Source organism: Strongylocentrotus purpuratus, unplaced genomic scaffold (assembly GCF_000002235.5).
Source record: "Strongylocentrotus purpuratus isolate Spur 01 unplaced genomic scaffold, Spur_5.0 spur5_scaffold_20, whole genome shotgun sequence".
NCBI lineage: Eukaryota > Metazoa > Echinodermata > Echinoidea > Camarodonta > Strongylocentrotidae > Strongylocentrotus > Strongylocentrotus purpuratus.
Window position 1 is genome coordinate 24,503,340 of NW_022145606.1, and position 52,582 is coordinate 24,555,921.

The following is a 52,582-nucleotide window of genomic DNA, read 5'->3' on the forward strand; positions in this document are numbered from 1 at the left end:
TTTAAAGTTGAAAACGTTTATTATCCATTAGTATATGTATTGTGACGATATTGAATTTCCTTTGTTTTCTTCATTCTAACAAAATTGGAAGGTGATCGCATTGTACAAACTCCAAGAACCTGTAAGGTTACATACAACCTTTTCGAAATTCTACTGGAGCATTTTCAAAACGGCCTAATGGACTTCATTAAAAATGCGTTCAGCCTGAAGAGAAGGAAACGAAAGTCCTTCATGCCTTTTCTGCCGAAGACTATGCCACGTTGTAGAAAAATGACACTAGAGTTGCATATGGTCGACAAACCTCATGGATTATCTTGGGTATGACATAAACATCTGACATATGAAGTAATCTCATTTCTTTTCTCCATATATACCCACATTATTTAATACTCCTATGCAATGCTCAATTAGTCAATAATGATGCTTTGATAGGGTCGGCTTCATTGTTATCAACATGTGAAATGTAAACGAAATCCTTGCTGTTTGTCATAACTACAAATGTGTGTATTACAAAACAAATCTTCAAAGGTTTAGTTTCCTGCATTGTGGTATGTGTATTACCCATTAACTTTGTGTTTTTGGTGTGTGGGTAGTCCATAAATGACTAGTTAACTTGACCAGGAGATTAATGCGGACAGAGTCTTAAAGAGTCAATACCTGGTTTAACCACCATTTCGAGCACTCCATTCACCAAAGAATACCTCTTTCTATTCTCTCTATCTCTGTTGCTACCATATTGGGTATTCTTCCAAAAGACCACCAAAAGAAGATGCTCATTCTCCTTTCTATTCTCTTCCCTTTGAAATCCAATAGTCCTATTCACGACTACCCACATAGTTAAACTGCAAAGTTATGGAATGTTAAAAGTATTGATATTGAATCCACTAATGATTAAGGCAATGTTAAATTGTTTAGGAAGTTTTTTGGTCAATATGTCTATAAAATCATCAGAGTACATTTTTTTACTGTTTTTACCCCCTCCCTTTACTTAAAACTATTTAAAAATTATGTATATATACATGAGTTTTGCTTATTCATGAACATCGTATTGTAATATTACTCTTTCACAGCAAGATGTTCATTGTATCAGCGAGAAATCAGAGTATCAACCCGCTAAAGACGATGACGATGAGATGGCTGTTAGTAATGCTGATATGGTAGTCACTTGCCAATTAAATGATAATGACACACTTTTAGAGGTGAGAGTCCCCAAACCCTCTACCCTCCTCTTCCCGTAATAGAAGTTGTGGCTCTTGATATTAACTAGTCTCGACTGTATCATTTTAAGTCAAGCTTCGTATTATTTATTCTTTATATATTATTAAAAACATAAATTGATACCTAATTAAATTGTAATTAAAGATAAAGTTGAGTTTTGGTCATGCGATTGCATTGTGAAAGAAACTGTGTGGAATCGATCATAAAAGGTTTATCATCTAGCATATAAGTATTCGTGTGTATTGCTAGGTTCTGGAATCATCTAAATAATAAGAAATTTGGCCAAGTCTTAGTAAAGTTACAAGCACTGTACACAGAAGGATGTATATGGGACTACACGAACACGTGTCGTAAAAATTATCCCCGATGTTTACGATGTTACATGCCATATTTAGAATATGAAGGCATTTGAAAATCCATGCTTTTCAGGGAACATGTTTTATCTGATGTTCTTCCACCCTTGCATAATAACAATGATGACTCTAACAAATCGTCGCTGTTTTCACGAAGTGACGGTAGTGAAAAAAAATTGCATTCACTTTGCGTTGCGATTTTCCTCACTACCGTCACTTCGTGAAAACAAGGACGAAATAATGTTGCACCTCTTCCCAGAACTCAACCTTCTCTTTAAGGCTATTTGTTTTATTATATAGAAGACTGTTCGCGTAATCATATTGACCCTAATCAATAACAGAATGGTCATTTCGGTCGCCTGAGGGCCACAATTAACAAATTTTTCATTTTTGTCCGAAATATGTCCAAGCGTTCAGTTATAATCAATGAATGGGTGGGTTTAAATATTCAAATTCAATATACAAATACAATATGCGCCGATATCGGAAAAAATCAATCCCATTGAATCAATTACCAAGTTCGGACCACTTTGTCATTTCGAGCGCAGGCTAGCGTTTTTCCGCGATGCACTGAAATGTTAAAAGATTTCGAACCACAAAACTTTTACAAGGTTCAATGCTGATTGACATTCACAATGCACCTATCACTGTGTGGCCGTCCATGGAGCTGGGGGATGTGCTCTAGCGCATACGATGCCATATTGATTATTCCTTAATCCTTTCAGCGAAGCCCAGTCTACCATGCAGCGCATGACGGTACAGTTCAGTTATATTCTGATCTTCTCTATAGATAGAACATTAAATTTACCATCATCTTAGATTCAATTGGAATATTGAAGTCGGCATTTCCATATATAAATTAATCGCATGAACTTTGTTCTAGCACAGGGGTTCTCAAATGTTTTCACTGATAGTCCGGCAGCCAAATCCAGATTATTGGCCTAACCTTGTTTTATGGTCTATAGTTTCTTTTTTTTCAATGGATTCTGATTGCCTAGACCTTCTATTTCAAGAATCCGATTGCTGACACTCTGTCAGCCTAGAGCATTTTAAGATATATGACGTCATACAAAATGGCCGCCAAAGTACATGATTTTCCTTTAAAAATGAATAATAAATATATAATAAGGATTTTTTCTACAATTTTTGGCAGCCAAATGTCTGCATCTCTCTAGGACCATCTAAAAAAATGTTTTGTGGTGTGCATGGCCATAGATTACCATCTTATTTGCATATTTTGAAATAGCGCTCTCTATAAACATATCAATTTGAATAAAATATGTGTGCCAGCGAAATGTCAAATTCTTAAATGTATGTCACGTTGAAATCATATTAAATGCTTTTTTGAGGGAAACAATTGCAGTTGTGCTGCATTAATCTTTCATCGTGTTTGGTACAAATTTAGATGGGGTAGGTGTGGGGAATGGAAGACCCTTAAGCACATTTGCATAATTTACATAAACATGCACAATGTTACACATACAGACATTTTTGTATTCTCTTTAGTATTTTTTTCTTTATTTGGTAACAAAATTGTGGTCATAATATAACTGAATAATAAGATAACAATGATTAATGACGTCATCACCAAAGGTCTCTCAATAAGGGACAGTTACAAATCATGACATTTTAAATACAATTTGAATGAAAATGGGATTGTTATAGTTAGTTCAAACACTTTTTGAAAGAGATACATGCAGCTAATGAACTTACTGTAATTTTGAAACGATTTTAAAACAATGTGGCCCAAAATATTTCTGTAGTTTTTTGTTTACAGTAATAAAGGTGCTCTCAAGTATGTTAACATACTTTCAGAATAATGTTCTGGCAATATGACTTTTACATTTATCAAACTCACAGCATAGAAACAACTTCTTAAAATTAAATGCATTCAAATTAGAATGGTGACACGTACAACCAAATATGTTTCATGATAGTGCCTTTCAACATGAAATAGACAACTGGGGAGAAGTAGGCCCCCATCTTGGACCTGGTGTCCCCCATTACCTACACACATTTCTGATCAGACACCATTCATAATGTGAATTGCAACACCCATTCACAACACAACGTGGCCATAAACTTTCTGTGATGGTTGGCACATTTCATAAACTTCCTTTTAAAACTATTTTTTAAGAGCCACCCTTTAATATCTGCATACACCACAAAATTCAGTGAAAATTGTGTTTTTATATCAGAGCAACATTTTACGATCAAAATTGCTTATCTTGGTCAATTTTGCCAATTTTCTCGGAGAGAGAACGCATTGTAGTCTTCGAAATGAATTGGATATAATTATGCAGTAGTGTTGTTGAAGGCCACATATGTCGCTATATCAATATTGGAGCCAACACGGACAGACATTGAGGGGTTCAAGCTTGGTGGTCTCCAATTCCCTAAACCTACCCTACATACGTCAAGAAAAAAATGGCTATGAAAGAATTCCTTTTTCATCAAATCGGTGAGAAGTGGTTTTACGGCACACATTATTATTCAATTGATAGGCTTTATTTAGACCAGCAATGCTCCAACGTCAGTGAATGTGGATAAAGCAGTTGACATCTATACTAGACAGATGCATGATTTTCAAAAGAAATTACCTGGTGGATTCTATGACACAATTTCCAAGAAAGTTCAAACCGTGGCAGCCATGAAGAAGTCAATGTTGGGGTACGAAAGTCTATGTAAAGTTGATCTACTCCAGAGTAATAGGACTGCAGACAAGTTCAAGAGAGGACAATGTCAAGGACATTTTGTCATAAGAGCTTTCACCAGTCCCAACAGCACTTTTTGATGATTCTGGAAACGAGCACTCCCATGTCAAAGACGGATTTAAAGAATTTGACAAAAGTTGAGATGTCAGCCAGGCATGAGACACTGGAACAACCTTGTACAGTCATTTATGGATGTGCTCTGTTGCGGATGAAAATCTGATGATGTTTGCTTGGTGTTTGACAGATCCGAGAGTATTTAGAGGTCATAACGGGTCGAGAGTCTTGCAACTGAGTCCCGCGTCACTGCTGCCCTCCAAGAAACTATCTCTTACTGTTCGTCGTCGTTGTTGTCATATAGATCATGGCTCACCCTTGTGACCCGTTTGATGAGACCTTTTGATCGGCATCTGTCTCCTGCAATCCGGTAGAGTGTCTTTAGTATTTAGAGGGTGGCTAGTGATTTCCCTAAGGTCGTCAGTCCATCTGAGCTTGAGTCTTCCTTTGTTATGTGTTTCTTCAAAGGTACCTTGAATAATAATTTGTCAAGGTTGTCTCCTGATCTTCTGCTAACGTGACCAAACTATTGTAGTTTGTAATTGTCAATCCTGGTAGCAAGTGGCGGTTGATCTCCGATGATGGACATTAATTGTGTCCATTGGTGTTGTAATCTCTTCATGATATCCCAAGTACATTTAGCTTCCTCCAACACCACATTTCAAAAGCAGATATTGCCGAGCTTCCACCCTCCTTGACAATCATTGACCCAAGAACATTTTATAAACTTGTCCACTTGATCAACTTCTTCTCCATCAACCACCATGCTCTGTTGCATGTAGTTAATTTCCACCAATCACGATCTTGGTCTTTTTCACATTGAGATAGGGTCCAAATTATTCACTTGCATCCTTCACTCTTTTTTTAAGGAGTTCTAGTAGTTCTTCTGATGTTCTTGTTATAAGTGTTGTCAGTGGCATACTGAGCAAAAACACTTAGAGGGGCAGAAAAACAATCTGCATCACCACCACACATACATGTTACATGCAGGCCCCGCAGAACTTTTTTTAAAGCGGGGTTGGGGGGGGGGGGTTGAAGTATTAACGATCAGAAAGAGAGGAGCGCAAATTGGCGTGGTGTTCAAGGGGCACACCCCCCGGAAGCTCAAGGGTTTCAGGCATTTATTAAATGTAAGATGAACACATTTTGATACCTCATTTCACCTCGGGTCACTTTCTTTCTTTCTCTCTAGTTCTTTTTAAAAAAAAAGTGAGGGGGGCTCGAGTCCCCTGAGCCCACCTGTTCTGCAGACCCTGACATGTAGGCTTTTAAATAAGCATATTTTTTGCCTGACTGTAAATTTAGGATTTGTCATTTTCCAACATACGCTTAACAAATAATAATTTACTAAAAAGTGAGAAAAAACCCAGGAAAATCATGTCATTTTAGCAACATTTGTAAATCACTGGTATCGAATATATAGAAAAAACAGTTTGAATTTTGTTTGGGGGTTCAACTGTTCCCCCCCCCCCATACCCTTCTTCATCAATACGCCAGATAGTGTTGTATTGTCGGCGTATCTTAGGTTGGTGATCGTTCGTCCACCAACAGAAACTTGACCATAACATGCCTTTCTCATGATGAATTCAGCATAGATGTTTAAAAGTTATGGTGATAGGATGCAGTCTTGACGGACAACTTGACCAATTGTGAACCTTTCGGTGTCGCCATTCTCTGTTTGTACTGTTGCTTCTTGGTATTGGTAGAGCGACTGGATGAGTTGAATTATATGTGCTGGAAAGCCCATCTAGCTCAAAATCTTCCATAGGCGTTTATGTTGTACGCAGTCAAAATCTTTGGAAAGATCAATAAAGCTAGGGAGAGAAGTTGTTGAAACGTGTCTCTGGTGTTGCTAACTTCACTATCTTTTCATGACAACAAACTACAGTTGATCGACATTATAATTATATGCGTGAGTCTGCAGGATGATTGGGTGCTCATAAATAGGCAAAAGCACAAGCAGGCCTTTACCGTCAAGATGAGGTTCCTGTTGAAGTGATTCCAGGCAGTGATGTCATGCCAAGGAAAGGTCTGTCCACAACATAGTTATGATGAAGCAGGCAACATCAAAGTACAGCAAGCGATTTGAATTGATGCTAATGAGAAGATTATGTTAGGGTCCTAGTGGATGACACAGACGTCTACGTACTACTTTTGCATTATTATCTACATGACGGACTTATAAAACGCCAATGACCAAGGAGACGCCCCTTCACAAATCGAACTGTTATTGATGTTCCTGCCAATGTAGACAAGTTAGGAGATATCATTCCATCGATGTTGGCAGGACATGCGTTGACGGGATGCGACACCCTGGGAGCATACTTTGACATTGAATAGGGTACAATGCTGAAAGTGATGAAGCAGAAGATTCGACTCCCTTAGGACTCAGTTGGCAATGTTGATGCAGCATGGTCATATGTCATCACTCAACCTACTCAACGCTTTGCTTCATGTTATGGATAGTTAACAACCAACTGAATGTCAGAGGCTCGTATCAACGTGTGGCTATCAAGGGTCCGAAGACTAGGAGCTCCAAATACCCCCAAACCTTGCCTCACTACATCAAACTTCTAAAGCGTTTGTAGAAAATGTTAAGAGAACTCAATTGCAAACATGCGTGTGGAAGCACGCATTACAGTCACGACCTCACTTTGCAGAATTAAGTGTTAAATGGCACCCTCTTCCGCATGGAATATGTTAGGGTTCCCAACAATTTAGATGGCTTTTAAACAAATTTCAATATTTTGAAGCAAACTTTTAAACGGATATAGTCCTGTATCGTATTGGTAGTTCGCAATGTTTAGGTTAATTTAAAAGAATCTAGTACCGTAGAATACAAATCTAGTTTCGTAACGCTGTCACTGAAAATGGGCATTTATCACCATATGCCACCTCATATCTATGGGACAGAGCATAAAATTAAACCGTGTTTTCTTCGAGTATCAAATTACAAAATAAAAATAAATGTGCAGCACAATTTTTACTCACTGTATCCAGTGCATCTGACTCATGACATATGATAATCTCATGTTAGAAATTGGTATTTGGCCATCATTTTGAACTATGCAATATAATGTGTCTATAGAGGGCGCCATGCCGAATTATGCAAATTTGCATATCATTTGTGATCGTACAGCATCGCAATTTTTATTTAGTGATGATTTTAGAAAAAAAATCAAGATATTCGACTGCCATTTAATGTAGTAAAATGCTGTTAAAACTTTTTATATCATTAATTTTGGTTAAAAAGGGGATTTTGGCGGCCATTTTGTATGACGTCACATATCTCAAATTGCTCAATGCTGACAGAGTGTCAGCAAAATAATTCTTCAAATTGATGGTCTAAGGAACTATTATCCGAAGAAGAAAAAAAACTATAGACCCTAAAACAAGGTATATCGAGATGGCTGCCGGACTATGACGGTCCCGATGTGATTTTCATAAAAGCTAAAAAGACCGAAACAATGGGAGAATTTGTTTTTCTCAATTATTTCAATTATCAATAATTTCCAAACATGTAAGTTTGTAATATTATTCTTATTATTATTATTATATGAAGCAAACTGGTACGGTCAATTGGAGTTGCATGCACAAGCAAACTGGTATATATGTCTGAAAGGTGCAGAAGCGGACTGGTTTAGTCGGCTGGTGGTACACGACAGTACAACGGTAGGTAGACGGTGGTGAAGATACAGACCTGTGACGGTCTGGTAGTGTCGACTGGACGGTGACCGAGAGGTGGTGCAGAGCAATATATCAGAGTGGTGTCAATGTCAACGGGGCAGTACATCTCTACCAAACGGATCTACGGCGAAATTTATACCGGACTTGGAAAACCTGCCAGCAGGAGGAATCCTGACAAGATAAGCTGCTGGGAAGAATTCGGCAGTGCACCGGTTTCGTTACAATACGTACCTTAATTGTAAGAGTTAAAACAGTAAACAAAAAAAATGAGTTCTGGTATGCGCGTAGGTACATCAGTGGGAAAGGGGGCACGGTTTACCGGTAATTGAATTATATTAACAGTAAGGGCACTTGTATACTCAAGAAAAAGAGGATTGTTTCAAACGTTTAGGTCTATATCTGTTTTAAGGGGTATTTAGACAGTTCTACCCTTAAAAGGGCAATGTATATTCTATCAGTATGCCAAGTTATGACCGATATTTCAAAGCCCCCACCCCCCTCTCTTCGGCTGAGAGAGTGACTTAACTTATTTATATTTTGTAATCTTCCTACAAGTCCTACTAAACAGCTTTAAAACAATTCATATTTAGGGGAAAGTTATTTATTAATTCTAAGTGATTTTATTAATAAGAAGTCATTAATGGCCACAGGGCCGAAATGTAGATCGTTTTACAACCATGACAGATATAGTGAAGACATTGTAAAACGATTCAACAGATATGGAGCTATTAAAATCTCAATGGCAATAATAAAACATTTAAACAAATTGCAGGAAGTACGGAGTTTCAAAATACAAGGATGAAAGTATTTTAAACCAGATTGAATTCACCCACTTAAAGAAAGAGAAAACGGTGAGAGAAAAAAAGGAGAGGCAGAAAGAGAGAGAGAGAGAGGGGGGATAAAAGATGAAAAGGGAGAATACTTAGGTATAGAGAGAGAGGATAACGGTAAATACAAGAGGCCATGGAGGGAAATAATAATTTAAAGAGATGGAGAAAGAGAGGAGAGAGTAGTATGAGAGACACCATAGTGTTAACGATCACAACATTATTCAGACAAGATAATGCGCCCTTCGATTGGCCCATAAGCCCATTACCATTATTATATAACTATTGCATGCTACGTCATATAACAATAGCAAAATATGTATTTCCCGAGTAAAGTGAGATTTTACCCAGACAGCAGGCGGAGCCAGTGGCGGATCCAGGGGGGGGGGGGGGTATTGTTTTACATTTGTTAACATTAATTTAACCTTTTTTTTTTGGAGATGCCCCCCCCCCTGGCGCTCAAGGGGGGGGGGGGGAGGGTGAAAATTTTCAAATTTTTGAGGGCCAACAAAAATAATTGTGCTCACTTGTGCTATTTGATTGTTTTCTCCACCTGCAAGGAAGGCAAATATCTATCACGCTTGGTGTGTACCTCCAAATTTACGTTAAAGAATGGAAATAGCTGTAACTCCATTTGTAAATTAACTATGATCCTACCCGTTGTAGTACAAGTGCCTTTTTTCTATATGTAAGTGCAGGTAATGTCATTTATACATGTTCATCATTTCCTACAAATATATTTAAATATTATTTGAATCATCTCTTCCCTCCAATTTTGTTAATATTCTTGCTTAATTAGATCCAATCGGAGACTCTCCATAGAAGGTTCATCAAAAAGACGAGGCATACTATCTACTTCCACTTGGATTTTAATGGAAAAGCAGATGACCTGCTGGTGGAGCTAAAAGTGTGCCAATCAAAGCTTCAGATGGATATAAAGTTCAGACCACATTTTTTGGCTAATTTAGGTGGGTTTTAAGATAACTTCGGATATCTTTAAATCTTAATCTAATAAAGGAGGCGTTATGTTTCACTTTGATTATGAGCCGCAACCGTAACTACAATATCCATGTTAATTTTTGTTCTTGATTCGATATAATAATAATAATAATCCGGTTTTTTATATAGCGCTCAATACACCGATCAAACGATGTACCTAAGCGCTTTACAGATATATTATTACCCCGGTCATCAGATTCAGGCTTACCCAAATGCAAAGAAGTGAACAGTTTTATGTAAGGCTAATCACTGGAGAGGTGAATTCAAGAAATGTTCGTTGCCACTGACGGATGAGATAGAGACGTTAATCTTGACTTCGGGATCCCATGTGTCTGTTTTATCCAAACTAACTAACACTGATAATTACTTTCAACTGCAAATCTTGGTGAAAGAAGTTGATTTTTTTTTGTCCCATCGATCAAGTTTTAATCTAAGCTCCACCTTCTGTTAGAAGAGTGAAAACTCTTTGTCTTTGACGGATATTATGAGTGCCAAGGGCAAATATTGAACATTAAACAAACCTTGGAATTTCCGCTTTAAGATAAATAACTCACCGGCCTACTCTGTACATTTTGCTGGATCTGGTTGTTGTTGTATTAATATTTCCCTTCCTTTAAAAAAAAAATAAAATAAATAATAAAAATAATGGAGATGTAAGGAGTTTGCTGAAATTAATCAATTAATCGTAATTTAAATTATGATGCATCGGGATTATACAACCAATAACATAAACGTATTGCATACAAAGTCTTACAAAGTTAACACAACTTTCGACTCATAAAATAGAAAAAAATGAAATATCACCAGGAAAAAAAGATTCCACATCCCCGAGTCCGTCAGCATCCATATCAGTCAGCAATCCTCCTCAAGATGCATCAGCAGCAGCAGTCAGTGAAGTTTCTACTTCTAAAGTCAGGTAAGCATTGTTTCCGAAATCGTTCTCAGATAAGTATTTTATATCGTATCAGGACAATTACCCCCTGGGCAATCACCCCCCCCCCCCCCCGGAAAATTACACCCCGGAAAACAACCCCAAAGGACAATTACCCCCTGGAAATTTACACCCCGGAGAATTACCCCCCGAGGACAATTACCCCCCGGAGAATTAGCCCCCGAGGACAATTACCCCCCAAGGACAATTACCCCCCCCCCCCCCCCGCAAAATTACCCCCGGAGAATTACCCCCCCCCCCCCCGAGAACAATTACCCCCCACCCTCGAAACACAATCACACACAGGGAATTTGCAAAACTGTGACGTTTAATGCGAGCTCCTCTTCAAATTGCTATTTAGAGAAAATGTCATGAACTTTCATTTTCTTAGTTATTTATTACGGAATAGATTTGTTTCGTACAGGGGTTGTGTATAAAAATGTTAGCAATAATTATATTTATATTCGTAGCTCACATTCAAAGCCCTCGTACCCATCTGCCAAATCTTTTTGCTTGACGTACATGTATCCTCCTGGGGAGGAGCTTTCACCCACCCCTCTCGCTCTGTATTCATTCCATCTTTGTGAAGTTTGACTTAATATGCCACGTGTATTGAATCAAATTCAATTGCCAAAAGACGCATGTATCAAATCGAATTCAATTGCCAACTGAGGCATGTATCAAATCAAAGTACGGAATTTATATTTCTTAGAAATTTAACAATACATTGCGCGCATATGAGTACGCGTTAATACAGCTAGTCTCCCCCAAAATGGCCCCCAAAAAAAAATAGGATCTAAGATATCATTTGATTTGATTTTTTGATTTTGATTTCTGCATTTTTCCAATTATAATAACAAAATATCAAAGAAAATATAAACGTAAGGTATAATACAAAATATACATACAATGATAACAATGTTAACATATGTACATATAATAACGAAACTCAATATTTATATAACATATTATTATGAATTTAAAGTATTATCCAAACTATCAGTTGAAAAAAGTGCAGGAGACCGCAATTATAAGCGAAGCTTGACTAGATGGCGGCCTCAAAAAGAAAAAAATAATAATCTTAAGGTAAAACTTAAAATGATAAAGTGTTTAAACGTTCTTTGTGTACGATTTTGTGAGTGTGCTGTGCGAGTGTGCTGTGTGTGTAAGCGTGTGTGTGTGTGTGTGGGTGTACGCGTGTGTGTGTGTGTATGTGTGTGTGTGTGTGAATATACGCGCAAGCGTGCGTGTTGGTATGTGTATCGAATAGTGTATGTACACGTAACTCTCTGTTGGATGGGGGAGTGGAAACAAAATGTAGCCTTTCCAATAAAGGAAACCAAGAATACGAAATAGAATATGAAATTTGCAAACATGAGTTGCAAGTAATGTGACCAATATTTGAGATATGTATGATAATTGCCTACTGCAAGTTGAAATCAATTATGTAGGTACTGCGATATAAGAGATTTTTTAAGAGATGCTTTAAAAGAATAGAGAGATGAACAATGCCTTATTGAATTTGGTAAGGAGTTTCAAACATCTGGTCCATGATGACTTTTGGGTTAAAATTATTTTAGGATTTTCTAAGTGATAATTTGTTGAACAACGGGTGGGATATGTGTGAATGTTTGAGTTTAAACTGTAAATGTTGTGAAATAAGGATGGTAGTTGATTATGAGAATATTTATACATGAGAATGCTTGTCTGAAAAATGTGAATATCTTGTATTTTTAATTTTTTTTAAACGATGAAATAAAGGTTCCGTGTGTGATATATAATTTGAGTTAGTAATTATGCGAATCGCTCTCCTTTGAAGCAAAAATAAGGAATTAATTCTTGTTAAACTACAATTACCCCATACAATATTACAATATAACACATGTGATAAGATTAGAGAATTGTATAATATAATCATAGATCTTTCAGCGGCGACCAAGCGATGCCCTAAAAACAAGCAGTGCCCGGATGGCCGCCGCTTTGTGCCCGGGCGAAATTGGCTAAAAACTTCCTGCCCGGCCGCCGAGCAGGCTACTTTTTTTGAGTTGTGACTATAGCTTAACTTTAGTAATGTTTGACGGGTATTAATGACATTTAATATGAGGGTACAAAATACAGCCTAGGTTTGATATCAGAGTATGTAGGTCAAAGGTCGTTTGTACCCGTCGAGGGGATGCTACGCTTTGCGTTGACTTTTTTTTAGGGTTAGGGTTATAATAATAATGCAAACCGATCTTTCATCAGCCCGTCATTGGCTCAACTGGTAAGGTAGTTGGTTCGATCCCAGTCAGTATTCCTTCCTTTTTTGTTGCCTTCATAAAAAAAGTGAGGCAAAGCAAGATTAGTCAAAGTCGTATTGGGTGTGACCTCTCTCCAAGTCGCTTTGATTAATTAATATGATGGCTTGCCTAGGCTAATTAAACCGCGCCTCGGTCACTGCAATATATTCTCAACCACGCATGAAGTGTATAGGCTCATAAATATTTGATGGCATTCATAAATCTGAACAAATTGATATACATGATTGAGGAGAAGGTACGATAAAAGCAAAATGTGATCACGTCAATTAATTGTGTAGAGTTCTCCCTTACCTTTTACATTTTTACCATTTACATGCTTAATTCTTATACATTTTTGCCTCTGACATTTCAATGTCTGACATATTTACGCTTCTGTCATTTTTAGACCGAACCCTCATATCAACCATGCACAAACTCACCAGTCTGTAAATGCTGGCTTTTAGATTTATACGTTTCCCTCATGAACAAATAAATGCTTTACCAGGCTTTCAATGTTCGAAGAGAGGATCACAGTTTCAGCGAGAAAACTTTAGATATTCTAAATTCGTGGAGACTGAATGCTCCAAAGGGCTTGAGAGTTCACATAATGTTGTCTACCTAAAACTGAATTTAAATATAAATTGAATATGTTTCCTATGACAAATCAAGCTCCTAGTTCTAGCTTAAGAAATGAAATTATCAGAATACTTCTACCTAAATTAATAAAGACCTGCTCATGGAAATTGTGACGATATGACTCGGAGAAAACTCACGATGAGTTGAGAAATACTTTACATATCGTGTCCGTATTGTTTAACTCCTTGTTGTATAGTGACACGGTATCAGATGCACAACTTACTAATCTCGCAGCCCGCATCCCTCATGATAAATACCATGAACTAACCTCCAGACTTGGTATTAGGTACAACATGGCATCAATTATTCTGAAGCAGCACGGTAGTGACTCTAAACGAGCGACAGAAGAGTGTCTTTCCATGTGGAAAAACAAAACAGGCGGAAGCTTGACCGAGCTGAACAGGATTTTTAATAGTATTCAATTAAGTGGTTTATGGATGCAATATGTCGACATTCCTCTTCAAGATGCATCAGTCGGAGCTGATGAAGTATTTCTTACTTCACGCACCAGGTTAGAATTATTTCCTCATCGCTAAGTATATGTAATTATTGAATAATTTCAAACATAAATAAACACATTATATTCATATCGTTCTTAAATATAAGAACGATATGAACCAGCATAGATAAACATGCATAAATAAACGTTGTCATAATTGTTTGATTTGTTGGTAAAATTATATCATTTAACGGGCGAAATTGGCTAAAATCTCCCTGCCTGGCCGTCGAGCGGGCTACTCTTTTTAGTTGTGACCATAGCTTAACTTTAGTAATGTTTGACGTGTATGAAAGAAATTTAATATGAGTGTACATCATGTTATCAAAATACAGCCCTAGTTCGGTATCGAAGTATGTAGGCCAAAGGCCATTAGATATGCAAACATTGCTAAAAAGGCCGTGTGACCTCTTTCCAAGCCGCTTTGATGAATTACAGTGACTCGGTAACATTGTTGAAGGTTGATGAAAACAAATTGCTTAATTTTTGTATAAAATGTTACTTATCATATTTTTTCTACTGTTGACCTTGTAGGATTAGTCTAGATAGTTGTTATAGTTCAGTTGATTGTTATTGTTTTGTTAAACTTCTATGATTTTCCAGAAGTGCATGTAGATAAGTTTTAAATAATAAAGGGAAAAGACATCTGTTTCTTTCAAAAAGTCAATGAAGGACACCCTGTAACAGTGATTAACAGTAAATTCTCCGAACCATTTTGGAATTTTCCCAACCGTTTTTACCATGAAAAAAGACATAAAACAGACTGTAAAAATCTGTCAACACTTTAATGTCTGGAATGGAATGTAGAGCCATTTTATTGCTTTGTGACGATTTACATTCATCTAAAATGTAATTAATTGTAATAATATAGTTGGGAGAATTAATGAATCGACTAGATCGATTTTTCCCAATTTATACATTTAATAAGGGTCCGTTTTCACTCAAATTTTCAGATTATCTTTAATTGTACATCTAGCGTTGAAGTCACTACCTTAGCACCACTATATGTCATCTAAACAATGTTACCAAGTCCCTTTAATAGGATGACTTGCCTAGGCTAATTAAACCGCGCTATTTAAACCGCGAATAATCCCATGACAACTAGCCTCTGGACAACTACCCCGAGACAACTGCCCCCTAGAACAACAACCCCCAGTCATCAACGCTACACACAATATTTTAAGGGAAAAAAAGGTTTATGTAACTACTAACAATCCGAATTATTTAATGTGCTATTTAAAACCGATCAAGTGAGATTATATATACAAAAGTAACGTTTCATATTTTTCCATAAAGAGATAAAACATTGGTCATTTGGTCTTGTTTATAGTTTAGGTGTTTATTTTGGGGTCAAAATAGTTGAATTATAGTTGGAAATGAAATAAAACAACAACAACAAAATACATAAGTTAAAAAACAAAGAAATACATAAGATATTATCCAAACAATAGATAACATAAGGAATAACCCTGGTTATTCAATTTGTTTGTGTTGTATTATTATTCAAATGGTGTAACAAATATATGTACCATAACTATGCAAATGAGTGAATTTTTCAAAAAAAATTGAAATTACCATAGTATTCTATACACTTCATTTGACATGTATGCACATTTTCGCGGCGATTGGTCGTTCCACGGCCGAGATCATAGGGGGGGGGGGAGGGGGCTTTAGAAGCCCCCCCCCCCCCCCCCCCCTGGGCTATGCAGCTTCAAAATAGCCCGGGCTAAATAGGGTTAAGCTTATAATGGCCATACAATTTAGTAGACACGCTTTTATGCTCTCCTTTTCACCCTTTCAAGACTAATTATTCACACATTTTTTTAATTTGCTGTAACTGCATTGGTAAACTATTATTAGATAGAATAACAAAACCTACACGTTATTTTGCACATCTCTATGACTAATCTTTTTCTTTACAAGGCAAAACGAAGAAGTTATGAAAGTTCCCTTGGCCTTTGGTGCTCAACCTGATGCGTTAAACAACGAAGACAAAGGAACACTTCACGATGCTTGCTCTAAAGGAGATCTCAACGCGACCAAACTTCTGATAAATGCAGGAGCTGATGTTGATGTCAAAGTAAGACTTTTCAAAGGTTTGATCAGATATGATGCGGTAAACCGCTGCGTTTTTATTTGTACGTCTAAATTAAAAGCAACAGTGCGAAACAAAGGTCCTGGGCGTATACATTAAGCTGTTATAAGATACAGAAAGCTTATTGCAGTTCTAGTCACCATTGACATTTAAATTGCCAGGTTTTAGCTGCGTTATATCTGAACAAGGCCCAATTTATTTGTCAGTATGAATTTATTCGTCTGAGTCTAATTTTCATAAATGCGACAAATGTGATTTGGTCTAATTAACCCAATCGCAAAGACATTGAACAAATCAACCTCAATCAATTACGGTACCCAACATCACAATGCTTTATTACTTAAACCTGACCATATAGGTGTGTTGGCTCAGTCAGTAGAGCGTCCGCCACACAACCGGGAGGTCGTGGTTCGAAACCCGGCGGCGTCATACCAAAAGACGTTAAAAGACGGCAGTTGCTGCTACCTTGTTTGGCGTTCAACAATAAGGGATAAAGCAACGTCGATCTGGCGCTGCTCAGTGGTTGCCGGGCTCACGATTAATTTGGCAAAAAGAATTTAAATGTCGGTTTAACTTAATACAATTCGGAGTCGACTTTGAAATATTATTATTATTAGTAGTAGTAGTAGTAGTAGTATTTTGAAGAGTATACACGTAGGTATTGAAATTAATATTATTGTTATTCATTGGATAAGGTAACAAAACAGGACAGTACACATATTTATACCAATAATGCGATATCAAGTCCACGCGTTGGCATTAAATGAGGCCAAAATGATGACGAAGAGAAGTCTAATGCTATAAATAAAACCGTTTTAATTAATTCAACAAATTTGTTAACGTACCCAACGTATTCATCAAGTAACCACTTTACAAAGACGCTACGTCAAACATAAGAATATCGTAATAACAACTCTGCTATTCTGTAAGCAATCCAAACAATATCATATTAAGCTAAGTCTAAAATTCAAATTTAGCTATAATGAGAAAGCCTCAGCTCAAACCGTAAATGACAAATTCGAATCGAGTGCTTTCAATTACTGTGTGTTTATGTTATGCATGTTTGTATTATTCGAGTACGATTGTAATGGGTCGAAACTGTACTAGTGACCATCTCTCTGTAAATGGCCATATATTATACTAATCGCTTTAGAACTAATCTAGAAGAAACCTCTATCTACCGTGCCATTTTGTCTGTGTTTTTTGGTTGCCGTATGGCAGACAAGTTTACTATAGCATGCAGCTTCGAACGCGGCAATTTGTGATTGCGACTTTTGCCTTTATTCTCTCACCAGTCGACCAATAATTCAACCCCGTTACTCTTAGCAGCCGAGTACGGCCACCAATCATGTGTTGAAGAGCTGATATTGCATGGAGCAGATCCCACAAAAAGGGATAATGACGGGGATTCCCTCGTCCACGTTGCATCATTAGGGTAAGGACAGGGTGACAGGGTGACAAAATATGATTTTACTATGCATTGCGTACAAGACAGTAAATGCGTACAATACATTGCACGCAGATTACACTGGTGTAAAAATGACTGCAATAAATTGCCCTTTCGAATGATACCAAATTTTTGAGTAAATCGAATTTGAAACAGGGTCACTTTACGAATTCTGAGATTCCGCCCAATTATAACACGTATTAGCCATTGCGTCATTGTTTCGATTTTAATCGTCAAGGGACCCAATTAAGACGCCTTGTTATACTCTGCATGATTTTGTTAGTATGTGCGGACGTTTATGCCGCATCACGCGTCACCACATGCACCAAATCGTGTTGGTTTTGCAGGCAGTGCTTGCGAGCCCTTTGTAGGTCCCATCCCCTATTCACATTCCCTTCAAAGTTCGTAGGCATAGTCTTTGGCATCCCTTCACGGTCGCTGTATTCTTCGTTCTCCGGAATCCCTCATGCGTGACCGTCCAGGGGCCATTTTGTCCGTTTCGGGACGTTTTGGTGGCTTTACTTCCGCCCTACCTATCTCCACTATCACAGCAGCCACATAATTCTTACAAATTGATCTGGATAGTCCGAAAGAATCTCATTCGTTTCAATCGTAGAAACACGTGCGCCTTTCCACGCACATCGTTGTGACACGATTACATGTCTAGTTTTCAAGTCATTATTCTTCTCCAAATCCTAGTTTAGGCAGTAGTAGTTGATCAATTAGTAGTTAAACAAGAATTAGTTAATAAAGTAGTAGTCAAGGAAGTTGTAGTCATTAGTTTATCATACCATTTATATTTCATCTTAATTTCTTGCAGTATCTTTATATCATAATTGCATAAAGCAACGCTGAATTCCTCGCTCCAATAAAATCTTCAAACAAATAAATGGCGCCCCCTTAAGTTCTAGGAATTGGCTTTCTTTCTGTGGTCGTATCTCCCTCGTTTCTGCCTAAACCCGAACCTTTTTTTGGATTTAGATATTTGAAGATATACCCTTTCCAGTCAAATACGAAATGATATACCCTAGCACTTATCAAATTTGAGAAAATTGCCCTCCAAACTCGCCATTTTCAAGAAAATTGAGTAATGAGTAATTGCTGCAGTAGTAGTTGTTCAAGTTCCTGTTTTCTAAAGTATAGTACTTAATCAAGTACTAGTATTTGCTCAAGTACTCGTTTCTTAGTAGTTGCTCAATGCCTAGTTGACTTCCATAATTGCTCAAGTTTGGGTTATTCAAGCCTTCAAGTATCAAGTATCAAGTTTATTTGTCTTCCAGCAAACACATGTGACAAAGTATAATCAAAACAGTACAATGTAGAATAAAGGAAGACGAGGAGACCTTGTTTGAAGCAGAGCTTGTTAAGTTAAGGCTCCCTCATATGATGTGACAAAGATAACTTATTCATGAATACAACAACAAATATGGAATATATAAAACTATTTACAAAATACTCTCAGAGAACAACTACCCAACGATGCATCGACCACAGCATGGATGACTACAACAAGTATACCCGAAGATGCGCACATCCCCATCACACCGGGTGAGCTAACAAGCTCACCGTGTGTGTGAAAATATGTAACATATGTGCAAAAAACCAACCCACCCATTAGAGGGCGATCTAATATGGACAAACCCAAGCTGACACCAAGTCGAGACATCAATGAGTTATTGCTCTCTGAGTGCAGAGGTCAAGTAGGAATATATGGTATATGTACAGATGGGAAAGAAGAAGAAAAAAGAAAAGGGATAAAGGGGGTTATGTCAAAGTCAAGAATTAACGAAAAAAAAGATCAAGAGTAGAGTTAAATATGCTACAGTACACAATCAATAAAGCTTGATAACACGTTCATGTGTCATCGACATACTTGTGAAGAAAATATGACTTAAGTCTACGTTTAAAAACTGAAATACTTGAAGCATTTGTTATAGTAGTATCAAGTGAATTCCAGAACCTGGGGCCAGTGGACATTAGTGTATTCAAAGTGAAGGTTGTCCTTGTATATGGTAAATGGAGATCAAAAGCCTGTCTAGTATTATAGGTGTGAATTTGGTTATCCCTTCTAAAGATTTGAGCAAGGGCAGGAGGGAGGTCCCCAGAGTGAATGCTAAACATGAGCATTCTAAGTTGCATTGAATGGAGATCATATAGTTTTAGAATACTGTTTTCATAATAAAGTAGATTTGTATGTGCACGATAATTCGCGTTACAAATTATTCTAATAACCCGCTTCTGCACAACAAAAAGCCTGTGGATTTGAGTTTTGGATGATTTGCCCCAAGCATGCCATCATACCATAATTAATATATGATAAATAAGAGTAGAGTACAAAATGAACAATACCTCTTGAGGTATACATGATCTCAAGTTATACAAAACACCAGTATTTTTTTACACCACTTTACTTAATTTGTCCACATGAGTTTTCCAATTCAGTTTCTCGTCTATGTATATTCCAAGAAATGTTGTTGAAGTTACTCTCTCAATTGGGTTATTATTAAATGACACTTCGCCTGGCAAACTATTAACTGAATTACTGAACAGTATATAATTAGTTTTCTGAAGATTCAAGGATAACTTATTAGCATTAATCCACTTCATTACATTTCGAAACTCTTCATTAACAGTTTTCAACAATGTTTGTGGACATTTATGAGAAAAAAATACACTTGATTCATCAGCAAAAAATATGAATTAAATACACTTGATGAGCGTTGAAAATCAATAATATACAAGATGAATAAAAGTGGTCCCAAAATGGATCCCTGCGGAACACCACATGTTACTTTTTGGGGACTAGAGTCAATTCCATTTAAGGACACATATTGCTTTCTATCAGTAAGATAACTTCTAAACCAATCCAAGGCGACTCCCCTGACACCATAATGACATAATGTACTTAAGAGAATCTCATGGTCTACAGTATCAAAGGCCTTGAAAAGTCTAAAAATATACCTATGGTGTGTAAGCGACTATCTAAGGCAGAAGCAAGTTTATCTATAATGTGTACAATTGCATTTGTTGTTGTATGCTTCTCCCGAAAACCAAACTGATAATTACTGAAGACACATGTTTTGTTTTAAAATGTTATAGTTCTTACATAAATATTTTTTTTTCAGAATTTTTGAAAAACAGGTTAACAAAGAAATCGGACGATAATTTGTCAGTAATTGAGAGTCACCTTTTTAAAAATTGGTACAACTTTTGAGATCTTCATGTTTATCGGTACAACTCCGCTTGACATAGACAAATTAAAAATATGAACTAGTGGTTGAACGATACCGACAATAACTTGCTTAATAAGTTCGTTCCCAATATGATCATACCCAGGACTTTTTCTTGTTCTCGAGGGCTTTAACAATACCAAGCAATTTTTCGTCATTTGTGGGCACCAGAAATAAACTTTGCATGTAAGGTTCTCCTAAGTAATCATGAAAATCAGTTTGACTGTTTGGAATATTTTTTTCAGATTCGGACCACTATTACAAACATATTCATTAAACTTTTCCACTATAATATTTTTATCTTCAACCATTTGGTCATCTTTATTCATTTGTATTATACTTGTTACTTTAGATGCTTTTTGAAATACATTTCTGATCACCTTCCACGTGCCCTTGATACTATTGTAAGTTGCTTGAAACTGTGCTAAATAGTATTGTTTTTTGGCTGCACGCATCACAGAAGTCAGGGGTATTTATGTAAACGGAATATTTCCTTTTTAGAGCTTCCGTCCTTGCTTTCTTATACTTATAAAACAGCTCAATGTTGTTATTTATTGATTTCAGCATAGCATTGGTGGCCCACGGCATACGTGGAGTTCTTCTACGGTTGTTTTTACTCTTTACTACTGGAATATTAGCATCATACAACGATAAAAAAACCTATTCATGAAAATATCGAAGGCACTCATCACACTGATTCAAAAGAACATCACTCCAGTTTGTTGCCAATAATGCCTCTCTAAACTGATTAATATTTTCTGGGGTGTTTCTTCTAACATAAATGTTCTTATGGGTGACTACGGGTTTTTTTCCAAAGGAATTATAGTATACACAGGAAAATGGTTAGACAAGTCCGACACAACAATAGTAGATAAGGGAAAATGTTGTAAGTTACTTAAGATATTGTCAATTAGAGTAGCAGAGGTTTCAGTTACTCTTGTTGGTTTTGTTATCAAGGGCAACAAAGAAAACGACAACATCAAATTCAGTAAATCATCAACATGAGCATCAACATTGTGCTGTTAAAGGTTTATATTATAATCTCCAACCAAAAATAAGGATTTACCATTAAGTGACTGGCTTTCCAAAACCCTCTGCATTTCGTCCAAAAAAATGTTCAAAATGCCATTGGGAAGTCTGTACACGACTCCAATTACGATATTATTTTTACCAGAAATAAAGACTTCAAAAAATAAAGCTTCTAAATATTCAGTCATACCATTAGGTTATGACATACTCGATAATCGAGCCCAGACGGAACATAAAGGGCAACACCACCACCACGTCTGTCTACTCTACTATTGCTTAACAAGTTATAACCGAAGTCTTAGTTTTTTTGTAAAGTACTTGTTCGAGTCCCAGCTCCTTAAGTAGTAGTTCCTGATGTCTTCGTTCCCAAAATAGAAGTAGGTCAATTTCTATTTGATCAAACAAATGTTGCTCAAGTAATTGTTTATTTAGAATGATTAGATAAAGTAGTAATCGGTCAATTGTAGTGCATCAGTAATAATTTTTTCAATATATATATATATATATATGTAGTACTTGTTAGTTGCTGTAGTAGTAGTTGTCTCACGTAGTATTTTTTATATCCTGGTTGTCGAAATCTCAGTAGGTCACGCAGCAGTTGTTCAATCTTAGTTCCTCAAAAAGTTTATGCCAAATTCCTTGTTGAATACCCTGACTGTGCCAGTCGTAGTTCTCCAAGTCTTAATTTCTAAACTAGTAGTTGCCAAGTCCTAGTTGCTCACGTAGAATTATATCAAGTCTTTGGTCCGTTAGCAGTAGTTGCTTAAAGTAGATACCACTTGCTCAAGTCCTATATGCTAAAGTATTAGTCCATCGACTGATATTAGTTCATCAAGTTGTTCAAATCCTCATAATTTTCCCTTTCTCTACAGAGGCAGTTTGGACATTTTGAAGTTCGTACTTGGTCTTGAAGGAATGTCAGAACTCATCTCATCAAAGAACAACATAGGGCAGATACCACTCCACTCCGCTGCAAAAAAGGGCAACATTGACTGCGTTGAACTTTTGCTTGCTCAAGATACGAGACAAGAAGAGGGAGAAGATGTAAATATAAAATTTTCATTCAGTTGAAACCAATCAAGATGTTCTTTTCTTGATGTAGAAAGTGTTGCACAAACAATTGTATCGTCTAATACCATTTCGACAGGACGAAATGTAACTTAAAATAAATAACCGAAATTGGATGAATAATGTTTTCAAACATGGATGTATCATGTCTTTAAACTTACCGTTCAATGTGTTGTTGATAATGGGGCATAGGGACACACACCATGGGCGTCACGTGGAAGAGGTGCAATAAAACGCAAAACAGAGGACCGGAGCCCCCCCCCCCCCCCCCCCCCCCAAAAAAAAAAAAAAAAAAAAAAAAAGATTACAAATACACACAAATGGGTAAGAGAAGTAAAAGTGTGTCAACGGTCATCCTGATTAGAATTATATGCACATTAATTTCATTAATAAATTACATTAAAGATAAGGTTTTGGTCACCTAGTTCATTTGCATATGTTGCTACAGGATCTCGTAATTTCATGTTTCATTATATGATATAGCCTTCAAAAAGCTAATGTTATAACGGTTACAAATAAGGGGTGGTGTTGGTTAATACCTGACTGCTAAGAAAGCGTAAATGCTTGTTAATAAGCAATCAGACGGCCGACGCTTTAGGTTCTCTCCGAGGGACCTGGTAATGAGGAGTAATGTAATACCAAAGGGCACTATCGCATCGACTTGGTTTTGAACCCGGGTCACCGGATTACGATACCACTGCTCTACCAACTGAGCTATCGTGCCACCACATGTAAAACACTACTGTACAAAAGTACTATCGCAGGGAGCCCTTTTGCAAACCCCTGGCTCACGGCCATGAAGTGATGGTAAATCTATCATTGCTCATGTGCCCTACAAAAACACTGACATTTCGCGTAACCTAATTTTGCTATGCTTATTAAAAGGGCAAGTGGGGCAGCAGCACAAAAAGTACTGTGAAAAAGTACTATCGCAGGGAACCCTATTGCAAACCTCTAGCTCACGGCCATGAAGTGATGGTAAATCTATTATTGATCATGTGACTTCGTTTAGACCAATCAGATTGCTAGATTCTTCGTATGCGGGATACAATACTAATTATATACCTTCCTTAAGGATTCCAGCCATCTGATTGGTCAAAATTGCACTCGTGATTTTAGCCATTCCCGTAAAGAAACGAAAAATGCCCAAAACCATTTAATAGTCCAAAAGTAAAATCCCGGCAAAATTCCAGTTACCGGGAAAATTATTAAAATCTTGCTGCGATACCAATTGGTTTACGTGTTAAAATGTTTTTTTTTTTTGCGCATCATACAGTGATTTTTGTTTGCGATTCCCAACTGATCGAAAATTTCAGTCTTTTTTTAGGACGGTGATAATAAAACAGTTTATCAGATTTTCCGTGATGTTTTAACCAATCTTTACTCGATCAAATGATAAGGTAAGGATTATAGGTAGATTTGTGTATAAATTCGGCATATAAAAGGGATATCGACTGCTTTAATACTCGAGGACTGGCTGTTTCTATACTGGCTCTTGGGAAATTTGCCTCCGCTGCTATCACCCCTCGACGCGCCACCCACCCGGGGTGATAGCAGTCACTGGCAAATTTCCCTTGAGCGTAGAAAAACAGCCAGTTCTCTCCTAGCAGTCGAGATCTCTATAATATTCATGGGAAATCTGTTGTATCCAGTTGAAACATAAATATGCGAAGGTGAAGTAAATCCGTTTCGAGCGAAGTTGCCTAGAAAAAACAAGATGGGGTAGGGGCGCAGTTGCAGTGTTTTACCGGTCACCATTAATCCATAGATAATCCACTGTTTAGGTCTACACAAAATGAAGGTAGTGTATATATTATTCTCTTTTATAATATTTAAACTTTTCAGATTATCATCTTGTACTCTGATGTCTTGGGTTGAGCCACATCTACATTGTTTACATTTGTCGTATTTTTTCTTATTCATGTAACTGAACCGACTGCAGAGCTGCTCTCTCATAGACGAACGAGACTGTCAGGGGAGAACGCCACTGTATCTGGCCGTGGAAGGTGGATTTCCCCCCGTTATTGATGCCTTGATCGAGGCCAAAGCAGATTTGGACATCCAAACAAATGACGGAAAAACCTGTCTGCATCTTGTTGTAACACTGTGGAGCATTCCTCCAAATCCTGACAAAAAAGTTCAGACAACCAAGGGTTCCGAGCCGGTACAATTACAATTAGCTATTCAAATTGTAATCTGAAAGGGTTTAATTTAATATTGCTGTATGACATACCTTTATGGCATTCCCCACCACGTCTATGGTTTCACAAAGAGGGTTGACAAAATACTTAACTCCGTTTCGTTGACGATCAGCCATGCATGAAATATTTCGTCTTCTTTGTTTGTTGTTAGGTCAGGCAGTCGGTGGAACGGGTTCGTTTAATAAAATAATGGATATGCAAGCATTTCTTTAAACAAACATAACTTTGTTATTCCTTTCTTAATTTTCATGATTGAGGTGCCATGTCAAAGGGCAGAACATGACTTTTTAGAATTATGATTTTCTCTTTGAAATTAGATACCGTTCACCAAATGATTTTAAGTACCCTTTCTTCAAACTGTTTTTGATCAATCATTCATTAAATAATTTGCATCAATTCCAAGAAGAGAATGTAATCTTTATAAATATGTGCAATTATTAAATATGATTGGGAATAAGTTATGATACAACATCGACAATTCTCGGTTTCATTTTTCCGGAAGACACTGTATAGAGGTCTTGTATTTTTGTTTCATTGGGATAAGGCATGTACTTTGTATAACCTATCTAGAAAGGACCTTGGTCTACAGTGACATTTTTTCTATGTTTTGTGGTTGCAGTAATTGTAATAATGATTAGTTGTCTCCATGTTGTGTTTTTATTTCCTCGCCAGTCAAACCATAATTCAACCCCGGTACTCTTAGCAGTTGAGTACAGCCACCAGTCCTGTGTTGAAAAACTAATAGCGCACGGAGCAGATCCCATGAAGAGGGATAATGACGGAGATTCCCTCGTTCACGTTGCATCATTGGGGTAAGCCCTGGTTGATTTTGTCTTTGTTTACCTTCACTCAGATGAAAGTACATCCCGATATTAAACTACGTAGCTTCAATGAAAGCAATAAACCCTTGGAGGCCCAGTATCCTCTACTATTAACCCTTCATAATCGCTAAATTCCTGGCTTCCCGATTAATAATTGCTCAAATCAAATCCTAGCTGCTGAAGTAGTTGATACTCAAGTCCCTGTTGCTCAAGAAGTAGGGTTGCTCAAGTTCTTGTGTCTAAAGTCATTGTTGCACACATATTATCTCCCCTTTTTGCCCGAGTCTTAGTTCTTTAACCCTTTGAGAGCGAGCCCGCGCACAGGGATTGTTTCCCCTGTGACGGAGCGATTTCGGTTACATCGCTAGTAATGGAAAATTTGGCGGTGCTTTCTACTTTCGCCTAGCATTGCGCCTCATTTAGTCATTTTCGCGATTTTTAGTTAATATAAAAATGAAAGATCAGACTTTTTTCTTTCTAAAAATATTAGTTTTGTTCTTCAATACGAAAAATAAGGTCTGTTATTTTTGAGGGAAATTGCCGTCTTATTTTGCTGAAGCTTTACGTCTTTCCTTTTCAATACACTCACAATACAAAATGCGCAAGCACCTCCGCACGCGCAGATCGGTCGATACCTCCGTTCATTCCCCTATTGTCAATGACAATGATTGTCTTCTGCTAAAGCTCGGCCAATTATCCTACATCCTCTTCTTTCAAAACAGTAATCTTCCAGAGTAGATACTTCTTCACATTCGTTTGTTCCTCTAAGGGTAGGGTCCTGAGATAAGCTGAGATAAGCGTTTCATAAAAGAGGAGGTCCATACATGAATGATTCGCTAGATTGGTCAAGTTGATGAAATGAAAAGGCACTGGTAATCATAGGGGAGAAGAATGACCAACTCCTTTTATCGAAGCATACTTTTATACTTACACAGTTTAGAGTAAGGTCGGTTATTTGTAGCCAAGTGAAACACGGCGAATCGCAAATTTAATTTAAAAAGGAATAGGTCTTTATGAATAGGACTACTATAGGCCTAATAATATTATTATATGAATAACTACAATATATCTATCGAAATGTGGGAAAAAACGCCCTCTCATATTGACCAGCAAAATTATCCAATCGTCTATGGCAAATCGCCATGTAATCATCTTCACCAACAAAACCACAATAATCCAAAGCCTTGAATCAAGGCAAGAATGTAGAACGGACGCGCACGTACGCGTCCGTGTCCAGCTGTACGGTTATTTCGATCCGAACACTAACTTAGGGTAAAGTTGAAATGATATCACCTTTTTCTCGAGTTTTTCCACGTAACTTTATTATTTTGTTTAATAGATGAGATGAATGAATATATCTAAATAATACTTCAAAGAACTTTAGCACATAATATCTAATAATAAGTTGGAAAACTTTGTCAATAAATTAGGGATACATCTCGGCTTCTGTAGAAGCCCGTCGTCTCCAAAGTGTTACATATTTAGTATTATTGTTTATTTTTTTAGTTTTCAAGTCCTTTTCCCTCAAGTAGTAGTTGTCTAAATCCTAGTTTAGGTAGTAGTAGTCAATAAAGTAGTAGTCGAGCAATAATTTGTTGATAAGTAGTAGTCAATACAGTTGTAGTAGTTCAGTTGTTGCTCAAGTAGTAGTAGTTGCTCAAGTTCTTGTCTCTAAAATTTAGTAGTTGCTCAATGTTAAGTTGACTCCCCTAATTGCCCAGGTCTTGTTCTTTCAAGTCTTAGTTTCTAAATCAGTACTTGCTCAAGTCTTAGCTTTTGGAGTAGTAGTTTCTGAAGACGTCGACATCCAAGTAGTAGTTCATCAAGCATTAGTTGGGTCGATTGTAGCAAATGAAAAATAATGCCTTGCCAAAGGACATTAGTGCCGTGTAGGGGATGAAACCACGACCTTTGAATTTCAAGTCAAGTGCTTAAACCACTCGACTACGACACTACAATGCCTAGTTGATTCCCCTATTTGCACCAGTCATAGTTCTTCAATTCTTAGTTACTAAAATAGTAGTTGCAATGTCGGCATTGTCAAGTAGTAGGTGATTTTATTATTGTTATATTTTTTCTAAACGTAATTGTTTTGATTATGAAGTATGACTTCCGTATTAAGTCCTAAGTGCTCAAGCATTACTTTGTCAAGTCTTACTTAAATTGTTCAAGTTATCGTACATTTCCCTTCTCCACAGTGGCAGATCAGAAACGTTAGTGTACGTTCTTGATCTTGAAGGATTGCTAACACTCATCTCATCAAAGAACAACGCAGGGCATCTTCCACTCCACTCCGCTGGAAGAAAAGGCAACTTGGATTGTATTGAACTTTTGCTCGCTCGAAGAGTGAAACAAGGGAAGGAAGAGGAAGGAGAAGGGGTAAATCGTCGGCCTTATGCCAAAAGGGCCTTAACCCGATTTTGGGGGTTATTGAGTTATTAACATCACCTTGTAGATTTCTTCATTCTCTTTAAAATGGTGTGCTTCACTTGTTGAAATTCGATTTATTTATGAAGATAATTATGAATTTCAAAAGGGCCTTAACGCGTATCTCATTTTTTTCCTTACGCCAAAAGGGCCTTAACCTACACGGCAAATCTTTTATTAATGACAGATTATTTCGTAATTTCCATTTAATTCAATAAATATCAGTAGAAACACCATTAAAAACATGATTAGTCTAGAATACACACAATGTACTTAAAATAATCACTGAAAGTATATGTCATGAATTTAGATCATATAATCTGAGTGAGATTTAAATTAGGTATGGATGCATGAAATGCGACCAACTCGTTGAAATACGCAGATGTCAACGTATGGGACTGCGATGAAAAATAAACAACAAAAAAGGTGTTATAAATGTACGATCTCTAAAAAATAAATTTACCGAAAGCTGCATTATATTAATAAAAATATTCAGATATCAAAAATACGTTTTCAAACATTTTAATTAACCAGTTTTATCAGTTTTCGTGATCCAATAGCCGTAGGAGGGCCTTTCTGGCAAACCAAAGGTGTTGCGAAACAAGAAAATTTCCTTATGCCAGAAGGGCGCTAACTATGCGCGCGTACTATGCGCGCCCTTTTGGCATAACGACGCGTAGGTTACGCCCCTTTTGGGCACAATGCATGTACAATTATGAATATTCTATAACACATTTAACACATTTCATGTAAAACTTAATAACTTAACATATTTATCGAAATTGGCTTCAAAAACAAAAAAACGACCACAAACTTTTTATTATTAGAGAGGCCAAAACCTTTAAACGCGATTATCTCGGAATGGCCAAAAGCAGTTAAGGCCCTTTTGGCATAAGGCCGACGAAATATAAAGTTTGCATTTAAACGAATCCAATCCAGATGGTATTTTCTTTGCAGTTAGCATGAGCTGCACACATTGCTCTACTATCGTATTGTCTCATGTTATACCATTAAGACAGGACGAAACGTCACTTAAAGTCAGTAACCGAATAAATGTATAATTTTCTCATAAATGGGTGTAGCTTGTGTCGGAACTAGTCTCCTAATTCATTGTATACAATGATGCAGCGGGATACGCGCCATTAGTATCATGTAGATGTTGTGCGATAAAGGGGTGATTGGAGGGGCATAAACGAAATATATATACATACAAAATGGTATCAGAAGGAACAAGTAGGGAAAAGGTCATTATGTTTAGACTTTTATTAATTTGGTGGATGGGTAAATTACATTCAAAATTAGGTTTTGGTCGCCAATTTCGCTCATTCTTATTTGTTGATTCATAATCGCGTAATTTCGCTTTCAATTATAGAAGATAGCTAAGCAATAGCGTTGATAACAGATTCTAAAACAAAAAGAGAGAGAGAGAGAAAGAGAAAGAGAGGGAGAGAGAGATGAAAAAATGTAGTTATTTTACTTCCTGTTTCTTAGATTTTCAAAAAGTTATTCCCCCCCCCCCCCGACAAAGCGTGTAAAATTGCATTCGAAAATGTTCCATATATGAAAGGAAACTTAATCTGTGGGTGTCTCTTTAAACCATCGACAATATTTCTCATTGGTTTCTGTTGATTTTGCGCCCCTCTTGTTGAATTAGTTAAACCAGAATCAATGTTCAAAATGTGAATGCTACTTTACGAATGCATTGCTCACTTGTTGTTGTATTGTTTACATTTATTTCTTCCGGATGAAATGTATGGGAAATGAATTTAAGAGGGTTAAACGTTGGTTGAGGGGCGAAGGTGCAGTATTTTACCCATGGCTCTACAATCCATAGATACTCTACTGTTTCGGCCTACATCAAATGAAGGAAGTGTTTATTTCATATTATCATCGTGGACTCTGATTGCTTATGCCACACCTACATCGTTTACATTGTTTATGTTAATGTTTTCATGTATTTGAACCGATCGCAGAGCTGCCCTCTCATAGACGAACAAGACTGTCAGGGAAAGACACCACTGCATCTGGCCATAGAAGGTGGATTTTCTCCTGTTATAGAGGCCTTGATCGAAGCCGGAGCAGATTTGAACATCCAATGCAATGACGGAAAAACCTGTCTGCATCTTGTTGTAACATTGTGGGGTAGTCCTGAACATCCTGACAAAAAGGTCCAGACCACAAAAGGTTTTGAGCCGGTAAGATATTATTCCTATTAAATAGTATTAAAAAAAGAATGTATTAACCGAAAGTGTCATATAAAAGGATTTAGTTTGATAATGCTGTATGATATACTTTTTTTTCCTTCATTCCCCTCTTTTTAAGTAAGCCAGGCTCATAATTGAAACGGGAATAAATCAAATGAACTCTTTGTGACAGTTTCAACATATTTTACTAATTTAACTAATATTTATGAATTCTCTTTCAATCTTTGAACCAAAAGTCTACCGAGGATAATTATAAACAAACATCAAAATATACACAATTAATAATAATAACAATCAAACAAAAACAGTTTTAATATGATACATTACGGGTACGTAAATGAAAAAAAAAAATATCTGTGCGTATTGTGTGTAAAACCATCATGCACCTATTTAAAATGACAATCATCTCATGTTTTTTGTACGTTAGGTTGTATCAAGATATCCTCAGTACGAGCCGCTCGCCGATAACGAGAAGCTTCTTCTCTACCTCCTCGACAAGGGAGCCATATGTACAACGTTTGACGCGAGTGGTGACACACCGATACATTGCACAAACACACGAAGACTCTGGCAGCTTGTTGTATCAAGGTAATTAATGAAAGGTGTACCTATTAATTGAACAATTGTACAGCTAGAATGTTTAATATATATATATATATATATATATATATATATATACAATAATAATATTAATAATGATAATAAGTAAATAAATAAATAAAATAATAGTGATAATAATAATCATAATAACACGATTAATAACAATAATAATAACAATAATAATAATAATAATAATAATAATAATAATAATAATGATAATAATAATAATAATAATAATAATAATAACAATAATTTAAAAACAATAATGAAGGAACACAAATGAGACCCCCCCCCCCCCAAACAACAACAAACGAAATAAGATCAGAAGGCAAAACAGAGGTAAACGGTGAAGGAGTATGAAGAAAATAAAGTGTATCATAACATCCCGCGAATAGGGCTCGCAGAGAACCCAGGTCATACGTAAAGTCCTAATATACGTACCCTATTCATCCATGAGTGAGTACGCGTGCACTAGCCTCTACTCAACACGACATTGTATTGCTCATTGAGAATGTATTGAACAGCATTATATCTTTGTAGAAGTAATATTTGATGTTCATTTCGACACAGTATAGCCACACAGAATCCTTTACTTCAAGAGCAAATATTTGTCGGTCGTTGGAACAATTTAAAGCGTTTGTGAAAAAATAATCATACATAAACAACCATGAGTGTTCCAATTGAAGAAAAACTAAATAACGTGAAGGCATTTGTATAAGTTGACTCATACTATATGGTATTTACCGTCTTTAATTAAGTTTGAATAACATGGTCGTAATATCCACGACATACACATGCGTATTCAATTACATTCAATTGAAATATTAATCAATTGTTTTTGTTTCTTTCTCTCTCTCTTAAAAAAAATAGAATACCGGAAGAGAAGCGCAATGATTTATTGGATGGTAATATATTTTTATCAAAATTTCTTCATAAGTAATTGTGTAATCAGTCATTCCGTTTTAAACGTCATCACCATTTTATGTTAAAAAGGAAAAATGTTCTGGGGATGCTCTACAATACATGATTTATGTATAGAATACACTAATTTTCCCAAAATTTTGCAAATCAATAATTGTTGTCTAATATATTATGGGCTCATAAATTTCGTGTTCGATACTACCAAAGGGATGCCTTAATGGAAAGGATATGTTTTTCTAAAAATTACATAATGCTTTTTGGTGTGTTTTCAGTCTTGGGTGTGTATAATCTGTATATCGTAAAGAACAAAATGATAATTGAATTTAATTGATACGAGTTGAAACTATAGATTGATGTGCACATTTCATTGCCAGCTGAACGAAACTTGACACAATGAGTCAGGGAAAAGTACACGTGTTGGGTCTGGTGGATAAGTTGTTGGACTGTAGATCACAACGTTCGGGTTTCAAATCCCAGCCAGGCGCTAACGTCCTTTGGATATACCTAAAACAATATTTTTCCACTCTCCACACAATTATTTTCAAATGGGTACCTGATATGCTTGAGCGATAGTTACTTAGGCAGCTCGGCAAAGATTGACCTAGTAAGGTTAATAATATTGGGTTCCTTTTGCCATTCGCAACTACAATGACATACAATATCTGCATGTAGAATAATGCGATAATTTTATTCATTCTTGTACAAATATTGAATTTTATTGCAGAATTGGATGTTGAATCAACAAGAATAACGCGAACAGTGCAACGAGTTATTGGTCCGGAAGGGGGAGAGATAAATCTCAGCCGGTATGGCGTCCACTTGGCTATACCAGCAGGTGCACTTGACAAAGACCAAGATATATCTATGAGACTACTCGAAACTTGTCCAGTTCCGGGCATTCAGGGCGAAGAGATGATTGAAAGTTTTGGCGTTGAACTCAAACCTGGGGGCTTAAAGTTTAAGCGTCCTGTTCAAATAAAATTGCCTCATTGTGCCAGTGTTGTCGACACTCCGGATGTTAAAGTAGTACTTCACCATTTCAGAGGTATGATCATTCTTAGGTTTCTTTGAGTGAATAGCTACGAGACTGCTGTATGAAATGGACAGACCAAAAACAAAATGATATAGAATACTCAAAATATGCGTATTGTTTATTACGTAATCAAACAATACACACTTTGTTATAAATGTTGCAGAAATAATAGTTTAAAAAATCAATCAAAGACAATACATAACTATGGTGCTAATGGTTGTCTTAATAGTTTTTATCAGAAAAATATTGTAAGAAAATTCGTTCAATAATTTGTTGTCTCATTGCAAAGAATCGTAAAATTGTCAAAAAAACTGTGATGGAGGAATCGGACAAAAAATTGGTTTATCAGCTTCACCAAATCGAGTGGTCACGATTCCTTGTCTCTGTGAGGCTTCTCGGCACCGTCCAACATGTCTCCGCGAACACATAACCCTAATAATAAATCTCAACTCATTGTCAAGCTACACTTTAACCTCTGAATTAGATGCCACCGGTGAACTTATCCTTTTGAGAAGTGATTTAGCGAAAGCGATAAATATAAAGAATGGTGTTTTTTTTAATAAATACATCCGTAACAGGTTACAATTCAGGTTAGCTTTACCATTTATATCTTCATATGAGACCGCGTGTGAGTTCTAGTAGATACCACGGACGGTCCAGATGAGCCTCAGAGAGACAGCAAAGAATTGGTGTGTACTTTGAGGTTCTTAAATAATCTAATAAACGAGAAATTGACTCAATTTTGGAGAAAACGGCACACTGAACTAACACTGTGCAGACATATATTGCACATTTTGTATTCAATTTTGTTCAGAAATTATTTGGTTATAACTTACAAATATGAGGGCAGGTGAAAAACGGTTATCTTCTGGGGACATATATTCTTTGATATTCTTTGCAAAACTAACCTGACACCAAGTAGGAAGTTCCTCATATATATTTGCACTTTTACTTAAACTCTACTTCTCTTCAACGTTTCTTGATATCACCATCTGATCACCATCACCACCTCGCATGGTGTTGATTCAACATATATTTCTTCCAAATGTTTTAAAATACAGTCCATGGTGTGCCCATACTTCTTTTTTGTCGATTCCTTATGGTTTTCCTCAGTAAATGTTGATATGCAGATTGAAACACCGTTTTGTTGTAATTAATAAACTGCCAAAAATACAAAAAATCACTCTAAGAGGTAAACAAAACACAGAGTGTTTAATTTATAAATTGATTGATTAATGATTTATAATATGTATATATATGTCGTAAAGTATGCATTTATTGTATAACTTATTCAGTTGTTTAAATATATATATTATTGTTGCATTCTGTTCCATCTATTCAATTAATATTATTATTATTGTTATCATTATTTTTTATAAATAGTATTACTGTTATTAATGTGTTGTTATATGATTGCTATTATTGTTACTATATTAGTATTACTATAATTATTATTAATATCATTATTTTAATGTTAACATTACTTTAACTTAAAGGAGGCGAACTCACGTCAAAGGAGGTAACTGCAGGGGACTTGGCCGAGATCCCTGCATGCACTGTTCGGGAAAAGGAGCTCGAGTTACACATCGACGAGTTCTGCTCCTGGTTTACTTTCTTCAAATCGTCGACAGGAAAACAAATGATGTGCATTCCTTACTCAAATAAAGCATCTGTTCATTCTGCTGACCTGCGTTTATATTTGGCGATTGATGTAAAGGGTGTAGAAAAAGTAAAAAGGATTATTATGAATTTGTAAATATCGTTTCGGCGTTATGTGAAACAACGAAATGCTTGTTATTCAGAGTATAGTGCCTTTTTGTGAGGGATAATGATTATAACAATGATGGTGAAAATGATAATAATAATATTAATACTGATATTTATAATAAAAACAAAGAAAACAATAACGATTGAAATAATTACAATAATGTTAAGAATACCAATCATAAGAAAAGAAAGAAAAAATAATACTACTGCTGATAATAATGATAACAATAACTATAATTACGGTTTATAAAGCGCTATTTACATCGCCGACATTTATTAGTGTGTTTAATCATGTCAAATAAGATATTATGTTTATATAGTTCAAAAGACTATTGTGATATCTAAATACGAAATTGCTACGTTAATCGTTAAATCTGTTCGTGAAGCTGAAAATGACACCAAATGCCTTTACGCAAAACGTACAGTTGCCACTTGAGAAGGGAAAATCAACCCTGAGTTTTAGTTGAGGAACGGGTCAATGAAAGTTAGAACACATTCCGATTCAAATTAAGAAACTTACGATATCTTGAAGTTGCGATCTATCAAACGCTAATTGGCAATTGTGTGACGTATTTTGCGAGCTCTCCTCCCATATGGTCTCTGCTCAACAGTAATATTTACTATAATAACAATAATATTTAATATATCACATAACAATTGATATCTCAGACATTTTGGCAACTTAATAGTAGGTCAACTATTGGTGTTCTTCCATTTGACATACATACCGTATCTCGGATGCTATTTAATTAAAAAAAAAAAAATCTTTCTTTTTTTCTAGGAGCTTTCAAATTCTGTAAGGCTACGAGGTGCACACAAAATTGGAGATGACAAGCCCTTCTTTGTTCAATGGAGCAATGGGGATGTGCACGTTGCTGTGATGAACAATGAGCGTGAAGAAAAAGCTAAGGTAGGAACCCTCGGAGCAAATCTTCGTTCATATTGTTTGGTTGTAAGATAATTTATTGTGAAGCGTTATACACTTCTGTATCTCATAAAAGAGCTCACCAAATCAAAAATTGTAACTGGACTACAATTTTCAACAAAAAAAACGCGACGTATATATTCAACCAATGATGATGAGTGTAACATCGTTGGAAAGAAGAAACCTCAACAATCAGGATTTTTTTCGTACCATAGTGTGACGTTCCCGCGTTATAGACTTCAGAGAGAAATACAAAGATGATCAGCTTTGTAGGTTTTTCCTTATAGCGATTGTTCTTTTTTGAATGCGTAAAGATATATTCAAAGTAAAATCACGGCAAAGTTATAGAATCTGCCGAATCATTACCCATATTATTGCAAAATCTGATGTTTGAATTGTTATTTGCTGTGTGCCCCAAATCGATTCGACCCGCGGTAATTATTACATAAAGCTTTAAAGAAAAATTGCACGAATGAATTGAAGGGTTGTACGTGTTGTAACGACGTCATGCACATGCGCACGTTCAATCTGTGCGCGCATGTCCCTCGGTTTCCATTACGTGTAGGGGCGCTTTTCCATCGACCCCTAGGTCCTCTTACCACTGTCTGAAGTTTTTTTTTTTATGAGCGAGATTGTTACTTGTTGAGTTGAATAAGAACAAGAACACAACCGTTTGTGTAAGGGCTTACACATTTGCTATTGATGGGTATACTTCACAAATGTGCTAAATTTGGTAATCTTAACAACAATTGTATATTTGTCCAGCCATTCCACAGTATTGAAATAAATGTAAGATTTGTTTTCTACAAGGGAGATGTTTCCGTAATGTGTTGCTTACATTTGATATTGTTGCCTACTTTTTTGTTTTACTACCTACCGTGACACTTTGAAGGGGAATTACCGGAATGTATTTCTTTACCATTACTAATGAATCTTTTATCGAATTATTTACTTCAAGTAAATACCCCTTGTATTTTGTTTTTGTTCATACCATTATCTCATAAATAACTGTCTTTACGCAAGCATAATTTGTTTCTTTTGATGATGTAAAAGTCAATAGGAATCGGAGATATTCGAACCAGCAACCGGATTCACATAGACTTCGCCGAGCTTTACTTCAAGTAAATACCCCTTGTATTTTGTTTTTGTTCATACCATTATCTCATAAATAACTGTCTTTACGCAAGCATAATTTGTTTCTTTTGATGATGTAAAAGTCAATAGGAATCGGAGATATTCGAACCAGCAACCGGATTCACATAGACTTCGCCGAGCTAAAGACCGAACACTATGAAGACCTCGGCATGAGAGTCTTCCAGGTAACAGAAACAAGAATTGCGTGCACTAATCGTAAGTACGTTTTGTTTTTCCCTCTCATTCATGTAACACAAATTATAAATGCAAATGTATAACAAATAAGACAATGTCATCAAACAAAACCATTAATATGAGTAACTCACTTTATATAAATCATTCGTGGAATATTTTTGTAAGCAAAACAAATTTCTTCTTCAATATACATACTTTTGTAAGTACACGTTTGCCACAAATAAAAAATGCATTTATTTTAAAGGAGCTACACACAGACAATTCACTAACAACTCATTATTAAAACAGATTACATATGGATGAAAGGATTTACTCTTGAAAAACACGAATAATTTGCTGATACATCATATAGATATCATGGAGAGGCGTAAAATGCAAATTTACAAGACCCTTCTTAGACCCCCGAACGCCCCTGAACGTTAGTCACACACACAGGCGTAGCAAGCTCTGAATATTGACGTCACACTCTGGACAAACAGCTCAGTGCCGTGTAGCAGTATGCAGCTAGCTAGCCGTGTCCCGTATGTGATGTGACATATATTGACGCTCTACAAAGGACCGCTGAAAGCAGAAAATCTCTATCTCAAAACTAACATTTTTGAGAGTTGATTTCTGCGGTACCCAAACATATTTTGAAGAGAAGAGTTGTTGTATTTGATAGGCAAGGCTTCCCCTTCGCAATGATATGAGTTTTGCATCAATTCAAAACACTTTTGATTCTTCGTGTAGCTACTTTAATACTTCTCGTGAAGCGATTGCGACAATATGATTTATGGTTGATTAAATAAGTTTGTATCATCTCAGAACTTCAGTGAACAAGAAAGATTGATCAAACAAGAAATATGTGTGTGGAATGCTATGTTTGTTATCAACCAGAGGTTTATAACAGCTTTCCTAAAGCTGGAACATAATTCCATTTCTGAAACTACGCAATGATACACTATTTTCATCAAGGATCACTGCCAGTGGATGACCTCAACATTGTTTCACAATAATGGGTCTATGAAATTATTTTTTGTCGCAAATTTGGTTTCATTTTTTACCAACAGAAGAAAACGCTCAACTACTGACATCACATTAAGATTTGTCCTGTATTATTTCATAGTCCCCTTTGTTGTTGTTGTTTACCGTGTATAATATATATATAATTACAATTGTCTTATTTCTGTGTGTTATCTTATCAATCTGTCATTTAGCACTTAAGAAGACACATGCGACAGAGACAGCAGAAAACGTTAAAGTTGAAACGTGAGTAAATGCATGAAATGGAAAAAAGACTACATTACCTTTTATTAGACCAGATACTAATCTTGATCTAAGGAGACATGAATGGACGAACCTATGTATATAATGCATCTCATGTATAAAGCACATGTCGTGAATACTCTTCTTAACCTAATTTTTGGAGCTCAGATTTGTCCTATAAAATAATTATTATCGAGGTAAATTTGCACAGTTTGGTAAATGGATACATCTGCGATTGGTTTGTTTTTGCCTTTTTAGTAACATTTTCAAGCCAAGATTAGGTGGGACAAAACCACGGACAACGAAAAGTAAGAGTTTCATAATTCAAGCCATGATTAATTTTGAATGATTTACTTTTGCAGATCCGCTCAGAAACTGAAGGACGCTCAACTTATTAAAGTCTCAGAGGAAGTTCCCTGCACAAAATACTACCACTTGAGTGTACTTTTAGGGAGCTCTTTGATTTCTGCCAAGAAAATACTAGCAAAGTATCATCAGGATTATACGGAAGCACTTCTGGAAGTTCTCATGGACTGGAATCAACAAACGACGTGTAATCACAGGCACAATCTTATAGAGGCCTTAATAGAAGTACAAGTTGCAGGTCTAATTACTAGCATATTTCCCGACTACGTACACGACCATGAACCAGCTTTGCCGAAGAATGATTAAATACATGGAGCTAGGCAATGTGAAAAGCAAACAAATTAATTCAAAGTTAGACAAGATAGAAACTATTGTCAGATAACGTAAGGTCGTAACTTAAAAGACCGCATGTTGTGCTTCAACCAAAAGCCCCCCCCCTCTCTCTCTCTCTCTCTCTCTGCCCACGTGTATTATATATAATATTTATATTAATAGGCTGAATATTTCACATTTTATTTTATGCAGCTCGGTCATTTCAGTTTCACTCCAAACACACAGCCATCTTCGATATAAACTACAACTGCAATTTGCACACAGGGTGTCGGGCCTACATACTCAGATTTCCTTATCGTGTTGTGCTTATTACATTAGTCACTATACATTTTCTACCAATATTGTTTGGAACATGGCATATATTTGTAATCTTGAACATTCAGTGTAAGTTTCGTTGGATTCTGTGAGAATTTATTTTCTCTTTATTAACCGGAAATGGTTTATATTAGTGGATGTTGTTAAATGTTATATATATATTTATTCTAAATGTTTGACTACCCTTTTCCCCAATTGCTTTTGTTTTGTAAATAAATTTAGATGAACTTATTTGTATAATTCCTCTTATGATATGTATGTACTTTATTGCAATTGTAAATATAGTTTGTATATATAGTTGACATGATTAGCAATAATGGAATACATATAAATATTACATTGACACTCAGTTTTATTTAAAGGGAAATCGTTTAAGTTTAATAACTCGCTGTTATACAAATATGTTAGTTGCTTCAAAAGAGCTATTGGAATGTGTTCAACATTGTTTCAGTGATATGAGGAGTTCTATATTCTATCTCTCTCTATTAAAATATACATAGACAAATACTAACCTTATTTGAAACAGATCTGGTCAGGGCTTCAAGATAAGCAAAGCTTGAAACCATTTGAGCCATGACAACTAAGTACCATCAAGATGCATGTTTAATTCTCATTATATATACATATATGATATATAAAAGACGGCAGAGGATCTAAGGAAATATTTTTAAGAACAAAATTAAAAGTTTGATTTATTTTAAGAAGAGATAAGTTTCTCCAAGACATTCGACAGATTGTAATAACGGAAACAAAAAGAAACGAAAAGAGTATGTTTTTCTTTGTTGCCATAGTTTGTATTTCACGTTAACCTCATGATTCATTTTCTACGCCGGTGAGCATGGTGGAATGATTTGCAGATTTACATTTCAAATACATGTAATGGGTCATGCTCAATTTTATGCAAATATGTATGATTATTGTAACTTTACATTTAAACTCATTTGCACATTATGCAGACATTCAATGTTTATCGCTCTGTAAATATTATTTATCATGTTTACTGGCAATTTCAACTCGTGAACATCGATTGGATCACTTTAATTTATTCAACCGGTTTCTAAAAGATGGCAATCTATGACAATAATATGAAATCCAATATATATTCAAAGATTTTGCTTAGTTTTACCATAACATTGTAAAAAATGTGTATACCTGTTGTACTGACATTGAAAATATCATGTTAAGAATTTTGTTTGTAAAAATGTGTTATTTATAACCATATATATATATATATATGTATGTATATATATATTAATATGTAAATATGAAAATATGTGTAATTTTTGCAAATAAAGTCTCCTTTTATATCATCGTTTTATTAATTTAAAGGGCACTTAGGCGTATCAGTTTTTTATTAAGTTAAATAAGCGATCCACCTTTACCAAACTGTAACAAAATCGTAAGTAAATGAACGAAAAATGAATGAATGAATAAACTAATTGATGTATAAATATATGAATAAATACATGCCATACATGACAAAATAAATTAAAATGTGAAGTTTCATTTTTTTTTTTTACTATTCCAGATTATTTTTTGAATACATCACCTGACAGTGGACATTTGATTGCAAGGTTCGATATTCGATTCCCACCCCCAATCCAAATGAATTATCTGCATGCACAGACTCAATTTTTTTTTTTTAAGTAGATGCGACCGTGTATATACATTTATATAAATAGATGGAGAGAGAGAGAGAGAGTGAGAGAGTGAGAGGGAGAGAGAGAGAGAGCTTTCAAGAAGAACATTATGCGAGAAAAGTTTTGTGTATTGCTCTCCTGTTTGATAATTTTAAATGCGTATTGCTTTGGACTAATTCTCCAATTATCAATACAGTTTAGAATAAACACCATGTAATGACTTTCGGCATATATCGTGGAAACAGGTCACAGTAAAATATAAATATTAACTAGCATTCTGAATCGTAAATAACAGCTTGGTTGAAGATATAAGAACATTTTTACCAATTAATTGATTAGTCATACGATACCATTGAATAATTAAAATGTATACGTCAAACAAAATCTAATGTAACGCAGTACTTCAAAAGTCTCAAATTTTCTTGCTCACAATTTTACAAGGAAAAAGCATTTTGAAGATAATAAAGAGTCTTTTCTTCCACGCTCGTTTGCAACATTTAGAAACAGGATAATTTCAGGCAGCCAAGAAGTTACAAACCTACGTACGTGAGCAACGAGGTGCCCCCCCCCCCCCGATGCTCTATGTGTTAACGAGTTACCCAAATATATCGTATATCTTTTCTATGGAATTTTCTTTTTGCCACGCTCATTCGCTTCACTCGCTTGCAACATTTGTGCATTCAGATGCCCTAATCGTCTCATATTCGTGTATCGAGGTGACCAAATATATGTATTTTAGTATTCATGTATATTCCTCTGCGAGGTGCCCGTATACATCATATCAATAATTGTTTACCACATTAAAGGCATCGTTTAATAATGTTAAATATTATATGCACGGCCCTACATGTTATCAGTGTCTTTGATATGGTGTTATATTAAAGCCCTACACAAATGATTAAGAAGTGCCTCAAAAAAGTGAAAATCTTTGAGTGCCCGGTTTTACCAAACTCGTTTTCCCCATTAAACTGCAGTGTTATGAAAACCGTTTGGAAAACGCAAAATTTGGTTTCGATTTCTAATCATAAATATCTTGATAATCTTACAGGCAATCGGCTTTTCAAAGTCATGGGGTTCCTGACTAATCTTAATGTTTATAATTATCATTGCAGCAAGAGCTAAATCCAGGATTTGGTTTCAAAGTCTGAGACAAAGTTACCAGATCCCTTTAAAGAAAAATAAAGGAAGACAAAAATGTTTTGAGGGCTCACTCATGTACATGTATAGAAAAACAAATGACAGGCAAAGTCTATACAGGCACTGATGCGTGTCCTTGACGCAGTGTTGCGATGCGTACAGTTGACAATGCACAATGATCTGTTCCATTCATGTCTAAATTAACCCAAAATGTGACCATATTTAGCAAGCTTCAATGAATTTATCATAGTCAGGGATAACTATAACAAAAATCATAACCTTGACCTTTCATTCACACAAATATATTCACATTTCTCATCTATTTTCATCATTAAATGTCTTATTCTGCATCATACTTTTATTTTATTATTTCTTTAATATTTATGCAAAACTAAACATCAATTATAGATGTAGTGCCATATTAAATATGCAATAGATATCTCCAGTAAAGTAATTGTGCTATCAAATGTGTTAGTACATAGTGTACACGTGTTATACATTCGCCATACAAGTTACTTCTGCTACCGTGTATTACAGTTTCATGCAATGTAACCATCTTAAAAAAATACCCTTTTGAATTTTATTTTCATAATCTTCAAATAAGTGTTATAAATAGCATCTGCGCCTCCATAATACTGTAGAAACAGCTCCCAGGAACAAAGGATGCTCCAGAAAACCACAGATTTTCCTCACAAAACAGAAATCATATTTCAAACATGATCATTGCAAATCAGCCAACACCAGGTGATGCTAAACCAGTTTCTGTCCTTCATGCTAGACAAAAACAGTAGAACTGTCAAAAGAAATTTTGGACCAAACGCCCTCTGTTGGTTATATTATTGCAATGTCAACCTAGCTCAATAAATACTAAATAAATTGACTTTAATTGGCAAATACAAACTAACAACTTTTACACCCAGGCAAACCGAGAAATCAAACTCAGAGTAAACAAGCTATTAAGGGAAAGTGCAATTCAATATTTTATTAAACTACTAAAATAAAAATCCATGAAAAGAAGGAATGAGGCGTAAACCTTCTGTTTACCAATATACAATTCAACGGCTCCATGATATTGCTCGACTTGTTTTAGTTACTAGTATAGTACTATAACACTACAACAACACAATACAAAATATAACTAGAATGTAAAATCAGAAATCAAGGTTTATACTTTAATATATGCCTTTTGTATTTTATTATACCGTTGAATGATGCTATGGTAATCCATTAGGCTGCTTTTTCTGTTCTTTTATCTTCATGGCACATCTCCTGATATATATCCACACATTCAAAAACGTATATACGTATTGATTTACATGTTTGTGTGTTTAAAAATTACAAAAATATTACAAATCTTAATATTACACTTTTACTTTGATAGGGAGGATAATGTCATTGCCTGCATCTCGCTTTTTTTTTTTATAGTCATGTCACTCCTTTAACTCTTCCTGTTTCTTTCTCCTTTTCTCTGTTTCTATCATCTTTCTCTGTCACTCACTCTTTCTCTCTCTCTCTTCTTCTCTATTTGTCTTTTCTTTTACCACTCTCTCTCTCTCTCTCTCTCTCTCTTTTTACCTTTCTCAATTTCTCTCCTCACACACATGTTCTTTCTTCTCTCCTTATGTTTCGTTTTGGTTTCTTTTCTTCCCCCTTTTTATCCTCGCTCTTCCTCTCTCCTTTATCATTTTTCGATATTTCTTTTACCTTCTATCGTCATCATGTTACCTTATAATTCTGGCGTCTTTCGTGAACCTCTAAAAACTGCTCTCATTGTCACGACGTTGAATAAATCATCCCTGGATCCTGAGAACCTAAATAACTACCGACCAATTTCTAACTTGTTCTTCGTCGGCAAGGTTATTGACATTGGGGCAAACCAATACGACGTGATATTATTAAGAAATTTCCAGGTAGCCGTCGAGTTTCAGTCGAGTTTTCAGCTGATAAAGGGTTCATGACCATGAAATTGTTTTAACCTAAATTTCAAAATTAGAAATTGGTACTAAAGTTCATTGTTAAATTGTGTATACAAACAGTCGGCATATCAATACCATACAAGATAATTCTTGGTATCTCCTAATAGTACGCACACATGACGAATATTTATATAAATTAATACCCGTGGTACAAATATTTGTTTTCTACGATATGGGTGTACTTTAAAATTGTATTGCATTGTGATTGATATATTTCTAAGGCACAGTTTTGTTTGCATGTCTGCCCTGAATTTAAATTAAGCATCATAAGCAGAATATTTATAGATTCACCCCCCCCCCCGCATTCATATATATTGTGCATGTACAAGGAAGCACCAGAGGTAACCATTACATTCAATTTGTATCGTGAAATTGATTTGAGCGCATCAACAACCTATTAAAGTGAGATGTTCTTGTTTTGACATGTTTCAACAAGGTTATTAATTAAGTAGATGATCAGACCCAATCAGACATGTCGTCTCGTATATTATTACTATTGATTCAGGTGAAGTTTTTTGACATTTGACCTCAAGTCATATCATACTAGTTATGCAGTCTTCAGGATGGTCCTAGTACACCCATGGAGTTAGCAATAGCTTACACCCATAGTGTGATTAATTTGAATACTGCCAGGTGTTGTATACTAAGGGGCTGAAATGTAAACTGGTTCGTATTGTGGGCAAAATAATATCAGATTTGTAAAGTACTTCCTTACATCAGATTCTGTATGACGTGTGGATGTGAGCAAAGTCAGGTTGTTTGTCTTGCTGCAAAATGCAGACCATTTCCGCACATTATTTAGATATTTTATTTTCATGTGTTTTTTTTTTCTGCGTCTTCATCTGTATTTGGAGTTCTTGTTATATTTTCTCCTGTACCTTTCCTTCCTTTTTCAATTTCTTCTCCTTTGCTTTATTCTTCGATTTTTGATGTTTTTGTTGTTCTTCTTTAATTGTTCATATTCATTCTTCAGCTTGTTTTCGTCGGTAACCCTTAGCCCCTATTTTTCAGTAATCGTTCTTATTTAGGAGCAACCCACCTCCCTGATATAATCATGTGAATATCGATGACAGACTTAAATTGGACAATAGGATTTCAGAAAAAAGGCAAGATAATGGATTCGTCTGTTTTAGGCATTAACCTGTATAGGCCTACTTTAATATGGAGTTTACGCCCTGTTTTGCTATCAACAGATGATTTACTCATCCGTGCTTTTTCTTACAGTTCGAAACAATGGTATTCTCCAAACAAAGGAAAACAAATAATCTTGAAAAAAACATCTACAGAAGAACATAGTTGGTCAATAACATGCAGTCTCTTTGGTAGCTCGAAATGAGATCGATTTGTTCTGATTAGATTTGGTGTATTTATATCGGATTGGGTCGTCGTAAGCTTAGTCCAAAGCTTCAATCAGAATTCGATTTTCGATAATAACATAAGTTCTTAGTATTATAATAAGAACTTATGTTAAATTTACACAATTTCTGTGTCAATTATGAAAAGACCAATTTAGATATCAATAATAGTAAAAGCATACAATAAACCTTTTCATAATTACACAATGGGCTCGCGTGACGTCACAGGTCGTGGGGTCATTTACGCTAAAAATCGGTGAATACACCAGTTTACGGTTACATTATGGCGCATGCGCAGACATGTAATTCAATTCAATTCAATTCAATTCAATTCAATTTATTTTGCCAAGCAATAGAAAACATACAGGGTAAAACAAAAACAGTATACAAAGTTTTACACAATTACAATTACTAACATAGATAAACACAGAAATACACAGAATCAATTTACAAACATGAATAATCCAAATGAAATTACTAATGCTGGTAGCAGCCAGAAAGGAGGTGGTCCTTGTATGCGGCTGACCAATTAATCAAATATAAAAAGTTAAGCTGTAATAAAAAGTGAAACAAACAACAATTACATGTAAAATATAATGAATTTAACAACCGTTAAAATCTGTAGCTAATATTAATATACGTCCATCAAGTATTTTTTGTATTTACGTTTGAAAGTGTTAACAAATTTCAATTCACGTATATAACGAGGTATAGTACTCCATAAGCAAGGTCCATTACATATTACTGTACGTTTATATGAAGTTGTATGTACAAGTGGCAAGTTAAAAGTCTCAGCATTTCTAGTACTATAGTGGTGTATATTACAATTTAGTATAAACAGTTGTAAAAGTGATTTAGGAAGGATTTTTAAATAGCACTGGCACATAAATATTGCACGTTGATAATTATACATATCAGTAAAATTCAATATTTTCATTTCTTTAAAAAGTGGATGTGAATGGGCAAGATAAGGAGTATGACAAATAGTACGAATTGCACGTTTTTGCAATAAAATCACTTTCCTAATATGGCTTGCATGTGCATTCCCCCATGCAAGTATTCCATAATACAAAAATGGTAAAATCAAACTGTTATATATCATCTTCAATATACATTTAGGAAATATTTTTCGATAATACATTACAAACAGCATTTATATGATCAGTCCATTTCAACTTATTATCAATGGTTATGCCAAGAAATTAAAGTGAAAAGACCTGTTTAATTTCTGTATTACACAAACGAATAATAATAAAATCAGTGTCACATTTTTTATTAGTAAAAATCATATAATGTGTCTTACTTATATTAATTGACAATTTATTTACAGAAAACCATGTGTTTATTAACTTAATTTCCCGATTAAATATATTATGAAGTGATTGTATATTTTGATGGGATAAACAAATGCTTGTATCATCGTCAAATACAATTGATTTTAAAATTCTCGACACACTAGGAAGATAATTGATATATAAAATAAACAATAATGGGCCTAATATGGATCCTTGAGGTACTCCACATTTGATTTCTTGGTAATTTGATTTTACATTAGCAATAGAAACAAATTGATGACGATGTAACAAATAATTTTAAAAAAGATCTAAACCGATTCCCCTTATTCCATATTGATATAATTTCACCAACACCAATTTGCAATCACCAATCTGCTCATTTCCCCCACGTAATTTAAAAGGTGTTATAATAATACATGGCAGTATTCCCAGTAAGAAATTACATGTAACATGTTGACATAATTACACTTTCATGGCTTTATGTTACCTTGATTACAGATAAAGCTCAACCTGCAATCACGTAGCTGCTCTTCTCTTCAAGGTTGTCTTTGGGTGGCTTCACGGGCTGACCAACCCGGCATGTACTTCACGTGAGTGTGGATGGTCTGCATTTGCCGGGAATCAGTCAGTTGAACCACAGCAGATAGCGGACATGAACTGGAGCAAGCCCCAGTTTTCTCGACAAGGTACATGTATATTTTATTATTTTTGCTTCGAGTTGGCAAGTGATATTTAACTGGAATCATTGTAGACACATTTAATGATTTGTAAACAAAGTTAAACATTTGATAAAATTATTCATTAATGAAAAGGATTTTACATCATTTTTTGTAAGGTCAAAATAAACTTTGCACAAGATTACAAGAACATGAGGCTTACCGGCATTTTGTTTGAGTCTGCCTAGAATGCTCCCAAAAGGAGGCTACTGAAATTTAGCCAGTTTTTATCTTACATGTACATTTCACACATCTCATTTAAATTCTTTCTTCTTTTTACCCCAGCTACATCTGTGCAGGCAGCGGAAGGGACTATCACCAGCACGCGACGTTTGTTCTCGCCATTGAGCTCCAGGTCGATTGCTGCAAAGTCTTCTCTTCCAGCACTTTCGCAGCGTTCGACGCAACGTTTCCAGTACATGAATGTTGATGTGGATCAGCCACCTGTTCCAAAGGTAGCAGCAGAGGAAGAGGTAGTTTATGTGGACATACCTCCTCCTCTTCCGTCTTTAGCATTCAAGTTCTCGTCTCCGGAGGGGTTTCTGCGCGAGCTGCCCATCTACACTCCGGCAATGACAAGTCTCATCGAGCAGATGACCCGCGGTCAGGCCGACAACAAGATCTGGCATTTGTATCGGCATCAGCCTGATTGAGCTAGGCACAAATGAATTGAGAAACCTGAATTGAATTGAATTATTTTCTGAAATATGAATTGAATTTGCCTGAATCATGAATTGTATTGAATTTGAATTGTGAACTTAATTTAACCCGAACTATGACTTTAATCTACTTACTTAGTCTGAATTATAAATTGAATGTGATTTGATTTTGTTAATTTTATTTTAATCTGAATTACGAATTGAATGTGATCGGGATTTGAAACGGATTTGATCTAAATTACAAATTAAATTGGTCTGAATCTTTAATTGTATTTAATCGGAATTGCGAATTGAATTTAATCCGAACTATGAATTGATGTTAACTACTTAGTCTGAATTATGAATCGAATTTTAGTCTGCATGTTGAACTATCGCATTTGTTGTTACCATTTGTTGTAACCTATGTTCAAGTTAAATGTTCTACTCTGTACCCATTTGTATCTTATTGATGTTTGTAATCTTGTACTGACATGCAAATGAAACAAATTTCCAATCATTGGACAATAAATTTGAATATGAATAATATATGAAATATTACTGGGTCGTTTTTTTTAAATAAAACATGTACAGAGTTATGAACAACAATTATTTCTGAAGTAAATATTTTATGGTAATTTTGAGTATTAGCTCATTTGTAGAAACAGTTATAAAAAATTCGATTCATATTTTCCCCCTAGATTTGTATAAATGTATTTTGTTGTGGCATTTTCAGTTGGATTATCTGGGAATGTACATTGTATACATAAAATAAACTGCATGTTTTTTAATATATTTATAATGACACAAATCAACATAATTACATGGAACCTCATGAATCATTTCATCTACTGTTTTTATTATTATGAGTACATTTACATGTGCTAGTATTCCAGTCAACAAAATTACATGTTGATTTATGTTTGTAACTTTGTATACTTCTGATTTTTTACAACAAAGATTCACTTCATACATGTACCTTACCTGACTTCAATGTGAACTACTGTATATTGCTTCAGATACTCAATTTTTTTTTAGAGTGATTGTTCTTTTCCAGAGCATTTAATTTTTTTATCTTACCACAGCTAAATTTTTCACTGAGGTACATGATACATGTATAAATAAACTAAAAAAAAACACAGTGCATTTCTTCCAAATTATTTAAAATTATTCTGCATTGGTAGTTTGGTACGTGTTTATTTACTAAATCACAACCATTGTTTGTTTATCATTTGTATGAACAGTATGATACATAGGGAAGAATCGGTATGAATTACATCACATCCATAATTTTGACTGACTTGTCGTTCAGTAACTCACACGTTGTATTTCTACATGTTAATAGCTTTTCTTGATTCAGCTGGAAAAATATAAATAAATTGCATGTACATGCCAAATGTTTACATGTAATTAAACTCAAACATGATATATCTTGAGGCTTGCTAATCTCTAAGTGATGTTGGTTTGTATTTGTGATGGTGATAAGAGTTGTATATGGAGGGAATGTTACACACAATATGGTACATGTGGCCCACAATGCATTTAAAAAAAAAGCATCTTAACATATCAAATTCACTTGACCAGTGGCTTGCGCAGGTTGACAAGAGCAGCACAAACAATGACAATATCATCGATCTAAGGCAGTGTAATAGGCACAGGTTCCTGTAAAATAGCAAATCATTTCATCCTCCCAATTGCACGCTCAACATGTATCCTTGCATTGGCGATCTTCTTTGTTTTTGCCACATTATTGGGGGTCTGCTGCTCTTTGCCTTTACTTGGAGGAGGTATTTCAAGTCTTGCCCCTCGAAGCAGAAGGTCTTCTTTTATAACAAACCCTCTATCAGCAAGGACAACATCCCCTGCATCAATCAAGTTATAAAAGCCAGACTCTCTTGTAATGTGCACATCTGTTGCCCTTCCTCCCCATGCCTGAGATAGAAAAGTTATCATGCCATTTGGTGCAATGACAATCAGAAACTTGACAGTATTATGTTTTTTTATAATCTGACCAAGTACAAGCCTGACTAGCCAAGTTCCTTGGACGTTCAATAAAGATCTCTGTGCAATCTATTGTACACCTAAGACGTTTGTACTTATCTTTCAAGGACTAGGGCATTAACAATAATGTTGACAATTGACCAGGCAAGAAAATCAGTGGACGTTGTTCACTTGCCAAAAACTTGATCCAAGGGTTAAAAATCTGAGACACTGTACTCTTTGTGATCCCAAATAAGCTTCACAAGAAAGTGATATTTAAGGCCAACCGTAATTTCATGAGTACTAGTACAAATTCTTGCAGTGTACCAAGTGATCTTTGTGGTCCCGGTTTTTGTGGGGTCCTTTCAAGTTTAGCCCTTGGGGATGCTCTGGGAGAGCTTTCTTTTTTTTAACCTGTCCAGTACCTCTTTTTTTCGGTGGTTCTCTTCGTGATTTGGATGGCACATGGCAATAGCCTAAGTTTACTGCTGGGTCAGGCCATGCAACTGTTGGTTCTCCATCTTTGAAATGTAAAGAACAAATCCTTGACCCATGGTTTGGTTGCCAGTTAGCACCTGTTTGTGTTTTCCTGTTGACTAGCATAGCCCACCGCTTGCGGGCCTCTTGGTCTTTTCTCTCAGTTGGAAAGGGGAAGAGTGTAAATGGTGGTTTGCACACACAACTTCCAAATTAAAGTCCATGGACATCACATAGCTGAGTGTGCCATTTTTCCAATCGATACGTATTATTAGAGCAACCAACTAAGTTGCAATTCATGATGAAGTACACAGGTCTGGTGCCTTTAGCCCACTAGTAGTAGCCTGTAATGTAAAGGGAGAAACAATAGTGAATTTCTAGTACACGTTAACATTAAGTGGGCAGTCACTGGGCACTAGGCCTAGACGGTACGTACAAAGCAGCAGAAAGAGGGGCCCATTTATAAACATTATGTTGGTACAACAAACATCAAATTGAATATATGGGACCAAAATTTGAAATCAGATTTTAAACCCCAGTGCAGGTCGGTAAATTATTGCATATGTTATACATTTCCATTTCTTATGTCACTAAATTTTTCATTCTAACCAAATATTCACGCCTTCGTCGATATCTTGGACGATTTAATTTTTTTTTTTTATTTCGGTAAACCATCCACCAAATTTATAGCGGACGATAGGATAGTGAAGCAGAAACGAGCGAGACGTGTCAGAACAACACACACACAAATACCTTCTAAAACATTTAGTTGGATATTAATTGTTATTTTAAGAGACAATAATGTTAAAATTTACCTTTCAACAATATGTTTCCAAGTTCCTAGTGGCGATGCCTGACCTAAACTTTGCTAAAGGAGTAAAAGTATGGGTCGGTTTTTCGCAAAGGTCGTAGGCAATGCAGGAGCTGTACACACAAAGATCGTCAGCCCGAATTTCGCATTTTCTATCAGAAATGACCTGACCCGGAAATACTGGCCGTGATTATCGCGCATGCGCAAATGGTAATTACGAAAAGGCTTATTGCGTTATCGAGGGAGCACTGAAACGATGGTGGGGGGGGGGGGGGGGGAGCTGCCAAGCTTGGGAATGAGATGCTTATTTACAATGTTGTTGATAAGGAGGAGGGTGCGCGCGGGACGTGGTCTTTTCCCTCCGCGTATACCTTGGCTATATTGTGATGCATGGGGCACTAGCTTACAAAGAGAGCACCTTCGCAAGATATAGATCGATCGACTTGAATCTCATTGTTGTGATTCCCTTTACTAAAACTTTCCACTTATTCATGGGCGACTGTCATTATTTGTTCAATGCACATAAATTACTATAAAAAAGGTATTATGATTTGTGATACAGCCAAACCTGCTTTAGTGATCACCTGAATATAGAAAGACCACCTGTCTACAAAGACCACACTTTCTCATTGAAAAATGTAGCCTACTATAGGAACCTGTAATCAAAGACCACCTTCCTATAAAGACCACTTTTCTTGTACCTTGTGTGGTCTGTATAGACAGGTGCCATATGTATATGGAATTATTAATTGTTTCAAAGTCACCATCTAACCTGCGCGGCCTGATCGAGTCAGAGCATTCATGGACCATACCATGGTCTGAGGAACTGGAGAGGGAATCCTAATCATGTTTCTGTGACACCATATGGGGGGATATAAATCCCCCCCTTTTTTTTATTCGCGCCCCTGCATGAGAAGGCCTAATTCCGCTCTTATTGCAAGGAGGATTCTTTACTTATACATCCATCCGAAAGTTTCCCAACGAATTATCAAAAGTCACAACAATGTCGT

General features: G+C 35.8%; 1 protein-coding gene across 1 annotated transcript; it reads left to right on the forward strand.

The window, feature by feature from the left end:
• The first annotated feature begins 14,142 nt into the window (after window positions 1-14,142).
• Window positions 14,143-48,322, forward strand: LOC105440493 (putative ankyrin repeat protein RF_0381). Its single transcript, XM_030993783.1, has 11 exons — window positions 14,143-14,186; window positions 16,118-16,274; window positions 17,585-17,724; window positions 22,868-23,039; window positions 25,006-25,227; window positions 25,937-26,076; window positions 28,284-28,464; window positions 30,486-30,707; window positions 31,144-31,304; window positions 47,458-47,543; window positions 47,955-48,322. The coding sequence occupies exons 1-11, from the start codon at window positions 14,143-14,145 to the stop codon at window positions 48,320-48,322; spliced, it is 1,893 nt and encodes a 630-aa protein (XP_030849643.1).
• The last annotated feature ends 4,260 nt before the right edge of the window (window positions 48,323-52,582 follow it).

Bases quoted from the DNA above. Each gene is read 5' to 3' on its own strand.
- LOC105440493 (XM_030993783.1), top strand. From the start codon at position 14,143: ATGTCGACATTCCTCTTCAAGATGCATCAGTCGGAGCTGATGAA. The intron at 16,275-17,584 runs GTAAGACTTTTC...TTCTCTCACCAG, and splicing joins GAGCTGATGTTGATGTCAAA to TCGACCAATAATTCAACCCC. The intron at 26,077-28,283 runs GTAAGCCCTGGT...CCTTCTCCACAG, and splicing joins GTTCACGTTGCATCATTGGG to TGGCAGATCAGAAACGTTAG.